The following is a 72089-nucleotide window of genomic DNA, read 5'->3' as shown; positions in this document are numbered from 1 at the left end:
CCCCCGAGGCTCTGCTTGGAGAAGCGGCACACCCGCAGAGAGTTGGAGGAAGATGAGAGGAGGGCTCGGGAAGGAGAGTATTTAGGAAGAGGGTGTTGCAGATAGAGTGGGCCCAGGCCCCAGAAAGGCTTGTGGACAACGCAAAGGGTCTTGAACTTAATCATTTCAGCCACGGGGAAGCAGTGAAGGGATTTCAGCGCCAGAGAGATGCAGTCCCTGGGCTTGAGGCCAAGGATAAGTCTTGCAGTTCTGTTCTGGATAAGTTAGAAGAGGGAAGGTTGGGAAAGAGGATGTTGCAGTAGTCCAGCCTAGAGAGGACTAGGGCGCTGGAGATGGTGAGCCTCTGGGGCAAAGTGAGAAAAAGTAGAATACCTCTGAGAAGGTGCAGTTGGTAGTGGGACTTTTTAGAGATGTCTGCGATGTTAGACGAGAAGGAGAGTGTGGAGTTGAAAATTACTCCAGATTTTTTGCCTCATTGGTAGGTGGAGGCACAGGGCCAAAGGATGCCACCAGAGAGAAAGAGGGAAGGCGGGAGCAGGGGTGCCGATGAGGACAATCTCTGTCTTACTGGCATTGAGGCAGAGGTTGTTTGCAGCACACCATGACTGAATTGCAAACAGACAGTCAAGTATGCATCAGGAAGATGTCGAGGGTAACCTGAAGGAGAGCTGCGTGTCATCCACGTAACACTGGAAGTTGGAAGTGAAGGTGGCTATCATACAGGCCAGGAGGGCCATGTAGCCATTGAAAAACCAGGGGGATAGGTTAGATCCCTGGGGGACACTGCACATAGATTGAGTGATAGGGGAGAGAAAGGACCCCAATTCCACCTGGGATGGGTGGTCAGAGAGGAAGGATGTTAGCCACACCAGGGTCTGATCAGTGATGCCCAGGGTATTACGGAGATGTGCGATCAGGTTGTTGTGGTTCACTGTATCGAAGGGAGAGGACAGGTCGAGTAGACTGAGGACAGAGAGATTGTTAGACTCAAGATTTGAGAACAGATCTTCACAGGTGTTCAGAAGAGCATTTTCTGTGCCTCTGGATGCTCTAAAGATTGACAAATGGAACTGGAAGTAACCAGTAGATTTAGTGTGGAGGGTAAGCTGAGAAATAGCCAACTTCTCAGGAGTTTGCCCAGTAAAGGAGCAATAGATATCAGGTGATAGTTTGCCGGAATGGAAGGGTCAGCAGAAGGTTTTTTGAGGAGAGGGTGCACAAAGCAGTGTTTAAAAGTGGTGGGGAAATCTCCAGTGGTGAAGGAGAGGTTGCAGAGTCGGCCAAGGCTGGGGCAAGAGAGTCAATGTTGTCCTTGATGGTTTTGAAGGGACAGGGGTCCTGTTTGGAGGAGGCTTTCATAGACCAGACATGTCTAGTGGCCTCCTCAGGTGTGACAGGGGAGCGAGAAGAGAGAGGAAGGGGAGTGGTGGGGGGCCAAGTGTGGTACAAGATATGTTGGTGCATGAGGTGGTGAGCAAGAGAGGATAGGATATCCTGTGTTTTTGAGGTGAAGTGTGCAGCCAATGCCAAGCAAGGGACCTGGGTGGGTGCAATGGTGAAGCAGGCTGCGGTAGGATTGGCTAGTTCCTTGTAGACTTTGAATAGTTTGTCTGTGTTATTGGATGCCGTTTAGATGCAGGCTTGGATAAAGACTCTTTTCTTGGAGTGGATGCAGAGTCTATACTTCCTTTGATGGAGGCGGCAGGCCAGTTTGTCAGAGGATGCGCCCGAGGAATCCCATTTCCATTTGGCTGCCATGCACTTGCGTTTAAGGGCAGCCAGTTCGGAGTCATATCAAGAGTTGCACTTTTTGGTCAGCTTCAGTCGTACCCTCATGAAAGGGGCAAGAATATCAAGAGTGTTGGAAACAGACAGGTTACAGTTAGAGAGGGCTGTCTCACGGTGGGAGTCAGCTGCAGGAGTAGAAGGAGCAGAGTAGGTAGAGGCAAAGGCAGCCACTGATACTCTTTTCATGGGTCGGGTGACCTTGTAAACGGGAGGCAGTGCCAGGCTTACCGTTGCAAGAAGAGAGTGTGATCAGTCGAGGAGATAGAAGTAGTGAGAAGGATAGATAGAGGGATGTCGGTTGAGATAAGAGCATCCAAGGTGTGGCCAGTGGTGTGCGTTGAGCCACAGGGTATGATGGAAAGAGAGAGAGAGTTGCAAAGATTGCAGAAAGGTCCTGAGGAATCAGGTGAATCGAGATGGATGTTGAGATCACCCAGTAGGTGGAGTTGAGAAGTGAAGGAAAGGAGAGAGGAGGCCACGTCAGCCCATTCCGAAAGGAAGAGGAAGGGCTGACCAGGTGGCCGTTAGAAGGTGGCCAGCAGGAATGAAGAGCTGGGAGAGAGGGAGAGCCTGCAGACCAGGCACTCAAAGGATGAGTAGGCCTGAGTGGGAATGACAGACACAGGGATATACTCATGGAAGATCATTGGAACTCCCCCACCTGGTCTGTTTGGTCTAGGCAGACAGAGTATCTTGTAGCTTTCTGGGAGAAGTGTGTCAAAACTTGTGACAGATCTATCCTTGAATCAAGTTACAGTGAGGGCAAGAACATCCAGATCCAGGAGCTCAAGGAGGTTGAAGATGTCAGAGGAGTGTTTGAAAGCTGAGTGAGTGTTGAGCATGGCAATGTGGAGCAGATTGTTATCTGTAAGAGACGTACGGGGGAGCAGGGGACAGTGTTCCCCATAAGTGGTGAGAGTGCCTGGGGGACAGAGATGGAAGGGGGCGGAGGAGCCAAGGCCAGCAAGGGAGTCAGGGGCACGGTGGGTGAGAAAGGAGCCAGTGCAGAAGGGGCCACAGGGGGCAAGGGAGCCAGAGATACTGTGTTAATGGGTGGCAGGTTCACCAAAGAGGAGGAGGCTGACGAGGTTGTCAATGTGGGTGGTGACGGCAAGGATGCCATGACGAGGGTAGAAGGGTGGATAGGAGGTGGCAAGGGAGCCAAGGTTGGCAAAGCTGGCTAGGGAGACAGGGAGGCCGAAGGAGCTGGTGCAGAAGGAGAAGGGAGGTTGATAAGGTGAGGGAGGAACCTATCAAAGAGAAGAAGGTTGGGCTGAGGACACTGTACCATGATGGTACCATTGCAGTAAACATTGATGATGACCATGGAGGTGGAGAAGAGGGCAAGGAGGACCTCCCAGCGGGTGCCACCATTAATGTGTGAGGAAGAGAAAGGAGAGCGAAAAGCAATGATATTGAGAGTCCATAGGTTGGGTGAGGGAACGACAAAGAGGATGTTGGTGAGAGTCTCTCTGGCAGAAGCAGTGACATAGGTGTCTGCAATAGGAAGGCCTGGGTTAGAGCACAGTATGTCCTTCTTGAGTTTCTTCCTGCCTGACTTAGTAAGGGGTGAAGGATAAGAGATAGAGAAGCAGTTTGAGAAGATAGGAGAGATAGAGAGCGCCAAAGAAAACTGCAGAGAGTGTGGTACACTTAACCAGGCTGAGGCTACAGAGGCACGTGGAGAGCAGTAAGCAGGGGGTGGGACAGGGCACAAGAGTGGGAAAAACACTGGGAGTTGGGGGGAGGTAATGTGCACAGAAAACTTTGAACACGCAGAAGAAAGGGGATAGCGGGTGTAGGGCTGAGGGGAATAGCAGCACAGAGAGACAATGTGAACTGAGGGGGATGAGGAAGCAGGTAACAAACCAGAGCAGAGGGCAGAGGGGGTAACCAATCACTGTAATACCAACAATTAAGAATGTGAGCACAATGGGAAATGACGAGGGTGAGGGAACAGATAGCAAACTAGACAGAGAACAGGGGTGGGGGTGGACTTGTCAACACATTCTCATGAAAAGCTGCATGTGCACAGAGCTAAATTCGATTTTAAACAGCAGCAAGGCGATCAGGATGTGCACACAGCGAAATTCGATTTTAAACAGTAGCAAGCAATCAGGATGCACACACAGCTAAAAGCAATTTACTTTCAAGATCAAACAGGTATAACGCATAACATTACAGGGGTGTGGCAGTGGAGGTGAAAGTACAGGAAGGAAATGGTGTTAATGTTTGGAGATTAGAGACATAGGAGAGAACAGTCAGTGCCTTGTGAGAATAGTTTATAGAGATTGTAGGGAGAGGCACAAAGTCCAGAGGATGATGTAAGGAGCCAAGATATAGGCCACACTTATGTGATGTCTGAGGGTGTGATTAAAAAGTCCAAGAGTGCCTGGATAAGAAGATCAGCGTCCAGGTGAATAATGCGGGTTCGCAAAATATAGGAGCCCATAATGCCCAGCCAGGACTGGACAAGAACAGACAGGAGTCTTAGGAGTGGGGCCTTGGGGAGCGGGCCGGCTAAGTGTGCTGGCTCTGTGATTGAAAGAGTTATAGGTGACAGCCAATCAATGCTTGCACACCACAGGACAACACAAGGCACTCCAGTGCTCTAGCTGCGGGCCGCCATCTTGAAATGGCGTGCGTGAGGAAAGTCTGCTGGGACACAGTTGTCCCTCTGCAAATACCAGTGATCCAGCAACAAACAAGGTTATCACAAATAAAAGGCTTTTTTCATTTATGATTGTGTAGATCTTTTATCCCTCATTTTCTTCCATGCTCCTGCGACAACACATGAGTACAGGAGGGCTTACCTTGTACAAAGGTACTAAAGGAGATGCTCTGCATCAGCGGAGGTCTTGTGGTGGGTGCAGGAAGGTTCTTCGAAGCATGCTTCAGTGGGACCTTCAGTGCGATGAGGACTGATGAAATGGGTCTGAATGCAGGGAGCAGGAGCCAGGAGTGAGGCCTTGGGGAGTGGGCCGGCTAAGCCTGCCGGCTCTGTGATGGCCCCAGGTTATAGGGGGGCGGGCAATCAATGCCTGCACACTTCAGGACAACACAAGACCCTCCAGTGCTCTAGTTTCGGGCCACATCTTGAAATGACGTGCGTGATGAAAGTCTGCTGGGACACAGTTGTCCCTCTGCAAATACCAGCGATCCAGCAACAAGCAAGGCTATCACAAATAAAACGCTTTTTTCATTTATAATTGTGCATAAAATGGCCACATTTCACAATTACCCTTAAGAACCACATTTGAGAGGCTGTCAGAACCAGAGGCTTTAGATGCATTAGCCTTCTTCATCAGTAGCTCTATTTCCTCAGCATCTATATTCAGGTCCCAAGGAACAGAATTTAAAGACAGTTCATTTGAAGAGGAACCCTGTTTATCACAGTATAGGGCTGCAGAATTGTTCATCCAGGTCAATTCTGCGGTATAGGTAGTTCACTGCACAGCCTTTTTTGCCGAATTCGATTTGATCTATTTTTTCCATCAAATTTAATTCCATATGTATGTGGGTGGGGGTGAGAGGGGTAGTATAATAATAAATAAGGGTAAGCTGTTTATACACTTGGAAAACTGGGTCCTTATTTATTAGCTTCCAGAAATTAATATTGCTCTTAAATATAAGTTTGTTTAGCATTGTTTGCCCTCAAACTGGTACCAGAGGATTTTCTGACCCTTTAGTCAATTTTTAAAAGCCTATCTAAGTTTCTTAATCTCCTCCCAGTTGCCATCGTGCAGCACATTGCCTTTTTTAAGTTTACGCACTTGTTGTCTGAGCACCGTCTTCTTTTCTTTACCCTATTCCCTGTAAAGCCTTGACCTCGACGGTCCTTGTATTTCAAAGGGGTTTTATATCTAAAGATTGAGGCAAATGAGGGGGCCAAAAAATATCTAATTTCCCTTTATGAGACAAACAACTAAGTATGTTTTCTTATTCCTTGTTAAAATTATCTACTTCCCTCTGTTTATTTTTAAGGCACACTCCAGCTGAATTTATGACCATGTGTGAGGTCGGGATTTTCGACCTGTGTCCAAGAGGACCAGTAAAGATACTACCCAATATATATTGATCACTCTGAGTCGAGTCGAAGATTTGGAGCCCTCTACATCTATCCAACATTGCTTAGGAAATAAATATGTAATCCAATGGAGACGTGATATTATCCCTTATCCACGTGTGTTCAAACCCATCGTTCTTTGGGAAAAATACATTGAGACAGGCCATCTCCCATTCGCTCCTAAGAGCCCTGCATCTCATTGAATTTGACGTCACCCTATCATTACCCTACCCCTTGTAGGGATATTTGTAATCTATAGTTTCAACAGGATTGCAATTGAAGTCCCTGAAAATCAATACATTTAGGTCATTTTTACCACCATACCAGTCCATCTAAAGCCCTTCCATACACTCAGCTAGGTCCACTGTTGCTGAGAATGATTTCAATAAATGTTGATTATAAGAAGCACTCCTCCTAAATCTGTGGGATTATAATTGGGCACTAAGGCGACTGCTAACTTCCCTGAGTGGGGTGTTGGGCAAACATGCCCTACCTTGTTCAAATCACCCTTAACTGCTGTCAAGAAATCACCAAAGGGGAACCCCCTCAGAACTTGTGATGCTGGTTGGAGAAATGTTGTGTAACCTTCTAGATAAGGAGTCTCTCTCAACCACCCCTCTTGCAAATTAATGATTTGTTAGGTTTGCATATCCTTGCCTGTCTTAAATATATGGCTGATGCCATGGGTATTCCAAGAGGCTATCAACAAACAACTTTCCTATCTTCTCCATCTAATTCCTCCCTCAGTTCTATCTGGCACTAGCCATTTGGAAATCCACAACCAATCCAATTCCTGTATAAAATGGGGTTTCTCTACAATTGGGCAGGTGCAGCCACTTTGTGCCCCACAGTAATTGTAATTGTATTTGTTTATTTGTAAAGAGCTTATACACAAGTGAGGTGCTTCAAAGCGCTTCAAGGCGGGAAGGGTACAGTTGGCATACTTAGGCCTTGAAGATTTCGAATGATCAAACAACAATAACTAGCATACTAGGCCAGAAGCATATCTACTAGTGTAACTGCGAGATGAGGAGGGAGGAGAGAAGGGGGGAAGGAACGTACAGTATAATAAACTACAGTGCTAAGTCTGGCTAAGGAGGGGAAACAAAGGGAGTACCGAACAGACAGACTTGTTAGGCCTAGTACATTCAAGGTCGTGCAAGTGCGCAGAGACAGGAATTGTGAGGGGCCGGGAGGGGACACGTTTGCCCAATCCAGCAGGGGCCAGGGTTAAGTGCAGAGTGGTTGCCCCTCTCATGGAGCATGATGCAGTAGTGCTAAGCAAAATGCAGAGGCCCAGAGGCAAGTGCAGGACTGGCGGGGGAGCCTGGGACCTGTAGGTCTCTGGAGGTGCACCAGGCGACCAGTCAGCGAGCTGAGCAGATTTGGGAAGAATAAGAAGGAGGGAAAGAAGTGAGGAGAGAGGAGGTTAGCAGGGGAGAGGGAAAGAGAAAGAGGAAGAGAAAAGGAAGGCCTTGAGTATTCTCCGGAACTTAAGGAGGTCCAGTTCAAGTTGGAGAGAGGCAGGGAGGTTGTTCCAGAGGGAGGCACCTGCAGAGGATAAGGATCTACCCCCAAATCTCTGTTTGGAAAAACAGCTCACCCGCAGAGAGTTGGAGGAGGATGAGTGGAGGGCTCTAGAAGGAGAATATTTAGGAAGAGAGCATTGTAGATAGTAAGGGGCTCAGACCCAGCGTCCCTCCTCAGCAACCTAACCTGAACTTCCCACTCCTTAAAATCTTGTGGAGTAGGTTTTTGATATTTAAACAGATCAAACCCCTCCTTTAACAGTGCTTCCATCTCTGCAAGAAGCAACTCATAAACCGGTTTTGTTTTAACATGCAGCCACACAAAATCAGTCATTTTGGATGCTGGAAATTCCACTAATGCAAGGTCACTTGAATACACATTTCTGAGGGCCAAAATATGTGAAAACAGTTCTTGAACAGTGGTCCTATTTAATTGTAGGTCATAGTCTGGAACCATCAAGACCCTCTTGCTCCATTGCCACATATATATCTTTCTTATGTGTGTTGGACCCCAGCCGACTGGCTGCATCCATTCCTTGTGGTCTAGAGTAATCTGTATCTTCCTCTGTGAAAGTCACTGCTCATTAGTGACTAGGGAACAGCCAGGGTTGTTGCCAAATCCAGGTCCTCATTCAATAAATCAGACCTCTTCTGGTAAGATTCAAGAATCCAGAAGCTTATGCTGGCAGACATGGGAGGATGCCTGGGGATGGTGGCAGGGTAAGTAGATGAATCTACATTATGCCCCCATCTTACCAGAAGAGGTCTCCCCATGACTGTTGGCATGAATGATGGATGGCGAGCTTTGGCATCTGTGCATTTTGGTATGTATTATGGGAGACTGAGGTAAGGAGGGAGTAAATAAACATGTAAAATGTATAAACATTAAAGGGTTTGTGGTAGTTTAGAAGAGCAATGTGGTAGTTCAAAATAAAGATTGTGGTAATAACAAGGTAACAGGGGATTGTCTTGGTGTTTGTGAAGAGGAGCGTCAAAAGTATATGATAAGGAGTTAAAAGTGAGACGTGAAGTGTCTGAAAGCCTGTAGTCCTCGCTCAAGGAGAGTAGAAGGTATTGTCTTAAAATCCAAGTGGAAAAAAATAGGCTACACACAGACAGGTCTGTGAGAGAAGACAATTCAATTTCCATTGGAGTACTTTTAGAGGCTAAGTGAAAAGAGGTGACATGACATGCATGTGAAAGAAGTCCACTGGTTTGTCTGTCTGTTTCTCTATGTCTGTGTTGAAATTAAAAGTGTTAAGTAGCAACAATGAATAGTATAAAAATTGAGACAAGTCAAGAAATTACATTATTTATTTATTTAAGGAAAATAATTTGCACCAATCCAAAAATAGGCAGTGATTAGTGAAAAAGATAGTAGGAGTAAGCAATTTAATGAGCACACTCATGTGCAGGATTTAAAATGTAATAGAAAGAAAGAACCAGGCAGAAAACAATGAATTGAAGTCAAAAAGTGTGGCTGCTTTGCACCCATAAGGCAAAAAGTTGAGGCAGATAGAGGGTTAATCTTTACATACCTGCATAGTTGACATTCTTAGCCAGCTAAGAAACTTCATACAATAGGAATTTGCATAGCCTTTGATGTAAATGAAGAATACAGAAGTTGTGAGATATGAGAGGATGTAATCTTGCCTCAGACAGACAGCTACGCAGTAAGATTTTTTTTTTATTTTAAACACAAAATCAACATTAAATCCTGGTTCCCCGACTCAAAACTAAGAAGATAAGAGGTATTACAAATTATTTGAGTGACATTTCATAGACATATGACCATTTTTAGATGTGCTGCACAGCTAATAAAAGCCTGCATTGACAGGACACAGTGGAGGTTTGTGTGCTTCAGACCGCTGTTCAAGGCTGAGGGAAGTTTGCAGAGTTAGGAGCATACTTTATAACTGAAGGAAGGAACAGGGCTGTTTCACAGAAAGACACAGGGATAGTTCTTTGACAATATTTGTATACAACAGTAAAGCAAGACTGCAGGCAGATTAGGAAAATATTTGGATATGTATTCATATTAAAACACAGGGAACAAATTACTTGAAAATGTTATGAAAAAATGTATGGAAATATGGTTTAAATAAGTAGGAATGGAACTCATATGTGTATTTAATATATAAGAAATGTTTACTAATTCATTTGTGCAAATTTGGAAAATTCGTTTTTTGGTGCCAGGCTTGAAGTGGCATGGGGCTCGCCTGGTCTCATAAGGAAATATGGGTTTGAACCAGGACCCATTAAGTACATTTTTTTTAGGTTTTTAAGGAATAGACGGGTAGTGTTTATGGTCCGGAGTGGGTCGCTCAGTTAGGGGTCAAGAGGATTGACACCTGCTGAGTAAAGTGACAAAGAAATCAAGTTTGAACAACTGCATTTTGTTCATAGCATTAATGTATGGTTATAGAAATCAGGTGCTGAGATAAGCGCTGGCTTTAAATTGATATGTTGTGAGGCAATTTAACCCTTGGTTGGTTAGTCAAGGTGTGTATTTTGAAGAACTGTTGTTTTAGGCAGAAGAGCTACATATGGTTGAAACCTTGTGTTGCATATAGTGTCTTTGTATTAGAGGCTATCCCCGGCTATTGTATATGTGTGAGCTGGGGAGCCCTGCTGAGTTATTGTTAGTGCTATGAAAGTCCATTCCCATTTTTAGGGGGTTGGCTGGTCATTTAATAGGGGAATGATGTGTGCTATATTATTGGGCACACACTAAGTTGTTGACTTTATGTGGGGCAAGTAGCCGTTCTTTATTAAGGAGGGATGGGGCATTTAGAAAGAGCATAGGTCATGGAACACGCATGGGCCAATTATGCAAAAGAGAAGGAGAAAGGAAAAATGTATTTGTTAAATCGGGTTTCAGTGCGCTATGAGGAAAAAACAGATTGTCAAATTAAAGCAAAGAAGAAGTGCTATGGGTGACACATTAGCGACAATATTGATGATTAAGGGACAGAGAAGCAGTATTGGATATGTATTACAATACAATATAGGTTTAGACATATGCACCAAAAGGTTAGAGCACATTGGAAGGGTGCCAAGAAGGGGAACAATGTTTTCCTTGCCATACATTATGTCTATGAAATCTGGGGGCATTTGGAGAAGAAATACAAAAAATGGTGCCCAGGATCACACAAATTGAAAAAGTGTTGCTGAGAGTAAAAATGTAATTACGAGTGCAAATTACAGTAAAACGTAGGTTAATGTATTAGTGGATGACATTGAACTAAGTACAGTAAATATTTATGGGGAATGGCAAGGATAAAAGAGACAAAAGCACTTTTTTGGGAAAACATGGGAAATGCATGCAAAAAAGCAGAAATGTGTCTTTCGCATAAGGAAGCACTGGGCAATAAGGGGATGTGCTCACAAAGCGCACTTAGGCTAAAAGCACACGCAGAACGAGTAAAGGGCATGATACATTTAAATAAATTGAATTGAGAAATTATAAGGTTGAAAAAGTATTTTTTATAGAAGTACACACCTTGATGTTCTGACTTCTAAGAATAAGTAATCCACTATTTAGGATTTTACAGGGGTTGTTTAAATGAAAATGTATTTGTGAATAAGGTATAACTAGCTGGGCATAGACAAAGACAATTGAGGCAGGTTTGGCACAGTTATTGAGCACTGCATGGAGTAATATTACACGTGATGAGGTGATTTATTGGGGAAAAACAGAGATGATCAAGGATTGAATTTCTATTATGATATGCTTGCAAAAAGAGGGGGAGTGACACATACACACACACATGCATGCACATGAGAAAGCATATGTTCACACATGCACACATGATTTTATGGAGGTATAGGTGATCAATGAACTATAGACAACTATAGCATGAGTTTTCCCACTATTGCCTGCTTATTTGAATGATTTTTGGCACTTCAAAGATGGCCACCCGTGTTTCTTTGTTGTGAAGGCAGGCTGGCTGAGCTGCCTTTCCCTGTGAGGCACTCCCATTGGTTGCTCAGTGTCTTCTTCCATTCAACTAGGGACCGGCAGGCTTTAGCCGCCCCCCCTCAGCAAAGGCCCGTTTCTAAGGCCCCTGTCTGCTCCCTATCCGCTGCCGGAACACTATTTTGGTCCTCCCTGCACATTGACCACCAAGTCTGGCTGGTTTTGATTTTTGCTAGAAAGTCAAAGCTTGCTGTTTTTGCTTTCGCGTGAAAGGCAAATGTTGCTGTTTTTGGTTTTTGCTAGAAAGTCAAATCTTGCTGTTTTTGCGTGAAAGTCAAATCTTGCTGTTTTTGCTAGAAAGTCAAATCTTGCTGTTTTTTGCTCTTTGCCTCAAAGTCAAATCTTGCTCGCAATTTTGCTAACTTCTCTGTACTGTGCTTGTATACTGTTGCTTCTCTGTAACTTGCCAGCCCAGTGATCTCACCACTCTCTTTTGTACCACACCTACCTGCCTTCGCCCCCCCACCTTCTCCCTCCTTTCCTCGCTTCCATCACATGACGCTTTCTGTTTCTCCTATCTTTTCCAACTTCTTCTCCATTGACTATCCTTCTCTTCTCACCCAGGGATCAAACCTTTGTTGCTCCATGTCGTCTTGCTTCCATGGTGAGCATGTTGTCCCTGAGCTATCCTCCCGAGACTCAAGATGAAGATTATTGTTATTGTTGAACACTGGAGGAATGTCTACATGGCCTTAGCAGGGGAAGAAACATTATATTATGACAAAAATTGATTCATATTGTAATTGCTTCAACCGTTATATTGTTTATGTTTTATGCATTATGTTGTTCCATTGTACAGCGCTTTGGTGTAAGGCGCTTTATAAATCAATAAATAAAAATACAAAAGTAAGCATTTAGTGAACAGATAGAGAAGAAAGAGGCACATATCAGTTTACACCACAGCGTGTGGGCATACTGTTGATCATTATTTAGGAGTAAGAGGACCCAGGTGACTACAGAAAAAAGGCAGTAAGGGATAGCGTTTTTTCAAATACATAGCATTTTCCCAAGATAGGTGCAAACAGTTGTGAATATAGAATAGCATGTATACGCAAGTATGGCCATATCTAACAACAAGGACACAGAAGACTTTGGATAAAAGGTGGAGTAACCTTTTTTGGAATTCTGGCAATTGGCAAGATATGGAATATTTAGAATAGGCAAAACTATTTATTTCTTATATGTCACATTAGCATACATTTAATAGGAACAGTGCTGGGTTCCAAATAACAGGGGTAGGTAAGATTAGTGTAGGTGAAGCAGCAAGCGGCAAACGGCATGCAGCAAAATATGTCAATTATATCTCAACAGAATAAAAAGCACAGCAAAAAAAAGAAGACGACCACGGTCCCACGCAAGCAGAAGGAAGACTTTGAAAGATACAGAGAAGAACTTTCAGCATAGCAGGAAGAAATAAAGACAGGCCTGATTGCTACGCTAAAATAATAAATCAATTTTATGTGCCATATTTTTAGGGACAGAAAGGTAGGCCTACATGCCAGCGGGCTGAGAGTGTCAAGAAATTATCTCAGCAAATTATTTTTTATTGAAAGGAAAAGAGCAGAGGTCTACCCTGAGGAAATAATGTATTGCTTTGTCAGCTAAAATATGGCTGTAACTCTATTTCAGTTTTCTACAGAAAGCAAAAACCCACACCAGCGTTGTCTACTTCAGCTACGGATGCGCCAAGAAGACAGAAGAGGAACAATTGAAGAAGACATCTTTTTTGCAGTGTTTTGAATTTGTTATGTTGTCTGTTTGATGTTTATTATTTTTTATAAAAAAGGAGAACAAAAATGACTCTTTGGTCTGAGAATATCGACCACAGGGAAAACATTTTTCCTTTATAAAAAAAGAAATTCTGCAGTTTTTGAAAATAAAAGCCCATAAGAAAGTAGGGCAATGCCAGACACAGTTGGATGTATATATTGTATAAATCCAGATCATAAACCATGTTCCGATATCAGCCAGCGTGTATTTAAATATAAGCTAAAGATGTGTGAAAAGAAGAAAGGAACAGCCATCTTGTTATATTAGAAATGAAGAAAAATGCAGTAGAGATTTTTTAGGAGGCAGGAATGTTTGAAATAAATATACAAGTAGCTTTTAAAGGGTTGGGTTTGAAGAGGAAGTACTGACAATAGAGACATACTTATTTTTCAAAGCAAACTCATTCAGTTTTATATTACAGATGGACGGGAGAGACCTATACACCATGATAATTGCTGACAACCGAACCTGCGAGCATAGAGAAAAGATCGAGGGACCCAGCCAGATGCCCAGCCATAATTGTTACATTTACCTGAGAAACTCCCCATCCTTGTATTCCCCAGACACAATCGAGAGCCCCCCATTGACTATCTGATTTCAAAAAGACTAAGAGTCAGAGTACTCTTTGGGATAAAAAAAAACAATGAACATTGAAAGGACTGGCCAAAATGGCAGTGCAAACTTGCTGCAAAGCAACTTAAAGGACGAGAAGTGGCCAGATCATGAAAAAGGTCAGTGGATGCTAAATCAAGATGAATCGGGTGCAAGGCGTGTCAATGGAAGAAAAATGAAAGGAAAACAGACAATTGAAATGTGCATTGGGAAGAGAATGGGAAACAAGTAGATGTTTTCATGGGATAGGAGGAAGAAAAAAGTGTGCAGTAAAAGCCACATGTGAACAATTAAAAAAATTGGCTGGTGGGTTCCCTCAAGGAATGATTTTCTCTCTATTCTCGTAGTGGCCATAACTACCTGATGTGCATAGTTAGTTTAAATTTAATTGGCTAATAAAGGTGGGATTCAGATAGAAGCACGCATATAAACGCATATAAACCAATATGGAAACATTTTGCAAATAACCATTTGGTAAAGGTAGATACATATATATATATATATATATATTTATATTGTCAATTCTACCTTAGGGTAGCCAAGTCGAGCTGCACTCTCCATAAAGCCATGCTTGCCCAATTTCCACCAAACAGCAAACAAAGGAGGGGGGGGGAAGTAAAACTCCACACCAACCGCTTTCCGTTTTGTTAATTTTCTTCTTTTATTGATCCACACGGGAAAAAAATATTTAAAAATCATGGAAATCCATTTCAAAAAGTAGAAAGTATGACCCCAATGTGGGTCCTCCCAAGTGCAGCACTCGAGGCGTGACGCGTTTCGCGGCCAACTCGCCGCTTTTTCACAATATATTTATATATATATATATATATATATGGAAAGATAGATATTTTAGATTAGAAATCATTGTTGATGTTGTAGAAATGTTTTTATGATACCTCCCATGTTGAGACAAATCACCATACTGAGGGGGGTGACTGGGACACAGATGTATAGAAACACTGAACATGGGGAGGGTGGACATTGGGTGTAGTGGTCCTGTATTGAATAGGTGTCTAAATACAGGCCAGAGGGGGGAATGTAGACAAGGTCCTAGACCCTTCCCCCCCTCAAACTGAATGCAGGTAGAATACCAGGCTGATCAATGGTTCCAGTATTGCAAAAATCAGAATTATAGTGTTTTAGGGTGACATATATTTTTGGGGCTTAGAATGACCCAGGAGGTGGAGGGTATCTTAGTTATTACACACACATCATGAATATCTAAACATATAGTCTGAGAACTGAACAGAAACTGAGTAGCTGAACAGAACATTCAGGTTGAACAGGCTCAGGTAGATTCTAAGATGGTTCCCGGAAACAAAATGGCTTCTGAACCAGATGTTAAAATAGATGACTTATTGTGAATCTAGAATATTGTCTATTTATCTATGTTTCCAGTCTATGTTTCCAGTATTGCGTATATTTGAACTCAGTCACAATTTAAGACTGTTGACAACAAGGTAGCGTATTGTCCTGAGGAAGATGGGCATCAACTGGCATGCGGCTAGATGGTCTCACCCCATCGAAACTATAAACATGACTTTTTTTCTAAGTGTTATGTTGACTCTGGAATATTCCTTTGTCCCTACGCTAGGCTAGTCGACGAATGGCACTTCTATTTAATTATCTGTGCAATTATTTTTATTAAATTTGCATTATTAAAAAGTGTGATTGCATTTCTCCTAGACTGTTGTTAGGATATCGCAGACACACAGGTGGACACCTTTTTCCCCTTGTGAGTGATCCCCTTCACTCGCTTCAGGTCTTTGGTGGTCTTGCCTGTTTGTATGCGATGTGGACCCTTCTGGTGGTCTGCTTTAAGGGTGTATAATGTATTTCTATTGTGATGCACTTTATCTGTAATATGAGCCAATATCTGGTACTGGTATATACAGATTGAATATGAATGTTATCTATTTTTTTTTATATAATAATAAAATGATAATGTATTCTTTTATAAAAATGACATAATATTGTTTGGTGTTTTTGTTTTTGGCCTTTTTGGTCTCGCTCTGGGCCCTCTCCTTCTATCCTTTGTCTGTTTAACTCTCAAGTTTTAGATTAATAATTTCTTTGTTCAGCTGGACATGACCCCTGTCTGATTATTTTTCTAGAATATTCTTTGGCAGCAGTTCACTGTAGACAAATATGTTGTGGGGTATATTTAGAATTTCTTGGCAGGCAATGCTGACGGTGATGTATCATGGACCGGTTAAAGGTCTGGGAAAACTACCCATTTGACAGAACAGCTTTGTAACTAGCAACAAATATGCTCATGAGGGGTTTTCATTTGAACTTGGCAGGTCTCAGCAATCATTTTAGGGCTGTTTTTTGGCAGGTGATAAAGGATTCATAATGAGTTCTGGCTGAATCTCACACAAGTTTAATTAGTCTATGTGTCAGTCACATAAAGCTTGCCAAGATAAGTCATGTGGGCTTGGTGGGTGGCAGTTAAGCCAACCAATAATAATATAAATAGGGGTTTGATTTTAGTTTCAGGGACCAATCAGTGTGTATTATGCAATAATATGTACAGTTAAAAGTCATCTTGTTTTAGGATCCCAGTGCTGCTGTTTCTGGTGTCCTGTGAAGGTACAATAAAGATGATTTTGAAAACAGCCCTGGCGTCCGTCTACCTCCTTGTCCAGTGTCCTGTATCCACTGCCTGATGCACAGATGTCAAAGGTTTATGAAGGGCTGGGTCATCCAGTTCAGGTGCCATAAGAGACATGTCTGAAATCAGATCTTCCATAAGTGTAGGAGGACAGACATCCTCACATTCCCTAACACACACACCCTCCATTTCAACTGCCTCCCCACCTTAACCACTCAGGCATAACATGCTTTGTTCTCTTTCAGGGCCTTCCGTGTTGACAATTGCTTTTTGGAAAAAGCGTGTTATTTTTTATGCTGTACCCTCTGGAGGATGGATGCTCATCAGTGATTTACTCCGGCCGTGCTTCTCTTTGCATCCTGGGTGGACCACCATTTCATCAGTGTCCATAACCTCCATGGTGCGAGAGACATCCATTTTTGGACCAGATTTACTGCGCAGAGCGTATGTAGACATATATTCCGAACTCATTCAAGCCCTTTTTTCCTCCTATGCCTCAGCTGTACTGAATTGACTGCAGTTAGGGTGTGCTTTACTGTCTTACTATTGTACAACCTAAGCCAAAGCAGATCAAATCAACTACAGTGTCCCCCTGCAAGTCAAAGACGCCAAAGCACAGACTGGTGGTGCACCAAAGATACAACCATGTGATAAAAATGACGTATGCTTCTTGAAGTACTTTTCAGACACCACAGCCTACAACTGGCAGTGGCTGAGCCCCCCACTTGTCACAGGTTATCACCTGCAAGCCAGTGTGATCAACACTAGGCACCCCTCTCTCAACCCACACTGCTAATGCTGAACAGAAGCAAGCACACCAAGCATAGCCAGGCAGGAGGGGGAGGAATATAAGTAGTGATGGTCTCAGTGATAACGGCTCCCTGTCCTCTCATCCGGGAGCTCTCGAGTCGTAGTCTCACCTTGTGTCTTCCAGATCAATCCTGGATCAGCACACAGGCGCGGCGAGCAGCACAGGCCACTATCATACCTGGGACAGCACCACAGGCACGGACACACTGCACTGCAGGGTCTGGAATTTCAGGATCATGAACTATGAAGGATCTACAAAGGCCTGACGACGGTACCTCACATGTTCACAGACAGACAGCAGAGAGGAAAGAACCTCTCATCGCTCATTCGCACATGCGTGTCAAGCCGCACCTCGCACTCAGTGAGGCCACCTCCAACACGAGCACCATCCTAAACTAACAGACATAGCCACATCAGTACAATAGGACACTGGGTGAGAGGGCAATGATCACTGCAAAGGGCTGCCTGACGGCGTCATATGTCGCCTGTTAAGCCATGCCCCCTTGTAGGCCACATCCTCGGTTTCCCATGCCACTTAAACCACTGACCGCACGGGTAGTAGAGAATCTTTCATCAGACCCAAAGAGCACTTACAACATGGCCAGAATCATTATGAGAGAGGGAGAGGTACACACTGCTGTAATATGTGGATTCCTATTGTTCTTCCTGTCTCGTTATTTGTTCGGAGGAGGTGGAAGTTGAAGATTGCCCCAGATACAATGACAAGCTTTCGATAGGTTGTGAGAGGAGGAGCTGCCAGGTAAGGCCTATTCTGATTAGAGTGGGTGTCGGCGAGGGATGGTGAGCAATACCAGCAGAGCACGAGCATAGCAGATATGATAACAAACTTGGAAGAGATTGTGGGAGGAGGCTTTCCAGATAAGGTCTATGCTGATTACAGTGGGGGTTAGTGAGGGGTGCTCCGCGAGACTAACAGGGCATGACTGCAGGTACAAAAACAAGCTTTGGATAGGTTGTGAGAGGAGGAGTTGCCGGGCAAGGTCTATTCTGATTAGAGCGTGTGTTGGCGAGGGTTGGTCAGTGATACATGCAGAGCATGACTGCAGCAGGTACAAAACCAAGCTTGGAAGAGATTATGGGTGGAGGAGTTGCCAGGTAAGGTCTATGCTGATTACTTGTGTGTTGGTGAGGGGTGGTCAGCGGTGCAACTAGGGCTTCGCTGACGGGTTACTGCTCGTCCCTCTAAGGACAGAATCCTCTTCAGTGATCCTCTTTGAAAGCTTCAGATCCTTTGCTGAAGTAACAACATATGGTTAATTACCAAGGACAGTTACATCTGTTTTAAATCTGCCACCCCATCATTTACACCACTCTCGCCTCAACGTGGGCTGGCTACTTCCTTCTTCCAAGAAAATAAAGAGTAACATACATTAGAATGTAAAACTGTCTTTTATTTAAAAATTGGCAAGCAGTCTAGTCATTGCGAACACGTTTCCTGGTGTTTTCGTATGTAAAGTCCTGTAGATCTGAAAATATTATTCACATTATGCATGACAAAAGGATGATTGCCTGCCTCAACTAATAATCTGCCCCAGGGTCCCACTCTGCAGGGTTCCTCACAGCTCCTCCCCACTTCCAGAACCCAATTAGCAGGATGTGTCCCGAAACCGACCCACCTCCAGCACCTATCCTTACAAATGCTTTAATAGGTCTACACATTTGAAAGATAGCTCTCTGTCAGCCGTGGATGGCAGCAAGCCTCCCTACATTTGCATGATAAGAGCTGACGGGGGCTTTTGCATCTGAAATCCCTCACAATGCTCCAGTTGGCTACCGTGATCTGTGCCTTTTCTTAGGGCTATTAAATAGATTCGATCAACCAACTTTATTCGGCAATAAAAAGCCATCAAAGTTCATCATACAATCATAAAAAAGAGGGCATGAGTACAAATATACGAGTTAAAAACATGATCATAAAAATATGTTAACACAGTCCAATACAAAAAGAGAGATTGGGAGATCATACCCGCAGCTCTAGTGCCATTCTTGGACCTTCTTCAATAGATTCACGGCATGGCTCTTTGCCCCCTTTGTAAACTGTCTAATTTATGTCATTGCATTATGTCACCTGCTACTTTCATACAGACTGGGGCCTATACATTGCAATCAACGTCTCTCTGCTTAATGCATTTCTATAATAGTTTGAATGTATTTCAGGTTGCTTAATTATATAGTTGTACCAACTAGAGCTGAAAAGATATGTGGTCTCAGAAGCTACGAAACTGCAGACTGGGCTTAAATCCCAGCTTCACCACTTAACTAAAAGTGTGTGACCGTGGGCATATCATGCTATCTTATTGTGAATGATCTACCAATATATCTGTAGAAGTGATTTAGTTTATTGGGTACGCTTTTCATTACAATAGTGTTGCTCCATTACTACTAATAATAGTGAGCATTCCTAGGCAAACCATTTAAAAGTAATGTGTCTTCGGTTCTTGTGATGTAACTTCTTCCTATGATGCACTAGACTATTAAAGAATGATGCCACTCAGCATGACTGACTTTTTTGCATTGTCTCAGCGAGGTCAATGCAAATGCAAAGTGGGGAATCTAGAAGTGACCACGACAGTCTTAAAGGTGTCAACTAGATCAGACATGCTCGTTTCCAGTGTGTATTTAAGTCTTGAAAGCGCAGCGCAGAAAAGGGCTCACGGAGATTGCATATTGTCGCATGCCAAACTCCAGTAGATGTCACATCCCTGTTTTTTTACTTTTGGACGTTGGGTGACATGCGACCGCCACCTAAAATGACATCTTTCCAAAATGAGCACAAGACACACAAATCTCTCTGATGTCACATTACACAGACGCGGGCCACTCTGAAACAATCTCTACTTGATATGATATGATGTGGCATTTATAACGCGCCTGTACACAAGTGTTTCTAGGCGCAACAAGACAAGGAAGGGGAAACAAGGGAGGACAACATAACGACCTTACTAGACCTTTCGTCATTCAGATTGCTCAAGTGCAGGGAAGGGGAAGGGGAGAAGTGCCAAGGGGATGGGAGGGAGGGGAGAGGGAAGTGCAGTTAACTCAAAAGTACAGCCAATGGGTGGCGCATAGGTGCAGAGAGAAGGGACTGTAGGGTTGCAGACACAGACCCTTAAGTGCTTGAGAAAGACACAATAACATGTAACACTGAAATAAACCATAGAGGGATTACCCTGGGCACAAACACAAAGAGGTGGATATTGAGATTGAAAAGCTGCTGCACAGGCTGGCATAAAATGAAACATGTTCTCACATTGTTACCCTGTAGACGTATTATTTCTCCAGCAACAGTGCTGGAAATTGACAAAAGTAGCTGGGTTGAGCAATTCATCCGCCCCTCCCCACCCTACGCGCGCTGGGAAAGTGGTAGTAAATGGAGGGTGTGGTGGATTGTCAGTGGTAGGGACTGATGAGTGGAGCTAGGTGTTGAATAATGTGGATGTGAATATAGGAAGATGACTGTTTTGCATAAAAACAAAGTGCATTTTGGGAACAGAAGAATGGCCACCAATTTATCAAACATGTCTGTAACAGTAATTCAAATGTGCATTCCTTCTGAGCATGCAATGCACACTTGGTATGGTGCTCCTTTCATGTGTCAGAATAGTCACCATGATAGTAGAATGTGTGCAAAGCATGAGACATACACAGTTTTGTGCTGCTTCTTTGTTTGAGTTTGGGCTGTCCTAGTGAGCAAAGGACGACTTTCAGGGGCAGTTTGTGAATGTTGCACATCGTGCTGGCATTGAGAGTTGAGATTCACGGCAGAATTCAAACGCACAGTGTTAAGGACATTTGTGCAACTCCAATGCAGAGAGCTGCCTTAACTTGTGGAGGTGGGTCTGGGCCTCGGGTCTACATGGAACTGTGCTCCTACAAGTACTTTTTTCTTGGAGCGCACTCCCCTAACTAGCAACCTAGTATTCATTGACTAACCTGAATTGTAGTAACTTGGAACCTGCATTGCTTTGCTAGATATATGACCTAGGAACTCAAACGCAAATGTTAAGCTATTGCCTGTCGCAGTGAACCGCACGCCGGTCAAATTGGGAACATAAATATATTGTAATATGATATTGTCAGTCAAACAACTTTATTCGGCCAAAAAAAAATGACCATCAAAGTACATCCTACAAAAACATTTCTAAAGATAAGAATACGGTTCTTATACAGAATTATATAAAATCAACCACAGAGAAGACTACAGGGCTGTGCGAGCAATCCACCCCCACCAGTGGGAACCATAAACAGATCTTAGGCCCAAAATCAAGTCCCACCATCCCCATGCCTCCTCCAACACCCATGGCGCCTTGGGCCTAAGGCAGTCAAATTAGCACCTGAAAGGAGGCTGTTACTAGGAAAGACCCCAGGCTTTACTATGGCAGATCTGACAGGGGTGACAGGGTTGAGGAAAGGGGGCATACTGATTGAAATCCCACTCTTCGATGACTTGCCAGCCCGACCACCACCTGCCCAAACCCTGTGTGCTAGACTATGGTCCCAAAAAGTCAATTTGATGCTGTCCAGAGAGTTTTTGCCCATGCTGGTAATTCTGCTACACCCCGCCAGAGCCTCTCTACGTACAAACGGGCAGCCTCCAGTAGTATTTAGCCAGAATAGGCATTTGTTGAGTAAAGCGTCCCTTGGCTCTCGCTTATCTGGTGCCAGTTTGGGCACCCCCTGAAGAAAGACTGTTGTATGATTGGGGTTTCCTGATTCCAGCAACTTAGGTTGATCCCCCGACTTCCATGGACTCTGGGCTTTGGGTTCGGTACAGTCGGAGACCATGAGGGCAGAGGCCTGTGCCTGTATTGGGTCAACGGCAGTCCCATTGGGGGTGGACAAAACCAGAGGGACCTCTGCAGGTAAACAGTCTGAGGGACTTTCCAGGGGTGGGCACCTGTGCCCTTCGTCAGCTGGGGTGTTGATCATGGGCTCCTCCACTTGAACAGTTCCAACTCCTTTCCTTTGAGCCTCTAGCAAAGCGTATAACAGATCCTTTATGATGGCCAGTTCCGCCAATACTTGGGTACACCCACACCCTCTATGCAAGGGCGCTTCCTCTGTAGATAGGTCAGAGGTCAATTTGGGCTCATGGGTACTCCCAGCAGATGTATTGTTTTGGATAATGTCCTTGACCGACCGAGAAGGGGACACACCAAGGGGGTAGCTACCCTCTAAACTTGTAGATGAGAGTATATCGCTCCACGAACTATTGTGGGAGCTTGAGGAGGATATGCCCCTTTGGGCAGTTTGGGCCGGTAGTGACAGTCTGTCCCCCGCAGCCAAAACAGATGAAATGGGAGAGTCCAGCCGGGGCCCAGAGGGTGAGGCAACCAGACTCTGTGCCGGTAAGGGGAAGGGCTCTACCCCTGGACTATCCAGGAGATGACGGATCTCATTGAGCAGAAAGTGGGTATCCCCAAGATTTGCGGGTGCTGTGGCCTCATGGGTGGTTCCTGGTGCACAATGTGTTGTCAAGGCAGCTAAGGGACCCGCTGTCCGATTCCTCTTTAGCAGTCTGATTTTCCTCTTGGCGCCGGGAGGGGGACCCGGGCCAGGCTCAGGTCCAAAAAACATAGGGGGTACAGGGGCTGGGATCCCCCCGGTGGCATGAGCATGGTGGTCCGGCATAAGGACCCAGAGAATAGACTCAGGAATAGGGCAAAATAATGTCACCTAGATTACCTCCTTGACAAACAACAGACGGCAGCAGCTTCCATGCGGTGAGCAGCGGCTTCAAGCTCCAACCTCCCTCTAATCAGTGTTGAAGTGACATCTCTGCGGGCAAACCAGGAGTGCAATGCTCCCCCTCGGCGTTCCGCGAACACCCCTGCGGGACGCAAACACCCCGCGCCCTTTCCCCGCGGGCTTCAACCGGCGGGCTTGTGGATCCAGGCGTTAGTAGTGGGGGGGGCGTGGCCAATGTACGAAGGCCCTCCTGGGCCAAGCAAAAGTCCCCCTGCGGGACGCAAACACCCCGCGCCCTTTCCCCGCGGGCTTCACCCGGCGGGCTTGTGGATCCAGGCGTTAGTAGTGGGGGGGCGTGGCCAATGTACGAAGGCCCTCCTGGGCCAAGCAAAAGTCCCCCTGCGGGACGCAAACACCCCGCGCCCTTTCCCCGCGGGCTTCACCCGGCGGGCTTGTGGATCCAGGCGTTAGTAGTGGGGGGGGCGTGGCCAATGTACGAAGGCCCTCCTGGGCCAAGCAAAAGTCCCCCTGCGGGACGCAAACACCCCGCGCCCTTTCCCCGCGGGCTTCACCCGGCGGGCTTGTGGATCCAGGCGTTAGTAGTGGGGGGGCGTGGCCAATGTACGAAGGCCCTCCTGGGCCAAGCAAAAGTCCCCCTGCGGGACGCAAACACCCCGCGCCCTTTCCCCGCGGGCTTCACGCGGCGGGCTTGTGGATCCAGGCGTTAGTAGTGGGGGGGGCGTGGCCAATGTACGAAGGCCCTCCTGGGCCAAGCAAAAGTCCCCCTGCGGGACGCAAACACCCCGCGCCCTTTCCCCGCGGGCTTCACCCGGCGGGCTTGTGGATCCAGGCGTTAGTAGTGGGGGGGGCGTGGCCAATGTACGAAGGCCCTCCTGGGCCAAGCAAAAGTCCCCCTGCGGGACGCAAACACCCCGCGCCCTTTCCCCGCGGGCTTCACCCGGCGGGCTTGTGGATCCAGGCGTTAGTAGTGGGGGGGGCGTGGCCAATGTACGAAGGCCCTCCTGGGCCAAGCAAAAGTCCCCCTGCGGGACGCAAACACCCCGCGCCCTTTCCCCGCGGGCTTCACCCGGCGGGCTTGTGGATCCAGGCGTTAGTAGTGGGGGGGCGTGGCCAATGTACAAAGGCCCTCCTGGGCCAAGCAAAAGTCCCCCTGCGGGACGCAAACACCCCGCGCCCTTTCCCCGCGGGCTTCACCCGGCGGGCTTGTGGATCCAGGCGTTAGTAGTGGGGGGGGGGGCGTGGCCAATGTACGAAGGCCCTCCTGGGCCAAGCAAAAGTCCCCCTGCGGGACGCAAACACCCCGCGCCCTTTCCCCGCGGGCTTCACCCGGCGGGCTTGTGGATCCAGGCGTTAGTAGTGGGGGGGGCGTGGCCAATGTACGAAGGCCCTCCTGGGCCAAGCAAAAGTCCCCCTGTGGGACGCAAACACCCCGCGCCCTTTCCCCGCGGGCTTCCCCTAACTAGCAACCTAGCATTCATTGACTAACCTGAATTGTAGTAACTTGGAACCTGCATTGCTTTGCTAGATATATGACCTAGGAACTCAAACGCAAATGTTAAGCTATTGCCTGTCGCAGTGAACCGCACGCCGGTCAAATTGGGAACATAAATATATTGTAATATTATATTAACTAATCTCTTCTTCAAGATGGTAGATCACTTCTTAAGGAAAGGAATACCTTCTCTATGACTTTGCGCTGAACCAGAAATTATTGTGACCTGACACTTAAATACTGCTCACAAAATTGTTAGAGAACAGTAATGTGTGGTATTTCCACTGGAACAGTTATGGCATACTTTAGATATCAGTATGTATTATTTTCATAGAACAATGGCTTACAATTGTTTTGCCTCCAAAAAGTAACCCTAACAGGGCCCTGGAGTGACCAGGTTAACAGCAGGGGCGTAATTAGTGAATTAATTCAGCCCAGCTAGCACGCACATATACAACATTACACATGCATTTTTCCCAATGAGCGGTTCAGTCTGTAGCCCGCTATTTATTTTGGCTTTTTTTCAATCAATTTCCGTAGAATTAATCTTTTTCTATATATATATTTTTTTTTTAACAGTGTAAAGCAAGTGAAGGTGAAGGGCTGTTATGGCTTATCGTCAGCTGGCATACACCCAGTATAGTAATGGGGAATTAGGCAACTCACAAATGTGGGCAACTATGTATTTACACACTGAACAATGGTGGATTTGTTGCAATCTGAACCATAGAGTTCTAAACAATTAACTGTTAAGGTTTTTTTTTTTTTCATGTTATGTAAATGTCAACTTTTTTACGTTATGTAAGCTGCACAGCTGTGCAGACACAATCACCTTCAGTGCAAGGGTATAAAAACACTAGGAAACAAACGTTTGGAATCATACTAGCCTGAGGAAGCTCGCGAGTCGAGCGGAACGCGTGGCGTTTTCCACCCGCTGTGGGTGAGTGCTGCATGACACCTGGTCTGCTTAGGTATTGTTATGTATGCTTTTTATACTATGTTCACTCTTTTTGGATAAATAAAATGAAACTTTGAACACAATTTGAAGTCTTGTGTGCTTGGGCATTTTTTGGTAGGTGTTTGTGGGAGAGCTTTCTCCTCCCCAGCACCTTTACCCTTCTGTTTAACATATATTGAGTGTAGCCTGCTTTAGCCCGGTAGCACCAGCTCAGTAATGAGGCAGAGCGCAATTTGTTGGCTAATCATCTGCTTTACTAACTATATATATATATATATATATATAATTATATATATATTTTTTAAAAAATTTAATTTTCAAAAATTTAAACAATAACAAGATACATAGACAAATGCAAAACAATATTCATCAATCACATTAAGGAACAACAAACTATGTACAGTGAAAGATACCCCCCTCCTCCCCACAGAATCACAACATATCCAAAAGATCAAGTTCAGTACAATAAAAGAAATTTACTCCAAATCTTGTTGAATAAAGCACTTTTCTTCTCCCTGATACAACACTCTCTCTATTTCTGCCAGATCATGCATTTCGGTCACCCACATCTCAATTGTAACACCGCAGACATTTTCCAGTTTCTCAAAATCAGTTTTTTCCCCACCAACGCTCCCCGGAAAACCCATTTTCTCTGGGAAGTACTCAAGTCATCCAGTTCCTCATCACTATCCAGCACAACAGTCTTAAAATCCAAATTAATCCTCACATCAAGAACTTTCTCACAAATCCGTGAAATTCGAACCACATACCCCTCACCCTTGAACATTCCCACAACATATGTTCCATGGTCCCAATTTCATGTACACATGCCCAGCATTCAGAGTTGTCACTCATCCCCCTCTTCATCATTCTCTCAGACGTCCAGTAGGTTCTATGTAGAATCTTGATTTGACGTGATCTTTCACCCAGACTCAAAGAGCACAACTTCACATTCTCACAGATCCGTGACCAATGGTCCTCCGTAATATTCTCAACAATCCTCCTATTCCAATCCAATTTTAGAGTATCATTTGTCCTATACTTAGACACAATCTGTCTATACACATAACTGACCAAGCCACAGCCACTCACATCTGGCTTCCAGCCAAGCATATCCATATTGATCCCTACGTCCATATTCACCGCACCCACCGCTCTCTTGATTTTCCGATAATCTGCCAGACAAAAACTCGGAATATCGAACATTACCTGTATTTCCCTGGCCGTCATCCAATCCGGACCATTGAAAAGATCCCCTATCCATTCCACCCCAGCCAAAAACCAATCATGCCAGAACAACATTTTCCCTTCATGAGTAACACTAGGATTCAGCCAAACTGAAGCATTCTGATCTTCCAGTGCATTGAAACCCAAACAATCATTCAAGACCAGCCACGAATTCTGCAAACTCTTAGTCAATGGATTCTCAAATTTCGTTTTGCATTTTTTACTCGTCAGCAGAGCCCTTGGAGACAACAGGCCTACGTGACTAGATTCCGCACAAACCCAATCATCATTTTGTGATGTGAGAAAGGTAAATAAAGTACGTGACATAAAAGCCAGGTGGTATGCTTTGAAGTTTGGGACTCCCAGTCCACCTCTAGATAAGGGCAACTGCAACTTACTAATCTTCAGACGCGGAGGCTTATGATCCCACAAGAAATCTTGCATGAGTCTATCGAATTCACTCCAAAACTTACTTCCAATTTCTAACAGGATCATACTCAACACAAAGTTAACTCTAGGAGTCGAAACCATTTTCAAAGCATTCACCTTCCCCCAAAGGGAAAGGTGTAGCATATCCAATCTCTCCAAATCCGATTTAAAAGCAGAGCACACCATTTCCAAATTCACTTTCACAAAATCAACAACAGTAGGCAAAATCCAAACCCCCAAGTACAACAGTTTCTCGGCACACCATTTAAAGCCCAAGCTTGTAATTAACTGTTTGTCACATAATGGTATCAAGGGCAAAACCTCTGATTTTGCCCAATTAATCTTGTATCCAGAGCACTGATGAAAGACATCCAAAATATTCATAAGAACTGGCACTGATTCGCCTAGATTTTGGAGGACCAATAACAAGTCATCAGCATATAACCACACTTTCTGTAGCATTCCCCAGCAGTTAATACCATGCAGGCCTTCCTCAGTTCTAAGCGATATGGCCAAAGGTTCAATACTAAGTACAAATAACAAAGAAGACAGCGGGCAACCTTGTCGCGTGCCTCGTTCCAGGTCAAAAGGTCTTGATCTCAGACCATTAGTTTTAACATCTGCCGTGGGCTTGGTATATAGCAGTCTAATCCAGGAACAGAATTGATTTCCAAAACCCATCTTTCCCAGTACCTTAAACATAAATTGCCAGTTGACTCTATCGAACGCCTTTTCGGCATCCAATGAAAGGACCGCCGAGTCATCCGGCAATTCAGAAGCCTTAGAGATGGTGCATAGCAATTTCCTCATGTTGCTGGACATGGTTCTACCCTTAACAAAGCCAGACTGATTCTGATTTATCAGTTTTGGAAGAAGAACTTCCAGCCTTAACGCCAGAATCTTGGCCAGGATCTTATTGTCTACATTGATTAACTAATCGGCCTGTAACTGGACGCCAAATTTTCATCCTTGTTTTTCTTCAGAAAGACTGAGATCGTTGCATGCCTAGTCGTGTCTGGAAGCAATCCATTATCCATAGAGGTCTTATACATATCTGTTAACAGCACCAAAGCAGAATTAGGCAACCACCTATAAAACTCCACTGGCAGTCCATCAGGTCCTATATATTAATATTAAAACATGATTAATACGAACAAAGAATCAAAAACACTTACATTGGTGAATGCATTGTGAAACATTGAATACAGATACAAAAAATACAAATCCTATTTCAAACAGATGTGAATTGAACATTTCAATACAATCAATTGATGCATACATCAAGATTATCCTGTGAACAACTCATAGAGCTAAAGACCACTTAGTTAGAACAAAGTACATGTGTGTCTAACTGTAATGGATTACAATCAATGGCAATAAACCAGTTAGTAGTTGTGCTCCAGATACCAATGTGACCAATCCAAGATCACAAAAATGATGAGACCAGTGCAAGGTCGACGTCGGAAAGTTATTTCCTGATGGCATGGTATGGACTTCAAAGGGGCAATAAGCTCCTGGTCCAAAGACATTTCGGCAGTCAGGGGAGGCCTTATTCTGGGGCTAGGAATGTGTCTCTACGAAGAAGAGAGCACGAAAGTTGTTAATAAAGAGTTGCGTGATGTTTGCAGGGCTGTATAGAGAAAGGGGTTCATTAACAGGACAAACATGTGTTGAGAAGGCAAGATCGGAACGATGCAATGCCTGTATGTGCACCACTGACCTGACAGAAGGTCCCTTGTGTGGGAATATACCCAAATTGGAGATGGTGTCATCAATGGGGAGCAAGATTCCATAAAAAATGGCTTCAAGCAGACCCCCTGAATAAATCTGGAGAGTCACGGCTTGAGAATATGTGATGGGCTGTGGGAAAAGCAAGAACATGAAGCTAGATGTTACAAACCAAGGACTGATTTGTAAACCGTCCTAAATATAGTTCTGGCAAAGTACAGAAGGAATAAATGTGGATAAAATAATTAGAGGCTTACTTAAAGTAAGATGCAAGCAGCAGTAGGCCCGGTTGCTGTGTGCCATGGCAACAATCTGCTATTGTCGTCTCTTTGATTTCTGAGAGAACGAGCCGGGGAGACAAAACAAGGAAGGAAAGAGAGAGAGGAGGAAAGTGAACCAATTGTATAACCCACAAGGAACATCCGTCGAAAAAAATGATGTAATAATGCCCAGTAGGGGCTGTGGGCATGAAAATGTATGGGTGACTGTCACCGCATGCATTCTCAGATGCCTGGTAGAATGCTTTACCTTCAAACAGGAGCTATTCAGTCGCACTGGCTCGGACTCCGTCCACCGTGAGTGGATTGTGTAAGCATAGCCATGGAAACTAGACTCCATGATACGCGATTACACCTGCGCGGTAACTGAGACAGGGGCTACGTAAGGCTGCGCATGCGTGCAGATGCAAGGGGACTGGTAGGGAACTATGGCTACTGGGACGCTACAAAATACTAAAGACGGCTCCTCGAGTTGCAGAAAATAAAGTGGGCGCCACTCACTGCGGTCTGCGAAAGCAAATATTATTAAAGAAGTATGCCCTGAGCGGCAGGGGCATTACCGACTCGAAGCGAGGGCCTTAACGAAGGCCCCCGGGGCATTACCAGAGTCGGTAATGCCCCCGCCGCTCAGGGCATATAGCTATTAGTACCCCTTAACGAAGGCCCCCGGGGCATTACCAGAGTTGGTAATGCCCCCGCCGCTCAGGACATATAGCTATTAGTACCCCGGCCCACAAAAACTGCGTGACCGGGGCACTAAAAGCTTTTTTATTGTCCCGAAACGCTGCAGCGTTTCAGGAAAAAAAGAAAAAAAAGACAAAGAAAATGGCTGCAGGGAAAGGGAAATGGAGTCCGTTTTCCGTTTCCATGGTGGCCATTGGGAGTGGACGCACTGGAAACGGAAGCGTCCGCTCCCAAAAAAAAAGAAGGTAAGTGCGGTTGGGAGGGCGGAAGGGAGGGGAGGGGAAAGGGAAACAAAATGAAAAAACAAAACCAAAAACAAAAACGTACCTGGGTCCCCGACGGGGGATAATGGAAGCCTCCAACCGTGTGGAGGCTCGGAGCGGGGATGGCGCCGCTCCGAGTCTCCACACGGCAGGAGGCTGCCATCGTCCCCTACCGGGGACCAAGGGATAGAAGGTAAGTGGGGTGGGGAAGGCAGGGAGGAGGGAGGGAAAAAAATACTTACCTGAGTCCCTGGCAGGGGGAGAAGGCAGCCTCTCAGCCGTGGGGAGGCTCGGAGCAGGGATGGCCCCGCTTCGAGCCTCCTCATTGGCTGAGTGGCTGCCACACCCCCTGACGACGACAAGGTGCTGGAATCCCGGCCGAGAATCAAAGGATTCTCGGCCGGGTAAGGACCCGGCGAGAGCCAATCGGAATGCGCATTGCATTCTGCTTGACTCTCGCCGGATACTAATATAAAGAAGAGCAGAGGGGGAGAAAACAAACTGCTTGCAGGAGGTCTCATATTGAGATAACTCCAACCACTTGTGGGCCTGTCGCGCATAAGGCAGGCGTGCCAGGGCTTGAACACCTCAAAAAGCAGGAAGCAGGAGCATCATGGATAGTGAAGAAGGGGTTCAGGTCAGGTGGTGATTACTTGCACCATGGTGTTGGAAGGCCTAAAACAAGCTCCATGGTTGCTTGGAAGGCAAAGCACAAAAATATTTTATCTGTAGGGGGTAGGGACACTTGAGACAATGGTCAAGTGTTTTGAGTTTGAAGACCCACCATGCCTCCTTGTAGTTGAGTGCATTTCCAATGTTGGTGTCACCATGTACTCTGTCTGCCACCCACCCCTTAATGTCATCCTGGTTGTGTTGTAATTCTATATAGTGGGAAATGAGAGGGGCAGTATGGTTTTTGCACCTGATTCTCGAACAGTGTTCTTTTATCCGTTTATGTACAGGTCTGGTGGTCTGTCCTACATAACATAGAGCACAGGGACATTCAATAATGTAAATAACTTTGGTGCTCTTGCAGTTGGAGAAATGTTGCAGTGTGCATTCGCTGCCTGATACATCAAACATCTTCATTTTGCAGGTAAATCTACATATGGAACAAGTACTGCATGGATGGTGCTCCATAAGATCTCTGAAGTTCCACTGAGTGTTTCTATATGCTTTCTTGTTAAGTCTGGCATATGTTAAGTATTCTTTGAGGTTTTTGAGTGTTTTAGGGCCATGCAGGGATAGGGTTCATTCGCAATTTTTTGTTGGACAAGTGGCCAAAATTTCCAGATGATTTGTTTGATTTTATTGGTGATATCGTATGATATTTTATTTATATCGCGCTCGTACACAAGTGTTTCGTGGCCAGGCAGAAGGTTGTCAAGCAGGTCATAATGTTCTGATTGTCACTTCTAATTCTCGGTTGAAGTAGGACTTCCTGGGGAGTATTGAGTGCCCTTTTGTAGTTGTTTTCTATCAGCTTTTTAGGATACCATTGATTTTTTAGTCGACTTTCCAACTCCACTGCGTATTGGCAGAGTTCCGTTTTTTCAGTACAGTTGTGTCTTAGTCGTAAACATTGCCGCTATGGAAGATTATCCTTTAAGGTTACGTGCATGGTAGCTTTTGTAGTGGAGTAGAGTGTTTCTGTCTGTGTCTTTTTTGAAAAGAGAACACACCAGCTGGTTATCTTTCACCTGTATCTTGAGGTCAAGGAAGTAGATTGAAAAGGCGTTTGCTTCCAGGGAAAAAGTTATGGATTCATGACACAAGTTGATCCAGATGTGAAAGCCTTCTAAAGTGGTGTGATCCCCTTGCCACATGAAGATCACATCATCTATATACCTTCTCCAATTCGTGATGTTTTTCAAAAAAGGGTTCATCTCATTCAGCACAAATGTTCTTTCAAATTCGGCCATGTAAATGATTGCAAGGCTGGGTTCAAAAGTGGCCCCTTTTGCGGTACTGCAAGTTTGTAAATAGAAGCAGTCATCAAAGGAAAATACGTTTTTTGTCAGGGCTAGTTCCAAGAGATCAATAATGAAATTCATAGGTACCCTCCTTTGAATCATGTGATGTGTTATATGTGCTCATATACGTTAGAGAGCCTCAGTTTGCGGAATACTCATATAGAGAGATTTAATGTCCATGGTGGTCAGCAAATTGTTGGATGTGTTATATTGGAGATCCTCAAAGACTTGGATCGTGGCAATGGTGTCTCATAAATATGATCTATAAATGTACATATTGACTCCAGGAAGGATCCAAACTAGAACGCTATAGGTCTGCCCAGTGGTTTTTGTGCATCCTTGTGAATTCTAGGCAGAACATAGAAAACAGGTATTCTACCTACCGACATATTGAGTAAAGCTTCCTCCTTTTTGGTGATCCATTGATGTTCCACGGTGAATGTGGTTACTTCTTGTACCTGTTGTTTGATCAGGGGGTTCCATCCTTTTTCAATTTTTTATAATTGGTCTCATCGTCCAAAAGGGATTTCACCATGTCCCGGCATTGGTTCACACTCTGGATCACAATGCCTCCCCCTTTGTCTGCCATCTTGATAACAATGTCTTTGTTATCTGCAAGGGATTTAAGGGCCCTCCGTTCATCATTGGACATATTGTGTCTCTGATTGCGAGTACTTGATTGAACTTTTTGGGCTTCTCTCAGCACACACTTCTCAAAGGTAATTATGGCTGAGGACGTCTTGTTCTCTCTGGGGCACTAAGTTGATTTGGGTCTGAACCCTGTGTCTGTCTCTTCTGGCACTCACAGTTTCCATATGGGCTCTGTGAGCAGGGTCCTAAAGCCCTCAACAACGTTGAAGCAAACATTTTCAAACTTGGGCATAAGGAAGTTTGCTGTTAGAATTCCTGACTTATTCATGCAGGATGGCATGATATATAATTAGGGCTCCTGGGTTTTATTGATTTTTACTCATAAATACAGATGGAAAGCACTCTGATTGCTTTCATTACTTTCATATCTTACTTGTAAAAAACAGAAAAAAGTGCAAGTGCATGTGTCTTGGTTAGCTTTTCATGTCGTCAAATGTGCTTGCCATGCTAATAATGGCTGAAAAAAGAAAAACAATGGAGTGGCAAAAAAAGTGATTTATTTCCCTTTTGAAATTGTTTAAAGTGCTACAGAGATGTTTATCAAGTCAGCAGAAGGCACCGCTGTTTTTTAAGGTGAAAATGGATCTTGGTTTGGTGTGCAAGATACCAACTCTGTGAGCTGGCATCAAAGAAAATAATTTTTAATTTTAATGAATGCGGAAAAACACTAGCAGAATTTATTTTTTAACAGAGAAAATATAAATGTGCATAAATACAGATAAAATGACAAAAATATAAATGTGGATAAAGACTAATAGAATTGTTGAAAAAATAAATACCACAAAACCGGGATTCCCATATTAAATGCATGCTTTGCACACAGGTGTAAAGAGAGCACAACAAAACGAGCAACACAAGAATGTAGCCATTCTCCACCCATGCATACTTCACGCATTCCGCACATCTGCCTCCTATCCAGGGTAAGGCACTTATATTTATATTGTAATGGGTTCATTCAATAGACAGATGAGAACCATGAGCTACTTAACCCATCATTACCTCATTTACAGACTAGAAAGCTAATGGCTACAGAAGTTTTGTAACAGAACAGCCTTCTAGATGCGCTACAGGAGGCATAGATAGACAAAGGCTTGGGAAATGACGAGAACCCCCACAAGGTAACACATGAGTAACACATGAGTTAACAATGGTGTGGCATTAGCTAAAGACTTTCAATTGTCCATCTGATAGAGGGTTGGTAGAAGTTCAAGAACATTCTTTTTTTGGTTTAAAAGGTTTTTATTAATGTAAGATCGTACAAGGCATAAGAAGATCAAAACACGTCTTATCGACATTATAAACATAGAGGATTAACAATAGAATTTAGCAGTTGGGATATGTGGAGGGCTTGCATGGATACATACTCATTAATCGTATAAATCTAAGTTTTGGGTAGAAAGGGGAAAGTCTGCATACATTTAAGAGGATGAGTTTATGGAGGGGGTGCAATGTGAAAGAGTGCGCAATTTGTACTTAATAAATAACAGTTAAACCGAAGAAACAGTTGCCAGAAAATCAATGAAAGGTTTGCATTTCAGTTCATGTTTTAGTATTAAAGACGGAGTAAAAGCATTGCACCTCTCTAGTCTATGAGTGTTACAGATTGAATTCCACCACATCTTATAATGAGGTTTATCTAGATTTTGCCAGTTGGATGAAATAGTTCTGATAGCAAGCATAATAAACAAGTCGAACAAAAATCACCCATTTTTATCAATAACATCTTTTACAGTAACACTGCAAGCAGGCAGAAGTCAACTAGTATGTTAAAAATGCTTTCAAGGGTTTTCCATATGCTGAGCCAAAAAGGTATGATGAATCTACATTCAAGGACCATATGCTTAAAACACCCTGAGGGTTGAAGGCAGCTCCAACAATTGTCATTTTGCATATGGCCACATTTGAAAAGGAGTGAAGGAGTAATACAAATTCTATGATGAAAAAAGTATGTAGTCTGTCGTAGACTTGCTGGTGTGTTGACTTTAGATATGTGATTCCATAATTTAGACCATTCCAGTTGACTATCCATTAGTGCACAGTCCTACTGCCAAGCTAGATAGCAATCTTGCATAGTTTGCATAGAGGAGTTTTACAGAAGAGTGTTGTAATATAAGGAGGCAGACAAATTAGATTTGTATAGAGATTGTAACCTCTCAATACTAGGAGCACTGTTTTTTAAGATGAGAGAGTCCTAATTTTACATAAGAGTAACAATAATACACAGGAATGAAGAATGAGAAAGGGCCATTGAACTCATCAACATGTTCATTAATATTCACTGGGTTACCTTGTACAAACAGCTGATCAATATATTTGATGTTCAGAGAGAGCCATGGTCTCCAGATAAGATGATACTTGTACTTTTAATAAATCTGTTTTTGTCTTGATGAGATAGCAATCAGCAAGAGTTAGAAGGGACACCATTGCTCTCTCTAGACATAACCACTGTGGTACATCATTAGAATGTTCATGAGTAAACCATAACTGTACTTGTTTTAATACGAAAGCCATATGATATTTTTTAAAGTCAGGAAACCTCACCCCTCCAGCAGCACATGGTCGTTTGAGTTTACAAAGCGATAATATGTGTTTCTTCTTCCCCCAATGAAATGTGGCCAGGCAGGTGTCTATGGATTTAAAGAGAGTGGAGTGAAGAGGGATTGGTAACATATATAGGAAATACAGAAAGATTGGATGAATCATAATTTTAATAGATTCTAGTCTACCCCACAATGACAGGTAAAGGGGGGACCAGGAGTGTGTGAGTTCATTCATTCTAGAGAGTAGAGAGGTAGTACTGAGTTTGATGATATCTTTGACAGAGGAGGACATGTGTATACCAAGATATTTGATGCCATTAAGACACCATTTCATACCTGTGGTTAGTATCTGGTGTTTAGTACAGTGTACTTTAAATGGAGAATTTCTGACTTGTCTGTGTTCAGTTTATATCCGAGGCTACAGAGAATTGCGAAATTATGTCTAGTATGTGTGGCAAGGAAGTATCTGGCTTTTTAAGTAGTAATAAGACATCATCAGCGTTAGGCAAGATTGATTGCAGTACCCTTTGGGTGCACTACAACAACCCTGGCCTCCTGGCAATAGGAACCCAACCTTTGATATAAGTCTGTACTACACACGTTGGTAGTGTGGTTGAGAAGCCAGGCTTATCTCAAGAGGGGTCAATGTGAGTTGTAGGGGAGTTACACAGAGATTCACAGTGACAAGTGTCCAAATAAACTCTTACACAAAAGGTTTCTTGATACAAAAATGTTTAATTTATTTAACAGTCAGTTAGAGTAAGCCTTCTTCAGAAGGGAGTAGTATAAAGCAAAGCGGAAAAGGGCGGCACCACAATTATTAGTATACGTAGTCGTGGTTAATCACATATTACTTAATGTCTACTGTTTCATCGGAGCTAACTGAAAAGAGTCTTCACTCCTGGATAGTTAAAAGGATCAAGTCTAATGAGCATCTGTTTAGAATTGCTTCTATTTCGCAATCCAACAGACAGGAACAATTTACTACATAGACTTAGCTTTCGCTAGCCAAGTCTAATCCGTAATTTACCATTCAGTCAGCTACTATGAGTTAAAAGGATTGTGAGTGATCCAGAGGATTATAACCAGCAACAAACTATGATGTGCAATAAATTCCTAGCTCGTGGTTACAAAAAAAGAGGAAATAGAATCTACAATACAAAGGATTAACACCACTGATCAGGAAACACTTCTTTCTACCAAAGCTAAAGCCACTAAAGAACCAGTGTATGTATCAAAATTCTCGATACAGAGCAGCAGGATCAAAAATGCCATTAAGAAACATTGGAAGATTTTTAATGATGACATAAGAGTAAAACATCTATTCAAAGATCCTCCGTTTTTTGCATTTCAGAGAAGGCACAATTTACGAGATGAACTGGTGAAAACCAAACCACCTACAAAAGAACCAGCAACACAACGTAAAGGAACATACCCCTGTCTACATTGTGCTAACTGTGGTTTTGTCAACAAAGGAGACACAGTCTACCATCCACGCACAGATGAAAAGATTAAACTGAAGACTTTTGGAACATGTGACAGCATCAATATTATCTATGGGATTAAATTTCCCTGTGGACAATATTATGTAGGAAAATCCACACGACCAGCTAAAACCCGCTGGAACGAACACCGCTCGTGTATTAGGAACTGTAACACCAACTCAGCGGTAACACGACACTGGATTAAGAAAGGACACATCCTATCCCAAATAAGATTTGTAAGCCTTGAAGTAATTTAGAAAAATAACCCACATGAGGATATGGACCTCAGACTTGATAAAAGAGAAACTTTTTGGATTGATCGATTGGGGTCTCTTACCCCCAATGGACTGAATGAGGAGATACATTTTCATTGCTATATTTGAATTGGTTATTTGAACTATTCACACAATATGCACATACATGTGCTAAACACTATGGGATATGTGGTACAAACATTATGTAACATAACTGACTGTTAGTTTCACTTTCATGCCTGCACACATTGGGCCTCATTACACGGAAGGCGGTAATCCAGGGTGCTATTAGCACCCTGGACCATGCCGGTAAATTACTGGCACCGCCTTGGTGGAAAGGGGAATTACCGCCCTATTCCAAGGTTGGCGGGGTGGTAATTCCCCCTTCCACCATTGCCATTCCCCATTCCCATTTTTGTCCCATAGGGCATAATGGGAATGGGGAAGGAGCTAATTACGGCACCGCAATTTTGCGGTGGCGTAATTAGCACCAAGGTCCCTTAGCGGGTTGGTTTTTAACGCCTGCAAAAAGCAGGCGTTAAAGCACCAACCCGCTAAGGGACCTCGTAGTAAGGCGGTAATGGTTAACGGTCACCGTTACCATTAACGGTGGCCGTTAATCATTACCGCCTTCCGTGTAATGAGGCCCATTGTATTATTTCTGACATTTTTAACAAAAGAATTTGAAGATGTAATTATTGTCACATACTGTTGACTTGAACTACATGCCATGATTCACCTTGTTAGGAACTACACACGAGGGCTTTTTTTGCCGATGGATAGAAGTTTAACTTTTTCAACTTAACTGCACAAGTGGGCCAGACAACTCGTCCCGAACGTCCCTCCAAACGTTTGGGACCCGAGGTGCCCTCTCACGGCACCAACTTGCCTAGCCTGGTATTACATACACTGAACAAGGTGCCTGAATGCCCGACAGAATCGGAACAACCAATAACTACTGGGAACGCCTGGGTTACCATGGGATCTCAGCCAAGGCTACAAAGCGCATACGTGACATCAACGTTTACAACATTTTCTTTCTGAATTTACATTGAACACCTATTTCTGAACGCTTATGATGGTAAGATTTACACTTAATACTTTATCAGCATTCTCACTGTTATGCTCGCCGCTCGATGATGCGGCGAAATACATTAAAAGAGTTCCGTTGCCACAGCAACAAACTCTAAACAGGAAATGGAGCCGCACATGCGGGATAGCAGCGACGCACCCGTGAGAGGACAAGCAGCTCACACAGAATGGTAAGCAGGGGACACTGGTGACCTAGCTACCTCAAACCCAGGAAATAAAATGTGATATTAATCAGGTATTTGTTTTTACTGAATAGCTCCCGTATTTTGCATGCTTTCCCTGTATTTCCCTCTCTTGCATATCAAATGGGCTGATAACAACATGAAACGTTTGGATTTATGGTATGTGCTTTATTTTTACTGTTAAACTTTATTGTTGCATTTATTTTTGCTGTAATGTTCAAACTATTATGAATGCATAGACTAAGAGGATCGCCCTGATGAAGGAATAATTCCGAAATGCATTGGCACTAGAATCCTCAAGCACATTTGTATTTGTGCTGAAGTCTGCCTCATCCGAATATTTAGTGAATTTAACTAAATAGAATCACTTCAAAAAAGGAATGCATGACTTTGGCTGATTTTTTTGACAATAATTAATTGGCTATTTAAGCAACATATTTGAAGAGAGAGCATAACGTTTCCCTTGAAACCCAGATCTGGGACATTGAGAGAGCTACTGAATAGTTGGATATTTTATCCATGTTATCTGCACAGTAATATAAAGCAACACACAAATACACTTCCAAAATACACAGTTTTAGTTTTCTAAGTCAGCAGCTCAGGTGACTTCAATAGTTAGGGTCCTGTTGACATTAATATATCACTGTTGCATTTGGAATATCCTTGAGAGGAGTGTCAAAGAAAAGTGAGGTCAGAATAAAACACGTATTCACACAATTATTCTTAACCAGATAAGTACTGTCAATAACCCCCCCAATGCAAAGTCAGTTAACCCTTTCCTAGAAGGAACGTAAAACACTTAAGCAGAAGAGAGAAGAGTCATTCAGGGAGCCAGGCCAGCCAATGTTAAGTTAGCAAAAGTCAAGGTGAGCGGAAGCACTTCTGGCAGGTAAGTAGTAAGTCTTGTACAATGTTTAAAAGTCTATGTAGAATAGAAGAAATCAAAGTAGGGCCACAACCTGATTAGGCTTGTGAGGTGAAGAAGCTGCAAGCAACTCTACAAGAGCAACCAAGACAAGTCTCCAACGAGGACAAGCAAGGTGGCACAACAAGAGGCAGGTTTTCTCAGATTTTACAGTACCTTTAGGTTGAAGAAAAGTGCAGCAGATGACTTCTTTTCCTGTGCAGCTCTGCAGATCCTGGTGTTCCTGTGCCTCATTTGTGGGGACAAGAGGGAGGACTTCTGGGGACTCCTGCACAGCAATGGGATGGTCACTGACTGCAACCGGCAATCTTCAAACAAGTGGGACTTTGGTGTTCAGCTCCTCCCGTCTACCGCAAATAGCAACACTGCGGTTCCTGGCTGTTGAGATGGGCTTTCTTTGCATGTGGGGTCCCACACTCTGTTGAGGGGGCTCAGGCTCGGTCATTCCTGCTTCCTGGTATTCCAGAGGATCTTCCTGGAGCTCTTGGCCAGCTTAAATGATCTGGTGTTCCTCTCCCTGGCTATTCGGTTGCAGCAGCGACTGCAGTGGAAATTCAACCAGCTTTGCGAGGATTTCCAGGTAGCTTACTTTGGAGTTGATTGGTCCCACCAACTCAAAGGGAAAAGTCGTCCTTGCAGGAGCTTCTCTGTCGATATGAATTTGGAGTTTCAACACAGCACAGCAGGGCTTCACTGGGCAAACCAACGGTCCAGGAGTTGCAGCAGGCGTCCTCTTCAAGTTCTTCTTCCGATTCCTTCGTCCAGTGGTCGACTCTGCCTTCCAAGCCAAAAAGCCTCACCTTTTATGCAGGTTTTGCCCATTCATTCCAGCCTAGCTGTCAGTCACCCAGCTGGGTGTCTGTCCTTGCCGGACAGCCAGCTGGCTAATCTCCTAAGAGTGCATTCCTGTCTCCTAAGAGACTAAGCACATGGAGTTTCGGGCACCTCCCTCACTTCTTGCCCCTGCCCGACATCCTGGAGCCAGAGGAAGGCTTCACTTGTGAATCCCGCCTAGAGAAAACAAACAAAGGGACCAAATCTGGTTTGGCACGCAGAGTAAATCTCCAGAAGGACCTTTCCACAAAGAAATGATGAAAAAAGAAGACCGGGCCATTTTGACAAAAATGGCATCCTTGGGTGCTTTACTGCAGCTGCGAACGCAGCCCGCAGTAAATGCACACCACAGTAGTTAAAAGTAAACCACTGCTACCAGCCATTCTTTGGGGAAAGGGTAACATCAAATTGTTACATGAGATGCTAGATAAAGGGGATACCAAGTAACCCCTGCGGTACCCTATTGTAAGATAGTGTGTGCTGGGTCTAGAAAGTTACAAATGTAAGCAAAGTCAATTTCACTTCACTGCTCTTGGAAACAGTAGTTTATCCCAGGGAAGGTATTTAAACCTTTGGGAAATCTGAAAGACTTCCCTGTGCCACTGCACTGAAGGTGCTGTGTGACACAATGTAAAAGATGATGCCTATTGAGTTTGTCAGACTCCACAACCAAAAGAAACACAGAGTTCAAAATCACATTAAAATACATGAGGGAGTGGGAGGGTCTCACTCTCTCCATATTAAAAATGAAAGTCCTCAAAATCCTCAAAGTTGCTGGGGGTCTCTAAAGTAGAGAGGAATTAGCACATTTCTGAGAATTCTCCCTAACACTCGTCCCCCCTAGACTAAGGGACAGGAGGATTTAATCCACCCCTGCATGAATCTCCTTACTCCAGTCGGTCATACTTTCTGGAGAGACCATCAACATTTTGGTGATTACACCTTGACCTGTGGTCTATGGTAAAATCAAACCCCTGTAGGCTGATTGACAATCTTAACAATTTAGAATGTTCCCCCTTCATCTGCATTAACCACCCCAAGGGTTTGTGGTCTGTTTGAATCACAAAAGTAGATTCATACAAGTATGGTCTAAACTTCTTCAAAGACCACACAATGGCAAAACATCCTCGTTCTTTGGTTGCCCACCTTGTTTCAGGGTCCTTTAGTTTCTTACTGATGAAGCACATTGGGTGTTCCCTGCCTTTCTCATCCAGCTGACTCAGAAAGGCACCTATACCTGTATTGGAAGTATCAGTTTGTACAATAAATGATTGGTTGTAGCCAGGAGGTATCAAGACTGGAGCTTGACAAAGGGCTTCTTAGTGAACTCCTCATTCCACCTGACCTTCTTGGGGAATTTGGGTGAGGAGATCACATTTAAGGGAGAAGCTATGATCCCATAGTTCTCTATGAAATTCCTATAGTAACCTGTGAGACCTAGGAAGGCTCTCACTTGGGTTTGAGTAGTAGGGGTGGCCAGTCCTGTACAGCTTGTACTTTGCTAGGCAATGGCATTATTTCACCTCCTCCTACCTCATGTCCAAGGTAGACCACTTTACTCTGACCAAGTTGACATTTTCTTACCTTTATGTTCAGATTGGCCTGCTCAAGAGCCTGCAATACATATCCTAAGTGGTCCATACGTTCTTTCCAAGTAGGGCTGAACACTGCAATGTCATCCAAGTATGCCATGTAGAAGTTCTCCATCCCATTCAGAATGTAGCAGGTGCATGCTTTAGTCCAAAAGGTATAACCTTAAACTGGTAGAGGCCTCCTGGGGTTGAAAATGCAGTTTTCTTCTTGGCATGGTCATTCAGAGCTATTTGCCAATAGCCTAAGGTGAGGTCAAATGTACTGAGGTACTTGGCTGAACCAAGCTTGTCCACCAGCTCATCTGTCCTAGGTAAAGGATGGGCATCACTCGTGATGACTGCATTAAGAGCGCTATAGTCCACACAGAATCTCAACTCCTTGGGTCCTGCCTTTGGCACTAGTACAACTGGACAAGCCCATGGACTTGTAGATGGCTCTATTACCCCAAGATCAAGCATCTTCTTGACCTCTTCCTTTATGTGGTTTCTTACATGGTTTGACATTCTGTAACCCCTGAATTTGACAGGTAGACAGTCACCAGTGAGACTCTCATGCTGGCCCTCAAGGGGTCAAGCCTGTTGATAGTGAAAACAGAGGGGCAAACTGATTTAATGGAATTTTGCACTCCTCCTGCTGTTCCAGTGTCAGATCAGAAGAGAGATTAACTCCTTCTATCTTTCCATCTAAAGGTTGTCCCCTGAGGAGGTCAGGTAGAGGCTCACTCTCCTCCTCCTCCTGGGCAGAGGCTAGAAGCATAGCTCCCAGTTCTGATCTAGAGACATAGGGCTTTAGGTGGTTGGTGTGAAAGACCTTGGGTGCCTCCTTAGGATTGCCTAGGTCTACCAAATAATTTACCTCTCCAGGTTTGCCCACAACCTTGAAGGGTCCAATCCATTTGTCCTGCAAGGTACTCTGCCTTGTAGGTACCATAACTAGAACTAGCTGGTCTTGAGTAAACTCAACCATGTTGGCCTTCTTGTCATGCCAATGTTTAACCAGAGCCTGACCTGCTTTCAAGTTATGAGAAACTCTGTCATCATGTGTGTCATTCTCCTTCGGAGACCTAACACATAGTCAGTGACTCTCACTGGCTTGTGGGAAGGAGCACTCTCCAACCCTTCCTTGATTAGGGCCAATGGACCTCTCACCGGATGACCATAGAGAAGCTCAAAGAGGCTGAAGCCAACTCCTTCTTGAGGGACTTCTCTATAAGCAAAGAGAAGTCAGTCTTCTAAGGGGTTCATATAAAGCACCTATCATGCTCTTCATTGTCCTATTACACCTCTCCACCAACCCATTGGTTTGGGGATGGTAGGCTGAGGACTTGTAGGTAACTCCACAGTTTTTCCACATGGCTTGCATGTAGTGGGGCATAGAATTGGTCCCCCTGTCTAAGATAACCTCCTTAGGAAAGCCTACCCTGGCAAAAATACCAAGGAGGCCCTTAGCCACTGCCTGAGCAGTAACAGTCCTCATAGGTATGGCTTCAGGATACCTGGTAGCATGGATTACCACAACCAATATAAATCCGTTGCCTGAGGATGTGGAAGGGTCTAAGGGACCAACAATGTCAATTTCTACCCTCTCAAAAGGGACTCGCACCACTGTGAGAGGCACCAAAGGTGCCATGTTCTTGGCTCCACTCTTGCCAGAAGTCTGACAAGTGTGACAGCTTCTACAGATGTTATCTACATCAGACCCCTTTGTCTTCTTCTTCCTGCAAATAGAGGTTTGCTTTTCCTGTGGACTCGGTGTTATAGTGTAGAGGAGGTCCCTCACATGGCCTGCACCCCAGCCCCCCATTTTGAGGTACCAACAACATACTCGCCAAGGTACGTGACGTATGAGGAACAATTGAACCAACAGAGAGCAGCACTAGGCTTGTGCCCAGTGCCCATCAGAAGAGCAATACCTGTTGAAGCACCTATAACCAGACAACCTTGGGCAGCACGGTACCCACTTAGACAACCGTACCAGCAGCTGACACGAAATGAAGAGTACCTACAGACTGTTGATGGAGAGACCCAAAGGGCCTTAATGGAAGGCAAATGGCGACGATATAAGAGCCCGGACAGATGTACAGATGAACATAAACGACAGTCGAAAGGATGACACACAAGACGAAAAGTTATGAATAATGGTGTGACAGACTTAAAAGAAGAAACAACCTTGCAGCACGAAGAACGTAACCATGAAGGAAGGATGAAAATACCCAACTGACTAAATGCATGTAAATAGGCTTGGAACGCAAGAAGCCAAGGAAACGGTACTGCTTGCAATGCTTAGTAGAAGAATAGAGCGCCAAGCGCCAATTATACATCTACCTCAATGACGCACAGTATACAAGTGCGACTCCATTTTGTAAAAGCAGAATTAAGCCCAGGCTGCAAGGGGCTAACAAGGCCAAGATTCATATTCCAGCCAAAACCAAAGGAAAGAGCGGAATCGAAACTCAGTAAGAAGCAGCTCATGCCTGGGAATTCGAGGTCAACCTAAGGAAGGGAGGAGAGCGGCAACCTTGAAGAATCGAAACTTCAGAGCATAGCAGCCAGCCAGTGAAGGTCGAGATAAGGAGGCCCCAGGCAGGTGGCGAGGCTACGGAAGAATCAAATACACAAAAAGAAGGAAAATGAAGCAGATTCACGGTGAACAGACATGTGACCATCCAAGGGCGAAGAAGTACCAATGTCTGATGTCACCCAGAACCCGAGGATGCCATAACTTTTCCTGATAAGAAGCTACAGTTCGAGGCCATCCTCAGCCAACTAATTGACACATAGCCCTAAAGTACTGATTGATGAAGGGAAGGCAGGGTGAATCTCGGGGCAAAAGGCACCTGGGTGTCCATTCTGCATGCTGCTAATTAAAGTGGAGATTTATGTCTAGGGGTGTAACCTACCCAATCAGAATGGACCAAATAATCTAGGGTTCGATAGCTAGTAGAACCAATAAGACATCGTACTTGTAGTGACGTCTATCACGAGTGATGTAGAGGGATGGACCGAATTTATATATGAACTAGGACAGCTCACTGGGAACTCTGATGTGCTCATTCCTATCAGTGACACCAGACCCTAACAGGGAACCAAGGGTGCATGTCGTCATAGGGGGAAAGAATATTCCTTCTTAGTTGACAGGGGTGCAACTCGCTCGTGCATACGAGAAGGCAAGTTTTCCTTGTCCAGCCAGGCCATAGATACTCAGAGTTTTACAGGAGCTCACAGCAGAGTTCCCTTTACGGACAATCTCCCTGTCTCCATAGGAGAATGTGAGATGAATGTGCCTTTATTGTATTCATGTCAGACCCCAGTACACATTTTGGGTCGACACTTAAAGACAAAGTTGAATATGACAATCTTGTTGACGGATGAGGGCATAGTATGCTCCACTACAGGAATGCATTATTCAAACGGGTGCGAAATGATCAGAGCATACTCAGGACACACAGCCATGAGAGCTATACCATTAGAACCAGAAGTCTTCGCATATGGCATATGTGTGCTTATGGCGGGGTTGCCAGGCCTTGCAGAGTGGACCATGAGAACCCCTGATGAGTTTCTATTCAGACCAAGAAAACCTATGCATGAAGAAGGGGGACAAGTATTTCCCTTGATGATACATATTGCAGCAGTACGAGGGAAAGTAGCATTGATCGAAGGGTACAATGACGAAGGCAGGCAATGGTGTGCGATTATCGCCATTGAAGAAGGGTATCGAGTGACTGACATCACCGATGACGATCTGTTCAAAGAACACCCTGACTTAGAAGAGACAAGGGTGGAAGTAAGTCTCATATTCTGGGTCAAAATGATCAAACGAGAAGTGCCACAGAGAATGATGTTGGCTCTGATCTGTCCCGCATACTTTGATGACGACATGGCCCAGGTGCCTGCCTCAGTATGGACTACAGGACCCTATGACGTAGGCCTCCTAAAGGGGGTGGGAGAAGTGAAAATCAAACTGAAGCCAGGAGCAATTTTTCCAAGAGCACGACAATATCCCATATCCAGAGAAGCGGATGAAGGGATTGCGAAGACAATTGCCGCCAAGATGGACCAGGGCATCCCAGTAACGTCAGAATCACCCTGTAATACGGTGATTTACCCCGTCAAGAAATCAAAGGGAGGGTCTTGGCATTTAATACAAGATTTAAGAGCATTAAACGATATTGTCGAATTCGAGTTCCCTCTAGTCCCTAATCCATCTACAATCCTGTGTAACATACCGATCGAGGCAAAATATTTCACAGAGATTGACTTGAAAAATTATTTTTTCTCAATCCCACTTCACCGTGACTCACAAGATCTGACGTCATTTACCTTCAGACAAATGCATCTAAAAAGCACAAGGTTGCCACAGGGGTATTGTGAGTCCCCATCCATCTTTAACAGAGTCCTGCAATTGGACCTAAGCAATATTGCAGTAGACAGTGTTGTTTTGCAGTATGTGAATGACATTCTGATCTGCAGCACTACTGAAGAGCAATACAGACGCGATTCTATCCAGCTACTGACTATACTGGCTGAGAAAGGATATAAGGTTGACAAGGAAAAGCTACAATACTGTCAACAAGAGGTGCTGTACATAGGCCAGTTAATTTCGCATGAAGGGAAAAAGGTCACCCCAGAAATGGCTGAAGCCATCATGAACACGGCTAAGCCGCTCACAATAAAGCAAATGCAGGGCTTCCTAGGCCTGTGCAATTATGTTAGAGCATGGGTCTTCGATTACAGCTCATATACCAAGCCCTTGCTCCAGGCCCTAAAAAAGGCCCAAGCGTTCAATGAAAAAATTGAATGGACTGAGGCAATGGAAAAGGGGTTTACAGAACTCAAGAGAGCGATTTCACCGGCTCCAGTTCTCGGGATTCCTAATTATGCAGAGGAATTCTACCTGTTCTCGCACACGAATGGCAATGTTATGACGGCAGTGCTCACCCAAAGAACCTCGTTGGGGTACAAGCCCCTGGCATATTACAGTGGGAATCTGGACCCAGTAATGAGAGGCCAGTTCCCATGCGAAGAAAGCTTAGCTGCCGCAGCGTCCGCCATAGAGAAGGCGACAACCATTGTAATGGGATGCTCCATGACATTATACGTCGAGCACTCATTATTTGCCATCTTAGAGAAACCAAAAGGCACATTGACATCTCAGAGAGCTTCTGCATATGAAGTGATCATATCTAATACATTGATCAAAATAGTTTGATGTAAAACAGTAAACCCAGCTACGTTCATAGCTGAGCCAGTCACTGAAGGCGAGCCGATACATGACTGTGCGAACTACGAAGAATTATATGATGAAATCCCCAGGGTGAAAGAAAATGCCCTGGCGGGAGGGGAGATCGTCTTTATTGAAGGGTCTTCGAGAATCGACCAAGAAGACGGACAAAGATATACAGGTGTGGCCATAATAAAACACATAGCAAACGGAGAATTTCGAGTACTGGTCAGTGCACGAATACTATCTTATTATTCAGCACAGGCTGCAGAACTATTGGCATTGATACTCGCCATTGAGAATCATGCAGACCAGGAAGTAACGGTATACAGTGACTCAGCCTATGTGACGTCCACAGTGCATGCAGGGCTAGCGCGCTGGAAAAGGAGGGGCTATCTCCGAGCGGACGGCACGCCAGTGCAACACGTAGCCTTATTGGACAGGCTTATAAAAGCACTACAGCTCCCAGTGGGCATAGCGGTCGTGAAATGCGCCGGCCACACCAAGGGGACAGATTTCATGTCACTCGGAAACCATGCAGCAGACACGGAGGCCAAGCGTATGGCGTCTAAAAGTGAGACAATCATGGAAGTAGAAGTGGCACGCACCCATGAACGAATGATGGTAGCTCGAGCCACACCAGAGGCGTATAGTAATATGGGGCAGACTCAACTGATGGAGCTTCAAGGGGAGGCACCACAGGACGAAAAGAAGCTGTGGAAGAGTTGTGGGTGTTCTTTAAACCCCTCTGACGGATTGTGGTGGCAAGACAGCACTGGTAAACCAGTAATGCATGTGGCCCTACTAAAAATAGCATTGGAACAGTTGCATTACCCATTTCACATGTCAAAAGAAAATCTTGCTGCAACGCTCGCAGAAGACTGGTTTATATCGAATTTAGCAGAGCATGTTGCATTCTTTATGGTGAACTGCATAATCTGCCAGCAATTCAACACTGGGCACACATTAAAAGTAATGAGAGGAGTCATCCCTCGGCCAAATGGGCCTTTTCAGCATTTACATATTGATTATGTAGACATGATTCAAGTGTGTAACGGGTACAAGTACTTAATTGTACTGGTGTGTCCATTCTCTAGATGGATAGAAGCAGGTCCCTGAACACACCCAGACTCAACCTGTGCTGCCAAATTCCTGGTGAGGGAAGTGTTCCCTAGATGGGGGGTGTGTGAAGTGATGAGGTCAGATAACGGGGCTCATTTTGTCAACGCAGTCTTTGGGCAGATCAGCTTGCTGCTTGGTATAAAGCACAAGCTCTCATCGGCGTATCAACCGGAAGGTAACGGTATTTGTGAGAGGCTCAATGGCTTGTTAAAGGAAAGGATAGCCAAGTTGAAGCTTACTCTAAAGAGGGGATGGCTGCACTGTCTACCACTGGCATTGTAAGCTCTTCGGAACCAACCAGGCTCCAACCGTCATCTTACGCCGCATGAGATAGTTACGGGAAGGAGAATGAACACCCCCCTTACCCCTCGAGATAGAGCTAAATGTGATGCCCAGGCAACCCGAGAGATCTTGGGAACCGAGCTGCAGGAATACCTGAACTGCATGACATCAAGCCTTACTGTCATTTCAGACCAACTACAGCGACGACGAAAAGGGTGCAGTGCAGCACAAAACACAGCAGGAGATGCTGAAACAGACGCAGTTCACGGTCTATGTGCTCATCTTCCCTGGAGATGCCGTGTTGGTAAAAAACCACACGAGAAAAAGGTGGGCTGAGCCAAGATTCAACGGCCCGTTTATCGTAGAGGATTGCACTCCATCAGCGGTCAAACTGCAAGGCAGGCGAGCATGGATCTTTCTAAATGACATTAAACCCTATATCAGAGAGATCCCTCTAGCTGCACCCCACCGCAAAGAAATCACAGACAATGGGGAAGAACCTCAGCACATGCAGACGAGATCCATGACGCAGAAGAAGGCCGCATGAGCAGCAAAAGCCAAGAAAAAGGAACTCCTCTGCAAGTTGTGGCTTAACCTGGACATTTCCTCTAAGCAAAAAAGGGGATAAGGACATAACGGACACTCTGTGCATCGTAGTTGCAGGGTAAAGAAGAGAATTGCGCATCTAAGCCACAACACACTGATAATACGAACTTTTGAATCAACTGACACTTAAGCATTGTTGGAAAACAAGACTCTGATAGGCTGTGAGCAGAGACTTTTCGTTTAAGAGCGTAAAACAGTGTCCTGAAGCAACCAACACCAAGACTTTGTTTTGCAGAATTTATGGTATCTCCCAGCAGAAATCTCACATGGGATGTACTCACCTACTTCCAGTTAGTGGTAATATCCGTCACTTGTAGGGAGAGTAACCTGTGTCACAGACTTTGTTCAAGATCCTGCCAACACGAAAGTAATCCGGCAACTGCTGACTGTCATCGCGGAAACCTTCGCTAAGTTGCCCGAATACAGTGATAAGGACACAAATGCTTCCACCACAGGTGATCATAGATGAACTCACGTATACACGTTACTTTCGCATCATAAAGGAATGCCCTGCACTCGTCGGGAGAACCACGGACACGCTTACATACATTAGAGATCCAAGAAACACTGAACATTTGAACCAGCTGTGGATCAAGCTCAACTACGTGGTCGCAATCCACGCAGCAGGAAAGTGTAGAGAGTGTTCACGTCAAAAGAAAGGCCTGTGATCCAGAACCCAGCAAAGCAAGACAAATGTTCCTGTCGCACGAGGACAGCTGACTGGCACACAATGTCCTGTTCCGCCTAGTCACCGACTTTCCAGAAATGGTGGGGAGACCTGCCGAGGTTGATGTGATCACCTTCATCAGAGATCCAGCTAATGTTGCACACATGGGAGCGCTCCTTCATTGAATCATGCTGCAGGTGGAACTGTCCAACTTTCAACGAGAGTACCTAAGGAGATTCCAGTGAAACTTTCCGCTGAGGGACAGATCCAGGAGACAGAGACACAGCTCTTCATCTTTCCGCCGAGGGACAGATCGAGAAGGCTGAGACGAGAACTTCACCGTCTTATTTCTCTTATTTTTATTTTTTATTTTCTGACTTTGATTTATATTGATTGCTTTTTTCTCATTTTTTTACATTGAACAGGATCCAGCATGTCTTCAGGACTGAAGCAAATTCGGCAGGTGGACTGGGAATTGACCTATTTTGAATATGCTCTATGAATGTGACTCACCAAAGGGGATAGTCTACTCTTTTTCCATAGTCTAGCAAGGGAACTGCATCCCATAACCAGAGACAATTGTCACCCGTAAGAGGGGGGACACTTACGAAGCACAAGAAACTTTATGTTACAAACTTTCTGAGAGGAAATAATGGAGTAAGTGAAAAGAATAGAACTTTGACAGTTGATATGATTGAGATGGGGGCCCAGAACAGTAACCTGGTCCTCCCACAAACAGAGGGGCGCCCCCGCTTCCTTGGAAGGAAATGCTGCCAACTTTCATACCGCTCGATTATGTGTATATGCATAGTTATTATCATTGTTTTTCTGTCTTTAACAATTAGAACTGCATTCTTTATTGGTGCACGAAGCGTTCCAATTTCAGTGCACCCACCGGATAATGTGCGCATGAATCCCACAAAAGCACCCAGACCCTATATAGTCATTCCAGTCCCAAGAAAATCTGATGGTAAAGTAAACAAACTAAAATTGAATGTAATTAGCAGTGATTCATACACACTTGAGGTAATGAATGAAGAGAAAAGCTGGAGACAGGGCCAGCATGGAATGAATGAAAACATAGCACTGACCACTGCAAGCACACACACACACTGAATGCACACGAACAAGGACAAGTGTCAATGGCTACAGACTAACAAAGACAACAGAAGATACAAGACTGCCTACCGAACAACCAGTCCCTGAAAATAATAAAGGTGACCGAAAATAAGCAAGTGAAAGGCCGACTAAAGAAGATATAGCACAAGCCTTCAAGAAGACAGAAGCGGCTATGAGAGAATTCACTGCAAGGACACAAATGCTGATAGACCATGTATTCCCGTTTATAGCTAGATCAAAGAAACTACAGGAGGAACTGAAAAATACAACCGCAGAGACTATAGTAGCAAGCACACCAGTTCCAACACAAGAAACGAGCACCAGGCCCAAGACGCAGCATACGTCAGGCAGATGGTACACAGGTGGTGGTTGAAGGAGCTCTACGAGAGAATACAAGAAGAGAGGAAAAGAACCGCAAAACCTTCTCCTACCACAGCGATACAGATAATGAAGCCTGTTTCACCGACAAGCATGCCTGAGAGACCCCCAGCATGGAAAAGCCGCACAGACGCATTTAGAGATGTAGTTATAGCTAACTACAGAAAGATGCTAAGAATCAAGAGAAGCCCACACGACGATAACAATGAACTAAATGATTACCTGGACAGCACAGCACATCTAGGAAACAACATTTGGTACCAACACAAGAAAGAGGTTGGAAGAAGAAAAGCTCAAGGAGAATGCTACGTCTGTGCGCTCCTACCGTACCGCATGGGAAAATCCAAAATCTTCGTGGCAGTAGAAATAGATGTCCAGACAGCACACTGTATGTCACACCTAGCAATGTGCAAGACCAGAGGCCAGTTCATGGGCAGTGATGCCTCTCTGAAATGGGAAACTGAAGCAACTGATCCTGATTAAAATGATTATGTTCAAGACATAAAGACAAGACACAGAGCTCATACTAAGAATCATGTAATCAGGTACGAGAAACGTGGAGGAAAAAGAAGCTGAAATTAGATGGGAAGTGAATCAGAAGCTAAATGTCCAAGGAAAAACTCCAGAAGAGGCTCTGAGTTGGAAGAACAGAGGCCAAATGCAGATTTGGGGGACAGTGCTTTCACCAGACGGATGGGAGAAAGGAGTAGTGATCTGCAGAGCCTGGATGGTCATTAGTCAATACGAACCTACCATCAACATAGTGCGAAACGGATGCAAGCCTTTATGGCCAAAACTTGCAAAACTACTCACATGGGTCGAAGACAGAGGAGGACCCTTGCAGATGGTGCCACGAGAAAACCCAAAATTATTTTTCAGAAATAACGGCACAAGGAAGATGGAGAGAATCAGAACTGTGGGCGAGTCTTCGACGCTCCAGGTATGGTACATGGAACTGCAGTAATTATGGATCATTACTGGGCGTGTGGATCCAAAGCATACATAAGACTATCGAAAAACTGGGGAGGCATATGCACAATTGTGAACGTCCACGTTCCCGCACTTGTGATCCCGAAAAGTGACCTGAATATTGACAGTTTCCCGAAAGCAGATGCTCACCTAAGGAAGAGGAGGTCTGTGGAACTGGTATCTCGAATGAAGAGGGAGAACTACTTTTCTGCCAAATCAGAAGAAGCATTTCATGCAATCCCATATGAACACAGGCTGTTTAGCCTCACGTCATCAGTATTCACAACGATTTTCCTGCCACACATCCAAGTTGGGGAAAATACTAAATGGTTGCAGATAACCAGATGGGAGTTATTGCAGACCATCAATAGCACCATAAAAGGGTTCAACGCGATCAAAGAAGAACTAAGAGCAATCCGATTGATGACCCTCCAGAACAGATATGTACTTGACATGATCACAGCGATGGATGGAGGTGTTTGTGCAAAAATCGGAGAAGCGTGTTGCACATTTATACCTTCACAAGACAAAGAAAATGGAACCTTAACAGAAGCCATAAGTATGCTGACTAACCTACAGAACCAGATGATCAACAAAACTGATGAAGTGGATGATGACAGCTGGTTTGGAACACTATTCTCATGGGTCCAACAGTGGATGGCGGACATATTCAAGTTTCTGGGAGCTTTGCTACTGATGATACTGCTAGGATTCTGTGTTATCAAGATAATCATCACACAATGCCAGAAAACTGCGAAGAAAGCCATTGGATGAAGATCATGGTCGATGTCGAACCAGGATGGAAGCCCAGAGACCTGACTGATGAAGAAGTAAGAGACTTTGTGAAGGCCAGCAAATTTGTGCCAGAAGGAACAAAGTTTGTGTATCCCAGAAAACGAAGAAAGTAGGATGGAAAATGGATCTATTGCAGCCCAAATGGACAATGCCAGCTCATGACCTGGAACAAAGATGAACATGTAGAAAGGAGTGATACAAATATGGACTCCAAAGACACCGGCATTCACACCATCATGTACAAACCCAGAAGACAACGAGCAAGATACAGAGGAACCAAGTAAGACGAATCGAAAGGAAGAAGCAGATGTGGTTGATGAACTTACCAGAGGGGGGAGTGTAGAGGAGGTCCCAGACATGGCCTGCACTGCACCCCCCCATTTTGAGGTACCAGGAACATACTCGCCAAGGTACGTGACGTATGAGGAACAATTGAACCAACAGAGAGCAGCACTAGGCCTATGCCCAGTGCCCATCCGAAGAGCAATACCTGTTGAAGTGCCTATAACCAGACAACCTTGGGCAGCATGGTACCCAATTAGACATCCGTACCAGCAGCTGACACGAAATGAAGAGTACCTACAGTCTGTCCACGAAGAGACCCAAAGGGCCTTAATGGAAGGCAAATGGTGACAACATAAGAGCCCGGTCAGACGTACAGATGAACATAAACGCGAAAGGATGACACACAAGACGAAAAGTTATGAATAATGGTGCGACAGACTTAAAAGAAGAAACAACCTTGCAGCACGAAGAACGTAACCATGAAGGAAGGATGAAAATACCCAACTGACTAAATGCATGTAAATAGGCTTGGAACGCAAGAAGCCATGGAAACGGTACTTCTTACAATGCTTAGTAGAAGAATAGAGCGGCAAGCGCCAATTATACATCTACCTCAATGAAGCACAGTATACAAGTGCAACTCCATTTTGTAAAAGCAGAATTAAGCCCAGGCTGCAAGGGGCTAACAAGGCCAAGATTCATATTCCAGCCAAAGCCAAAGGAAAGAGCGGAATCGAAACTCAGTAAGAAGCAGCTCATGCCTGGGAATTCGAAGTCAACCTAAGGAGGGGAGGAGAGCGGCAACCTCGAAGAATCGAAACTTCAGAGCATAGCGGCCAGCCAGTGAAGGTTGAGATAAGGAGGCTCCAGGCAGGTGGTGAGGCTACGGAAGAATCAAATACATGAAAAGAGGAAAATGAAGCAGATTCACAGTGAACAGACACGTGACCAGCCAAGGGCGAAGAGGTACCAACGTCTGATGTCACCCAGAACCTGAGGATGCCATAACTTTTCCTGATAAGAAGCTACAGTTCGAGGCCATCCTCAGCCAACTAATTGACACATAGCCCTAAAGTACTGATTGATGAAGGGAAGGCAGGGTAAATCTCGGGGTACAAGGCACCTGGGTGTCCATTCTGTATGCTGCTAATTAAAGTGGAGATTTATGTCTATGGGTGTAACCTACCCAATCACAATGGACCAAATAATCTAGGGTCCTATAGCTAGTAGAACCAATAAGACGTCATACTTGTATTGACGTCTATCACGAGTGATGTAGAGGGATGGGCGTAGACGCCCACCCGATAAGAGTTATCCAATCCTCACGCTCTGTTACCATATACAGATATAGTACCTAAAGTAAAGTTACCTTTCCCAACCAATAGAATTGCATGACAAACTTTGAGTGTTACACGTCAATGATGACGAATTTCGGGTATAACTGTTACTGTTTGGATGAAGTTCGGGGAGTTAAAGCGAGACATGTGATCGCAACACTGTTGATTTCCATTTGTTTCCCTGTTTTTTGTACTTGTCATTAAACTGACTTCCCTTTGCCAATCTACTGAGTCGTCCTTATTGATTTGTGTTGGAGTAAGAGAATCCTGCACCTCATTCTCCTCAAGGTGCAGCTATCTCGTCTTAACAATACTCGAGGGTGAGCTCTGATCCCATGGGCCCATCAGAGGTCGCTCCGCCCTCCTGTACAATAGGTTCCTCTGTAACAACCCACTGAGCTCATCTAAAGTGAGCTCTCTGGCCTTCCTAGTCTGCTCCTGCTTCTTTTTACTTGGAGGCCTGGGGGTGCTTGATCCAACTCCAAGAGTCGTTAAGTCATTCCCCAGCAGGACTCTCCCAGGCACCTCACTTTGAACACTGACAGGTATTCTTACAGTCATTTGGTTGCACTGGATGAGAGCTGGTAGTATTGGAACCATCTAGACAGGGCCTCCAGCAAGCTCAGTGGGGCCTGTGGGTGCCTTAGCAACATCCTCAGGTTTATAAAAGGTTTCATCCACCACTGTGATGCTGGTCCCAGTGTCTCTAATGGCAGGGGTCTCTGACCATTTACAAGTACACTGTCCTCGTAGTATTCTTTGGTGTTATCTGGAATAGAGTTGTACACATCTAAATTCTGTTGTTCCCACAGACCCAGGGACACTAAAGAAACACTGGCAGATGCTCCAATGGGGTCTTCAGCCAATTAGGTGAAAGTTTCCACTTGCCATATGAACCTCTCCCTCAGCGATGAAGGCTAAGGAAGCAGTGTGGACCCCTGAAGGTTTACCCTTACATCTGGGATCCCCTTTCACATGGTCAGTAGACCCACATGTTTTCTGTAATGGGGGTTTCCGCTGACCTCCCTCTGGTTTGGCACCAGAGGTTTCACTAGGCTGACCTGGTTTCCCAAATGGCTTACCCTTCTTATGTTTGTGGCCCTCTTTTGGATGGGAGGTTTTATGGGAGGTTTTAGAATTATCTTTGTCATCTTTCTTGTGCTGCTTCCCCTCATCCTTTTTGTGAGTGGCCCTAGAATCCTTGTTGGCATCCCACAAGTCAGCAGCTTTTGCTAGCTTCTTGGGATCAATCTCTTTTGAGTCAGCCAAGTGCTGTCCCAGCTCAGGAGAGCAGGCATCAAAAATAGAGTCCAGCAAAACATAGATTTCCTCATTCCTTCAAAGCAGTTCACTGGGTAACCCTTTACTCAACCATCACATTTCAAACATTCACACATCCAGGTAGCCAAATGGGTACCATCAGTCTTGTTGAGGGTCCTAAACCTCTTAAAGTACTGAGAAGGAGTTTTCCCAAATCTAGCTATCAAATCTAGCTTCACATTTTCATACTCCAATCTTTCAAGTTCCCCCACCTCCATTACAGCATCAGTTGCAGCCTGGGGGAGCCTAAGCAAAAGCCAAGGAATCAACTTATTCCCTGTGAAACCCTGAATCCCATAGTTATATTCAAAAGCACTTAACCAATCCAAAACATCAAGTTTCACATCAATCATACTCACTGCTTCTTTAGGCTTGCAAGGTCTCTTTGGACTGGAAGATCTAGAAACACTCTGGGATAGAAACATTTTCAAGAGACACTTTCTTCATTTCAAGAGCATGTTGCTTTAGTTCAATGTCCTGATGTTTGGTTTCAGCTTGGATCTGTAATCTTTTGAATTCTAACTCAAGTTTAATTTTTTCAAGAGACAGACATTCTGGACTCAGTGATGGAACTTGTGGGGTTCCAGTGGCCAAAGGTTGAGGCAAAAGGGCCTGTTGAGGCAAATAGGGGCTCTCTTCCTGAGACTCCTCTCCCTCCACTGATTCTTCTAAGACATCAGAGTTAGACTCTGCATTATCATCCCCAATATCATTTTCCACATTTCCTGGGTTAGTAGGGGTGATAGGCCTACTACCCAGACTTTGATGATTCAATAATCTTGCAATTAATTCATTTTTCTTTGCTTTAACAGGGAGACACCCAACTTTACACATTTCTTTCAGTTGCTCTACTGTCAAAATGATCAGGGCTTCCTGACTGAAGTTATCCATATTTGGCATGTTACAATTGCTTTTCTAGTGGAGCTTAGACTTGTGAAGGTTTTAGTTGAACAAAAGCAAAGTAAATTCTTAGTGTAACAACTCTACAATAGATCCTCACCACCTGCCACCAGTGTTATCAAGATTGTATGCAGTACCCTTTGGGTGCACTACAACAACCTTGACCTCCAGTCTCTTTGGAGGCGTGGGTTCCTATTGCCAGGAGGTCAGGGTTGTTGTAGTGCACCCAAAGAGTACTGTATGCAATCTTGCCTAGCAATCAGCATACAGTGCTAATTTAATTTGTAGATCACCACACCATGTGCCATTCATATTATTGTTCTGTCTAATTATTTCCACACAGAGTTCTAGGCTAAGATAAAAAGAAGTTGGGAAAGAGGACAGCCTTGACGTGTACCTCTGAATAAGTATGGGGATATTTGTCCATTAATGAAAATGATGTCATAGGATTTGAGTAGAGAACTTTAATCATTGCTAGAAACAGGACTCAAAGCCATGCTATTTAAGGGCTTCAAACATGTAGTTCCATTCAACCCAATCAAACGCTTTTTATGTGTCTAGGGCGACTGCTGCGTATGGATCTTTGGAGCCAAGTATAGAGTCTAAAATGTTCAAAACAAGTCTTATGTTACAGGAAAGTAGTCTGCCTTTAGTATGACCTACTTGATATTGTTTTACTAGATTTAGCAGCACCGGGTGAAGTATATTAGCAAAGTTATTTGCAAAAATTGGACAATCCGTATTGATAAGGGAAATAACTCTGAGGTAGTTCGGGATGCTTACTGGGTTTGGGAAAAACTATGGGCATGGTTTCCAGAAATGATCCCCGCACCATCTCAGATAAATTGAGAAAAGAGTTCACTAAGTTTAGGTATTAGAAGGTCATTAAAGTGTGCATAAAAATCACTGGAGAATCGATCTGGCCCAGGGGCTTTCCCTTTTTTAAAGTCCTTGATGGCTTTGTGACTCTCGCTAGGAGAGATGGGGGCACTGAGTGACTGTAGGTTAACCAATAGCTATGTAGAGTGAGGTATGTTTTGGAGAAATTTCTGAATATGTTCATTATTAGGAGAGGCTTCAGAGGTGTATAATTTCTGATAGAAATTAGAGAAGACTTTACTAATTTCTTTATCCGAGAACGTTCTATTGCCCATGCAATCTTTAATGACTGCAGTTTTAGGTATTAAGCCAGTGACTTTCTTGATCTATTAGAAAGTTGGTAAATGTTTGCTTTGTATTTTAATAGGTTATCACAGAAATTCTGTGTTTACGATTTTATTGTATTGTATTCTGATTCTGATAATGCTATTTAAGATTGTTTTAGAATTAGTGCGTGAGTATTGAAATTCTAGGGTTTTAAGTTACTTCAGAATGCTGTCAGACCCCTGTTTAAGTAACTTTTTTTTTCTTGCCACAAAGGAGATGATGCACTTTTTAGCAATCCCAGTAGTTAGTAACGGAAGTGTCTTGGCTTGTGTTTTCTGAAAAGTAATTATCGTGTTGTTGGGTTATGAAGGGTGTGAATGACTCATCTTTGAGAAGGGCTGGATTGAATCTCCATCTGTTGGATTTACCAGTATTTTGTGCAGAAGAGAGTTGAATATGAATAGGTGTATGATCAGATAGCGCTATGCAATCAATTGTGGCATCTAGAAGGCAACTCGTTAGGGATTTATATATAAATATTTAGTCTAATCTAGACAGAGTTTTATGAGGGTTGCAAAAGCACATGAATTCAGAGTGAGAAGGGTGATATGCCAGGTGTCTATAAAGCCTAATTCTGAAATACATTTGGTGAATTGCATATGGGATTGGTGTGTTTAAAGCAATCACTGGATTTCCTATCTAAGAATGGGTCCATAATCTCATTGCAATCACCACAGATGATTAAATTATTAGGATTAGAGAGGAAAATGTGTTTTTTAAGTTGCACCCAAAAGGAGGGGTCTGGCGATGTACGACCATAGATGTTAGGAACAGTAAATTCAATGGAATCAACTAATAGATTAACCAATACTCATCTGCCTATGTCGTCGGATTCCTTTGCCAACACTTGACATTTAAATGTCTTGTTAATTAGAGTAATAACACCATTCTTCTTCCAATTAGCTGTACTCGAGAAGATGTGGCCTACCCAATGGCGTTTGAGTTTGACCGCATCTGCATTAGAAAGATGGGATTCCTGGATACAGGCTATGGATTGTTTGGTTCTATTAAGATGTGATAGTATTTTCTGTCTATTAATAGAATAATGTACCCCTTTAACATTCCACGAGGTTACATTGGATGTAATGAATTACAGTAAAATAGTATACAAGTTGCATAGATTTAATATAAGTTAATAACAGTAACTACAAGAGAGGCTGTAGGAGTAATATTAAACTTGGAGTTGGGCAACCTTTTTGAATAAGTGGTTCAAAAACATTATTTTTACAAATTGATACTCTACTAGGGAAACCAATGATATGTGAAATGTGACAATGGAATAGTCTCCACTTATCTACAGCAGGAGAGCTTTAGATTAACATACATATTCATCTTTCATCCGAATTATAAGAAATTACTAAAGAATGGGGTATTAAATGTATCCTGTAACAGTCGAAACATGCCCATGTGACTTCATGTTTTTTGTTACATTGATATATTTTTGGATTGTATTGGATAATAAATCTTAATTTTTACAAATTTTGTGAGAACTACATAAAGGAGAGGAACCTTGTGATGCAATGCACACTAAAGTGATGTCTTTAGTTTTTTTTGCAAAAAATGATCATTACAAACTCCCCCCAAAAAAAGATAAAATAATAAATGTATTGTAAATCATTTTCCAACATTTCTGACATAACGTTATAAATATTTGAATATGTGTTTTTGAATATATGTACAAATAAGATACGGTGGTAATTATAACCCAATTGGTATACTTCTAGTTGTAACTGTAGTTTTTCCAGCACCTATTGGACTAGCAGGACACACACTGTTTGTTGTAATTCAGCCCAGAAACTGACCACAAGTAAGGCTGCAGAGAGTAAGATAAGAGAGCGTTGGGATACCGCAGGCCGTGTCATTTTTAGTGTCAGCAGAGTGTTTCTCCTGATGCCACACGTCACATCAGGACATTAATAAGGAGAAAGAAGGCACCACATGGCAAGTAGTTGAGAAGAACCTGTGGCGCAATACTTCTAACCACTGTGATAACCTTGGCAGAAAGGAAATGGAAAAGAGCAAAGTAATCCCGATGTCCCTCTACTCCCCCACTGCCCTACCAATCTACAAACTGAGGCCTTGGAGCTAGGCTGGGATAGGGCTGAGCAGCATTGCCCCACCCCTCTCATTCCTCTCATGATGCTTGTGGAGAGGTGTAGAGAAGGTGAGGATGTCTGTGCTCTCATAAAACTCAGTCCTCTTCCACCTTTTACAACAAAGCCAGGTGGGGAAGAGAGAAGGGCTAATTTACTGTTGTCCCCTGATGATGAAGAGAAGTTGAAGCAGAATGCAGCACCCTTGCATACATGACTATATTACAGCAATGCCTTTACATGCTTTCAACACCTGGGCACCTGAAGGCAAAGTCTGGCATGTGGTATGAGTAGATGGACACAGAATACCAAAACTTGGCATATGGTGTGAGTACCTGGTATGTTATGTCAGTGCATGACAAGTGGTTTAAGTGATGGGGTTGGAGCTTGCAGGGCACAGAGAGGGTAGCGCCTTGGATTAAGGTGCTATATAAGCGCCTTGGATTAAGGCGCTATATAAAACAATAAATACAAATATATTTCCTGGTGGATTTCGGTGCAGCTTCAGTACTGATGCCACCTGCCTTGTCTGGATGCGTGTTGAAGGGCGCTGCAGATTTTTCCTAAGATGTGTTGGGATCCCTGACCAAGAGAATAAAGCTGACATTAGGAAGTAGTTGTTGAAGAAAGGGGTTGCTATCAAGGGGAAGAATTATGTTGTCACAGATGTTAAAGCTGCCTGCTTGATTCTGGAGGGTCTTGGAGATGGGGTGAGCAGATGAGTATTGCTTATAGTTTTCTACTTGTGGTTGTTCTTGCTCCTTGCCTGCCTTTGGGTTTTGAAGCTATGTCCAGATTTTAAAATGCACAAGACTTCCATCTGAACTTTGTTTCAATGGATTGCATTCTCCCACTGATTTCTCATCTTGATAGATAGCTATCCAGCATCAGCTGCTCAGAATCGTTTTTGACAGCGAGCGTGTTGCCGCTCGATTTCGCTATCGACGACTCCCTCATATATGGCCGTGCCATTCCTCTGCATTGGACATAACATTGGGTGCCATATAAAAGGATGCACTACCCCCACCCCTTTAACTCAGTTTGTTTTTTCCACACGCTCAGCATGCTATTTGGAACACGCATGTACTCGATTCGAAAGAATTTGATCCTGCATCAGTATGTCTGGGCCTAAACCATTTGGGCTTAAATGCTGCAGGGACTGCAACTCTAAAATGTACCTCAACGACCCACACAGTTTCTGTGTGTGGTGTCTTCATGTGGAGCATGATACGGAGCAATGTGGTTCTTGTCTGGCAATGAATCCGAAGGCAGTGAAGGAACACTTGACAAAAGCTGGCACTCGGCAGACCTCCATCAAAATCCCCAGCGAAATCACTTCCAAGGTCACCGGAGCACAATTCCGAGGGGCCAACTTGTGAGAAACATTGAGAGGGACGTTGCCATAAGAAGTCCAAAAAATGTTTGCACTCCCTTAGCAAATCTCACCATTTCTCTCCTCGTTGTTTTAGCACAAGAATTAATGCAGACACGTTTTCAACTTGTCGGACAAGTCGAATAAGTCGTACCCTCTGAAGGGTGCATCTAGAGAGGAGTGGGAGGACTTCAAAAACCAAATGTTGAACGTTTTTGAAAAGGCCTTGGCTGGTATGGTGTCGGCCTCGACGACGCAGGTCGATATCGCTCCAACTGCACATAGTGCGTCCTGCACAAAGGCAGCCAAGACAGGTTGAACGCCCTTGAGCGTGACCACTAGGGAGAAACCACCTCCTGCACCGAGACCCGTTGGTAGCCCCTTTGGGCCAAGAAGCGGGTGAAGGGCCCACAAGATCAAAGTTTCGGTTCAGATATTCGATCCATATTCTTCGACTCAATGCAATCGATGTTTGACAAGGAGGGCTACCCGATACCATTTGGGTTCACGCCTATGAGGGGGGTTGCAGCCTTGGATCCATTACCAGATTTGATGGCGGACCAGGCTGGGTTACTGCAACTGGTGGAGGGCCTCCATGATGCTACTGGTTTGGACACATCACCAGATGTGGATTTCGAGCAACTAAAACTGCATGTCCTCATGAACACCCAATACCGCAAGATGGTTCAGAATGTAGTCATGGCCTTGGGGCTCGGCGCTCAGTCTAAATCTGTGTCGCAGTACGACCTCACCAACACCCTCGAACTTGGGCTGCAAATGGAGCCGCAAATGGAATGGTCTTTGCCGTTCAATGCGGCCATAGCAGATCTGGTCATGGTCTTGTGGCAGCGCCCGTGCTCGACACCGGCAGTTGACATGGTGCTTACAATTAAATATAAGGTAGAGAGAGGCGACATTCCATTTTTGACAACTCACCCGATCTCAGATGGATTAGTGGTGCAGGCCACAACGGTTGCATCCAGACCCTAAATGTTTACGTAGAGCCTCCCTACTGATAGGGATTAGAAAAAGGTTGGTGCTTTAGCAAGGAAAGATTTTGCCTGTGGGAGCATGGCTCCTAAAGCTGTGAACACCTCCTCAGCCTTTGCTAAATTCTCACATATCTTCTGGAGTACCATTTCAGAAGCATCTGACCACCTTCCAGAGGAAGAGGTCAAGAATGGCTTCTTAGACATATTGTCTGATGGCACAGAAATGAGTTGTCAAGCACTCCAAGAAGGGTTGGACGCGGCAGACTATATGGGTCATGCTATGGGCACATTGTCCGTCTTTCACAGGTCTGCTTATTTGAGGGGCTCTGGTTTTTCCCTGAACGTTCAGTCGAAGCTGCTGAACCTTGCCTTTGATGGAGAACATCTTTTTGCCCCCAGAGCTGATGAGACACTGGATAATCTCTGGAACTCAAAGCTGATGTCTAAATCCTTTGGGTTAGCCATGCAGCAACAGCCTCAATGGCAGATGGTCCCTTTGGGTTCAGAGGAAGGGGTTACAGGAGGTACTCCATCTTCCCCAGAAGGGCGCAAGCAACCCAGGCCAGCGGTTCCATGTAATAATGTCCCCACAAAAATATCGCCATGCAAAAATATCGCCGAACAATGGCCGTTTTTTGTGGGGACATTATTGCATGTAACATGCGGGGGTCACCCCCGCAGCTCCCAAACCCTTTTTTTTTTCTTTTCTTTTTTTTTTGGCTGCCCCTATCCCCATATATATGGTCACCCATATAATATCGCCACAACCTTTTCCCGGCGATATTATGTACGGCGACCATATATATGGGGATAATATTACCTGATACCAGGCCAGCAGGGGCAACGCAGGTTTCCCTGGACAGGTAGAGGTAGAGGAGGGTCCAGGCAGTCAACTACTGCTGTAGCGTGACAGCATCTCAGAAACCTCTTTGAGATCTCCCACTTACTTCAGCGGTTGGAGGAAGAGTCTCTGGGTATTTGTGCAAATGGAAGGAAACTACTTCCAACACCTGTGCCCTTCAGCTAATCGAGTGAAGTTACTGCCTCCTGTTTTTGAAGAGACCATTGGACAGACTCCAAACCCCCTCTCCCCCCTCCACCCCTCATAGCTGGTATGGGAGCTCCAGGAAGAGCTTCAGGCCCTTCTTTTGAAGGGAGCAGTAGAGGCACTCCCAGCGGAGGAAATAGGCTCAGGCTGTACTCACGAGACTTCCTGGTTCCCAAAAAATGGGGATTACTTAGTACCATCCTGGACCTCAGGGATTTGAACAAATTCCTGAGGAAGGACCAATTCAGGATGGTGGCGTTGAGGGTAATTCTCCAGGCTCTGCAATTAAAAGACTGGCTGCTGTTGCTGGACCTTTAGGGCACCTATTTTCACATGCCCACACATGGGAAGCACAGGTGATTCCGAAGATTTGTCATCGGGGACGTGCATTACCAATTTAAAGTGCTCCCTGTTGGCTTGACCTCCACCCCAAGGGTCTTTACCAAGGTAATGGCAGTAGTAGTGGCCCACCGTAGGAGAGCCGGCGTCTTTGTGTTTCCATACTCGGACAATAGGCTGATCCGATCATGGTCGCCAGAACAGGTTTCGAGCCATCTCGAGGACACCGGTTCACTACTCCAGTTCATCAGATCAGTCATGGACATCCGGTAAGGGAAGTATTTTCCTCCCGAGGAGAGAGTTACCAACGTGGCACACATGGTCAGTCTCTTCCAGCAGTCTCCCGGCATCGGCTTTCCTGCACTTGCTGGGCCTTAAGGCATTCTGTATTTTCCTGGTGCTGCAAGCGAGACTCTGAATAAGATCCCTACAGTGGCTTCTCAGGAGCCAGCAGTCACAGTACTTCAGCAAGAAGTTGGTTGTCCTCCAGGTGTTGAGGTCTGTGGTGAACAACCTGACCTGGTGAAGTGGAAGGACGGACATGTTGGCAGGAGAACTTTTCTGTGTGCCATGGCCAGAGGAGCAGATTGTCACAGATGCCTCGCTGAAGGGTTGGGGAGCTCATTGTGTGCCCTTCCAGATCAGCAGTCATTGGTCTCAGAAGGAGAAAAGTTACCACATGAATTTGCTGGAGCTGCGAGTAGTCAGACTAATGCTGAGTGCTTTTGCACCTTCTCTGCAGGGAATCATGTCCTGGTGTTAACAGACAACACATTGACCATGCACTACCTCAACAAGAAGGGGGATATGAGAACACTGGCCCTCTGCAGCTCATCTGGCAGGGGTGGAGATGGGTTGTCAGACTCTCTGAGCAGACAGAGCTCGCTTTCCCATGAGTGGGAGTTATGCCAAGAGGTCATTATGGAGTTCTTTACCAGGTAGGGCACCCCGACTGTGGATCTGTTTGCGACGAAGGACAACACAAAGTGCAAGCAGTTCTGTTATAGGGAATTTTCCATGAGGGGGATATTGGGGGATGCATTTTGATGGAGTGAGTCTTCGACCTCCATTATGCTTTCTGCTGATACCAGTGATCCCTTGGGTTCTCAGGAGGTGGCAGAAAATCAGGGAACACCTGATCCTAATCTCTCTGGATTGGGCGAGGAGGATGTGGTATCCGGATCTTCCTGAACTGGCCATATACCCACCTCTCCGGCTTCCTCTGAGGTCGGAACTCTTGTCACAGTTGGGAGGCAATGTGCGTCACCCAAACCAGGATCTTCTCAACCTGCATGCTGGGCTCTTGAGGGGCTGGGGACTGGGAATTCGACGAAGAGGTGCAAGAGATGCTGTTGGATGCACATAGACCATCCAGTAGGTCTCTTTATGTGTGCATATGGAGAAGGTTTGTGACCCCATGTCATATCCCACCTCCTTGTGATGGAGTTTTTGTTTGCCTTAACTTAATCAGGCCTGCAAGTGGGCACAGTGAAGAGGTATCTGCCTCTTTACATTTTTAAAAGGATGCTTGAACAAGATTCCTGCTTTACCATCCCTTTTGTGGCCCAGCGAGTAAAGGGCCTGGTTATTTCTTTCCCTCCATCACCTTTTGTGCTCCCTAAGTGGGATCTGAACTTGCTTCTCACCTTCCTTATGCAAGGTGTATTTGAGCCTCTGCATTCAGCTCACATCAGACTTGTCATGTTGAAAACTGCTTTTTTGGTGGCAATCACGTCTGCTAGGAGGCTCTGCGAATTGTGGGCACTATCCAGTGAACCACCTTTCTGGATGTTTTTTAAAGAGAAATAGTCCCTGAAAGTACACCCAAAGCTTTTACCTAAAGTGGTGTCAGAATTTTTTGTGGACCAGAGCATCGATCTCCCAGCATTTTACATTCCACCCCATCCTTCAAAGGATGAGGAGAGGTTCTACAGATTGGATCCCAAGGGGGTGTTGAGTTTTTACCTGGCTAGAACAGGCTTTTTCAGAAAGCATGACCAGCTGTTCATTGGATTTTCACAATCCAGATTGGGGCGAGCAGTTACTAAGCAAACTATCTCTTGCTGGATAGTGCCATGCATTTCTGAATGTTACCAGCCCGCGGGTAAGGAGATACCAACAGGGCTTATGGTCCACTCTACCAGAGGGTCGCAGCCTCCTCGACTCTTCAGAGGGGAGTGCCAGCGAGAGACATTTGTCACATGGCAATGTGGTCTTCTCTGCACACATTTGCCAAGCATTACAGCTTTGACTTGGCCCATGAGGCCAATGCACAAATTGGTAGGGCGGTCCACCAGAGCTTTTTGGTTTCACTTCCAAACCTCCTCCAGTATGATTATTGCTTTGAGAGTCTAGTGGGAGAAGAATCCATAGAAAGAACATTACTGGTAAGTAATTCCTCCTTTCAGCGGATGGATTTGTAGTTCTACTGTTTTTCTTCCCTCCCCTTCCCCACATCCCCCCTTCTTAGAGGGGTGTACATTTAAGTAAAGGGGTATAATGTTACTGTTAAAACTGGTCAATTCTATGATATGAGGATGGTGCGTGGGGTTCACTTTTGTGGGTATGTCGAAGATATTCCTGTCCTTTTCTCTATCCATATCAACCGTGCAACATTTTTCATCCTGCAACATCTGATGAAGAGGTCTCTGGGACTTCGGAAGCTAACGTTTCGCTCCATCTCTGCATAGATTCTTCAATTAGTCCAATAGAAAGGTGCTGTGAGGAGTCAGGAATGAGGCTCAGACACAAGTTAGCCATGATTTTGGTTATAGACTTTTATTGAAAATAAAAGGGGTTGGGAAAATGCCTCTCTGACCCTGATCAAAGCATAATTTCCCTACCTAAACCAAAACTAAGAATCTGTCTGTGTCAGAATGCCCAAAACAAAACTGTCCCATGTCCAAAGTTCTATTCTGACCCTCACACTATGAACTAAATTCTAAGGTGAAGATGGAAATCTCTTTAACTTTGCGTGGTTTAGAAAAGTGTCCATAAAAGAAGAATAAATGACTCCAACACAAACGTTCTTCAAGGATAAAGGTCCTTGATCCAGAGGGTGGTTCTCTTCCCCTAGATTCCTCTTTACTCTCTGATGTTTCACAAGCAACAGTTCCCTGTTCCTTTTTTGGCCAACAACAACACTGACACACAAAAATGCCTGGCTTTGTAATTTTGTCTCTTTCATGACACCTGGTTAACTTTTCTACTGGGTTTTGACCCTTCTCTTCTGGTTAATACAATCCCTTTTCCTAGTCCTGATGTTTCTTCTCAGGACTTCGGTATTTCACACAGTTGTAGTTGTCTGGTATACTCTCCTGCCAGGGCTTCTTGTATTCACACATTTGTAATTACCTGCTATACTCTCCTACCAGGACTTCTGTTCATACAGGGGTCTCTGCCTTCTCTCAGAGTTGCACATATACTTTGTTTAATAATGTATCTTCTTGATACATTATCCTGTCCGGGTTCCCCATATACTTGCACTGTATAAATTCACATATTTGTAAGGATTTTGATTGTTGTTCAATTACCCCTTTAACAATGAGTCCTTTTGCTCTTTCTCTCTCGGTTGCTTGATTTACAATTACTTGCAATCAGTGTGGCCGCCAATATGCCCTGCTGTCCCAGCTGTCTCTGGGAAGACTCACCAACTCTTGTTGGCATTCCTGGATTCTCCTGCATTCAGCTGGTAAAGCGTTTCTGTCTGCTTCCTTTTAATGACCGCTTTCTCTTGGTTTTCCCATCCCTCACAGCTTTCACTTGACACATCTGCTTCTTTCCAGGCTCCGGTAAGTGAAGCACTGCTCTTTGTCACCTGCGCTCTTTGTCACCTGCAAATGCACAGGAGTCTCTCACCAGATCCTGGCGATCCCGCACTGCATCCTTCTTGTGCAGCAGCTTCTTTTTGCTTGGTTGGTGAGCCTCCTGGCTCCACCATGACGGTCTCAGCCTTTCTGTTTATCGATCTTCCTTGAGAGGCACGCTTCTCTCCCGTCAGCAACAGACATTGGCTATCTGCTTCTGCTCTTTATATTTCCCAGGCACAGCTGTATGCGAGCAACAACTAGATCGCTCACTGGGCTTTCGCTCTGCATTGCTCGATCCCTTTTCCTCGTCCCAGTATTTTGGTAATTCTAGGAAAGGAAGACCAGTTTTGATAATTGATTCCCAAAAGTTGGGTAAACATTCTTAATGGTTTTAAATGGCAAATCAGTCCTGAATGAACTGGAGAGGGCAGTTTAATTAGTTTCACAAGGCAGACCAAAGTTGAAAGGTAGGCCTCTAGGTCTGAGGAAAGGGTTTTCCCTATTCCTTATAGGAGAAGGGGTAGATGTATGACAATAGGCCATAAGGGTATTAGATATTGAAGGGTTATCTTCAAGGGAAAATGAGGGATATCATGTCTCACCCGATGAAGCTATGACATCTCTGTGGAGGTTGTGTCCCCCGATGTGATCCTCCCTCATATAGCCGGCCCGTGGTCATGATCGGGTAGCGTCTGTCGTCCCCTAACCACATGGGAGGAGGTCACCACCAGGAAATCAGTGATGACTCCACTGGATTCATCAAATACCCTTCCCCTAATGCAGCTGGTTCTCTCAGCAACTATTGGAAAATGGGAAAGTAAGTCTACATTGCCTTCTTCTCTTCCTTTTTGGTGTTCTAGCTTGAAACAATAGGGCTATAATGTCTAAGAACCAGCAAATCATTTGTGCATTGGTGTCCTTGCACAGGCTCACCAATGTCAATGGAGCATGAACTGTGACCAATCTCAACTTTCAGCCAGTGAGGTAGTATTTAATGTAGGTTATCGCCCACTTTATTGTCAAGTCCTCCAATTCAATACTGGCATAGTTCCTTTCCCGGGGAAACTGTGTTCTAGTAATGTAAAGAATAGGGTGTTCAATACCATTGTGATCTTGTGAAAGGACTGCCCCTAATCCAATGTGTGAAGCACCAGTCTGTAAAATAAACTCCCTGTTGAAATCAGCCACCTTCAACATGGGTTAAGTACACAGAATATGCTTGAGTTTATCAAAACACAGTTGGTCTTCCTCTTTCCACTTTAACTTTTGGGGTTCTGCATTTTTAATTTTATCAGTGAGGCAAGACATGATAGATGAATAACTGGGGATGAATCGTCAATAATACCTCACTAAACCCAAAAAGGCTCTTAGGTCATTCTTTGTTTTGGGTATTGGGGTTTCCTTTACGCTTTTACCTTATCAGTCTGGGGTTGAACTAGTCCATTGCCTACAAATAATCCAGGATACTTGACTGCTGATTGTGCCAATTGACACTTCTTGGATTTGCTGTGAGGCCGGCTTTTCTCAATGCTCTGGTAACTAAGTATAGGTTTGTAAATGTTCTTCCCACGTCCTATTGTGGATGATTATATTATTGATGTACGCTCCACATAAAGATGTGTAAGGCCAGAGTACTTGGTCCATTAACCTTTGAAAGGTGGCCAGAGCCCCATGTAGCCCAAAAGGTAATACCTGGAATGCTGTTTTCTGCATGTCCACTGGATTAACAGGGACTTGCCAGTATCCCTTTGTCAGTAAATCGTGGAGAGGAAAATGGCGGCTCTCAATTGATCAATCAGATCATCTATCCTTTGCATAGGGTAACTGTCAAATTGGAATTCCGCGTTCACCTATCTGAAGGTAATGCAGAATCCCTGCAATTGATCTGGCTTGGCAACAAGTAATATCGGAGAGGACCAAGGGCTCTGAGATGGTTTTATGATATTGCTCTCAGAATGTTTCCACCTTCTCTATGATGATATCTAATAGGGCTTTAACTGAATCACTTTCCCTGGGGGTGTACGGATATAGTGAAAACACCACCTTAACTGGTACTGGGTCAGTTCTAAAGGCATCTGGGAATTGTTCTAGGAGGTCCAACAGGGCTTCCCTCCAGTTTTGAGGCAGGTCGGAAGGAATCAGTCTGTTCCTATTGTATTTGTCAGACAACAGACTAGTCAATACTACAGTGGTATCTTCAACAGGGTTTCCCCCTACTCCTGGAGGAGATTTATATGATAGGTATGAGTCTGAATTCTTTGGTCAGGTTGTGATACTCAATAATCATATGGCCCTGTTTGTTCTATCACTTCATAGGGACTATGCCATTTGGACAACATCTTATTTTCAGATGAAGGAAGGAGATCAAGGACTTTTTGTCCAATGGAAAAGGAACTAAGCAAAACTGTCCTATTATTGTAACCTTTGTGATGTTCTGGGGCATTGACCATATGAGTATGAATTACTGTCATGACCGTAGCCATGTGTTCCTTTAATCGTTGGGCTGTTTGGGAAAGGGACAAGATGGCTTTCTCCCATTTTTCCCAAGTCTCCCACAACATGTCAAGGGCATCCTGGCACTCGGTGCTATATAATAGTTTAAATGAAGAGAATCCTTTTGAGGATTGTGGGGTATTTCGGTCAGCAAAAAGGGGCCAAGATGTCATAATATACCGTTTATTGACATCAGATTCAACTAATTTCTTTAAGATATGTTTAAAAGTCTTGTTAAACTGTTCTACTAATCCGTCAGTCTATGGGTGATAAATGGAAGTTCTAAGTGTTTTTATATGTAGAATTTCCTTTACTTCTGACATTAGTTTGCTCATGAAGGTAGTCCCCTGATTCGTTAAGATCTCCTTTGGGAACCTAACCCATGAAAAATATGGGGTAAAATGTTTGAGAATTTATTGGGTCATATTATTGCCTAATGTGAATACTTCAGTATAGTGAGCTGCATAATCCACTATTACCAACATATATATATTGGTGCCCTAGTTTTGATGGTTGAAGGGGCCCAACTAGGTCCATGTCTATACGTAAAAAGGGCACATCAATGATTGGTAAAGATTGTAATGGAGCCGGAGGGGGCATCTGAAACGAGTCTTCTGGCATAAGGCGCAAGTAAGCACAATGTTTTTCACATCGGCATAGATCCTTGGCCAATAAAAACAGCTTAATATTTGTGCTCGGGTTTTAGCCGTTCCGAAGTGACCACCTGTCGAATGGGAGTGAGAAATCTCTAACACTATTTTTTGTGTCTTTTGGGTACCATTATGTATGACCCAAAAGTACCATCAGGACCAATGTCTCCTCTATATATTAGCCCAGTTTTTAGGGAAAAAATGACTCCTTTTGTCTCTGCCCTCCTTCTCGGGTAACGCCTGAAGTAAAGGTTCTGCAAGCAAGGGATCATTACTTTGGACAAACACCAAGCCTGGAATAATTTTGGCATCTTCCCCAAGGCTTTAGGTGAATTGTCTCAGATGTAGTGGGGTAGTCTACTTCTGCCTTCCCAAAGCCTTTGCTTCCCCTCTCAGTTTTATCAGAATGTTGTATTTCCTTTGTTTTATGAAATAGAACTCTCTCTAGAATCCACTGGGCTATGTGTTCTCCTGCCTTTACCTGGTTTGCCCCCTTCATGCTGTTTTGAACCAAGACTTTGATGTTGCCTCTCTAACCAGAATATATGACGCCTGCTAAGAAGTCCATGCTATATTGCCAAGCTAGACCTGATTTAGAGGCGAGTCTAATGTAAGTTCTGGGTAGTGATATGAGGAGCAAGGCCCCTGCAGAAGGTACGTTTATGTTAATTTCTTTTTATTTAAATGTGTGTATGGATGCGTGTATGCTTGTGTTATGATTGAGTGTATGGTGATGGGTGCTTGTATGAATGATAGGATGATTGCTGTGTGAATGTGTGCGTGTGTGTGTTTGCTTTGGTCCATTGAGATGATTTTGGTGAGTTGGGGGATAGAGGTGGGAAGGAGGGTTGTACAAAAAGGCATTTTTTTTTACTGGATATCTATCATCGATGTCCAGCCAAAAATACCATGCTTTCCCCCTTGTCCCTCCAGCGCCAATTGCAAACTGTTTGGCTTTTTACCCTTTTTTTTAAGTATGCTCTAAAATGCAACATTTTAACCCATTATTTTAAGAAAATACATGGGGGAAACCCCCCAAAATGATTGGTTCGGGCACCCACTCTGCACTCGGTCGCTATGCCATTTTTGTGGGAAATATTTATGCCCCTACTCTTAAAACATTCTCCAGCTCCCACTGGCCCTCGGACTGTGTTGGGTATGGGGTGGGGGGACCCCAGGGACTGTGGTGGGAGCAGGATGGGTGGCAGCACTGGGAGAGTGGGTAGAGCCCAGGGTCTGTGATGGGGTGGGGAGAGCCCATGGACTGGGTAGGAGTGGGATGAGGGAGCCCAGCATCTATGGTGGGAGCAGGTGGGGGAGTCCAGGCACTATACTGGGAGCAGGGTGCGCTGATGGCGCGCAGTAGTTCATAGCCATTTGTACATACTGTCCATTTGGCATTTTTGGGGGGACCCGGCATGCCCACATTTTGCTCAGGGGGGGCCAGGCCAAAAATGTTTGAAGACCACTGCAGTAGAGCAAGACATGAGTGACAGATTCTGTGTCTAAACCACACTTCGGGCATATTTCGGAATTGCCACGCCTCCATCGGCAAGTAAAAGTCGCAACCTGCAGTGTGCCAGTTCTGAACTCCAAAAATAG

The sequence above is a fragment of the Ambystoma mexicanum genome, chromosome 13 (genome assembly GCF_040938575.1).
Source record: "Ambystoma mexicanum isolate Mex_15411 chromosome 13, UKY_AmexF1_1, whole genome shotgun sequence".
Taxonomy (NCBI): Eukaryota; Metazoa; Chordata; class Amphibia; order Caudata; family Ambystomatidae; genus Ambystoma; species Ambystoma mexicanum.
Note: the sequence above shows the minus strand (reverse complement) of the source record.